The following is a 65,250-nucleotide window of genomic DNA, read 5'->3' as shown; positions in this document are numbered from 1 at the left end:
TAGCTCCTCAGTTTGGGGAAACAGTGGAGATGGAGTCATAAAACAAATTAGCCTAAAAGTTCACAAGGATATTATAGTTTATCTTATCAGAAAGGCAGTCTTTTCCTACCTATGTCGACAGGTGTGTTACAGACATGTACAGATGAGTACAAGATTACTATATAACATGGGAGTTAATAAAAGGCATCAAATGCAATGAATGCTTTGCTTTCATGTGAATACATGTGCACAGGGACACAGGGAGGAAATGAAAGCAAGAATTACCAAGGAGCACCAGACCAATGATGTTAAGGCCCAGAGACATTTTCAGTTTGCTGCAGATAAAGCTCAGAGTCCCAATACCTCTGGAAGTCTGAGGTCTTCTGGAGATCTCAGCAGGAAGCTCACCTGGTTGCTTTAGGGGAGGCATCTGCTCCTGTAAGGCTTTTTATCACAAGTATCAGAGATAATAACAGCCCCTGGGGGAGAGCCACTAACAGACTGCTCTTTAAGATTTTATAAAGGAGCAGAGCTCACCTCCCCTAGACTCCAAAAATAAACACACACAGGTGCCTTCAAGGACAAACAAAACAAGATACTGGGATAGCAAAGGGCAAAGGAAGTGGAACTTCTCCAAGGAAGGAGGAAGCAAGAAGCAAGAAAAATAGTGACTCAGGAAAAGCCAAGCCCAGAGCTTTAGTTTTAGTTTTGGTGCAGTTGTGCACATTGAGGGATGACTGTCATATCTTACATGGCGACAGACAATCTGTGGGGCTTAATAAATGTTTAAAAGTGTCACCTGTTGTGCTTGCATTCATTCTTTCCCTATGTTTTACTAGGAGCTCAACAAGGGGATTTGAAACAGGAACAAATCATGAACACATTTGTAATTCCGGAGGAAAAAAAAAGGCCTTACGGACAAGTACAAATGAGCTGCTGACCATTATCGTCTGAGCAGCACACTAATCCTTGCATCCAAAATTGAATTAGAATTCTCCAAGAATTGTTCCTTTTCCTAGTGTCTAATTCTGCTGAATCAATATGATTGGGGCATACTGGGCTGATATCTCCCATTCCTTGGCCCTGGTCCTAAAGACTCAGTATTCCTAGGGTCTCTTCTGTCTGCTCACACGTCACTCTCATCACACTGACCTGAGTGGGCCTGCTAGTCTCCTAACTGGTCTCCCAGCTGTGGTCCTCCAAGCACTGCCAAGTCCTGAGGCTTATCCCACCTGGCTGTTACTAGGGAACTCGGTAAAAATGCCTTGGGCCTACTTAACCAGAATAATTCGAAAAACTCCCCCAGGCACGGGTTTGTAGATCACTACTTTGAATTCTTTTTTTTTTTTTTTTTTGGGGGGGGGGGGTTCGAGACAGGGTTTCTCTGTGTAGCATTGCGCCTCTCCTGGAAATCACTTGGTAGCCCAGGCTGGCCTCGAACTCACAGTGATCCGCCTCCCAAGTTCTGGGATTAAAGGCGTGTGCCACCAACTGCCGGGCACTACTTTGAATTCTTGATACAGACAGGAGAGAGATAGGTTAGACATGCAGGAAGTCAGGCTCTACCCCTGAGCCACATTTGAGAGCAGATTCTCAGGCTGTGTGAGTCTCTACAGGCTTGTTGTTTCTGTTAAGGAAGGTAAAAGGGCTGATTTAATCCCAGTTTATGTTTTGTTATTTTGTTTTGTTTGTTGTTGCTTTTGTCTACTACTCAGGCCAGGAACCAAGAATGACCAGTAGCACTTCTTCGAGCCAGACTGAGTTTGCCTTATAAGCCGTTCCGTGGCCAAGGCCAAACGATACTTTCCTGCGAGGTACCTCACATAGATTGATCCTTCTTAAAACTCTCCTAAAATTTCCTATTTCTGATGAAAAAAACTAGGATTTCTGCAAGTTTGTTCCCGCCTTCTCCTGCCACTCTTACATGTATTGCTTACATTATCCACTTACTCTTAAAATCATAGCACATCTGCCTTAGTTACCACAACACACACGATAGCATTGTGCCTGTCTCAACCAGAAGCAATAAACTAAAATTGGCACATCATCAAATATCAAAGTAATACCACTAATATATTATGTGAGGGCTGGGAGGTGTTGCTCAGTGGTAGAGCATTTGCTTTGCTGGCATTCACAAGGTCCTAAATTAGTTCACCAGTCCCCATCACCACTAACATTAAATAAAATCCCAAATAAAAATAACAGCAAAAGACTTAACAATATTCCACTTTAAAGTCATTTAAATATGAATGTAAATAGAATATGAATGGGCTGGTTCTCCCAAAGTAAAGAAAGAAATAATTTCTAATCAGATAACATTTTTGATATACCAATAGCAATCCAAGACTATATGTTAATTAGGTCTGTGGTTGACTTCCTTCCTGTAGTTGCGCATTTAACTTCACAAAATACACGGTAATCTTATAAACACTCCAATATGTAGTATAATCAGTTCAGGACCAAGAGAGAGGAAGACAGATAATTAGCCCAAAATATGGAAGAGGAAGACTGATCCATATCAAATATCTCAATGCTCTGAAAGGAAGAGTTGAATATCTATTTGAATCTTACTTGAACCTTGAAAGTGCTTGTCTTTAAACATATAAACTTATTTTTTCATCAGAAGGAAAACTACTGGTCTGGAGTCGAGATGGAAGGGGAGGAGGACCCACTTTTTAAAATGTACGTATCTTGACATCCCAATCCCGTTCTACAACGATTCCTGCCTTGAGCCTTTGGGAGCATGTTGAACTTAGCAATTAGTGTACACAACTGCTCCTGGCCAAGGCGCTGAGGACCAAGGCTCTATGGAACATAGAGATTAACCTGGGTGAACCGTCCTCAACTTCCTCACCACCTTGGGCTTTCCATCTGACGCCACTGCTGCCTCATGGGGCACCAAGCTGGTACATAATCGCCCGGAACTCTGAGATATCGGAGCACCCCATTATCCGGGACCACCCTAGCACCTGTAGAAGCGCGAGGCTGGTGGCACACTGGGAGCAGAGTGCGGTGGGAAACTCATGCAAATCCACAGGATATACCCTGCTCCCAGTCTCCCAGCCAAATAAGCGGATCTCCCAAGTCTTGAAAACGTTCAGAGATCTAAAGGCCCACGAACCCCAAAACTACTCATGTGTCTCCTATATCTGGGGCGCTCAGTTCCCGGGATAGCGGTGATCCGGGGCCAGGAGAGCCCACTGACCTGGATGCCTGAGCACAGCTTCTTCCCCGGAGGCTCAGGTGTGCGGGTCGCTCCCGTGTTCCCCTCACCTTCCAACATAAGAGCCGAGAACTCAGCGACAGGCCACTAGCCTTGGGACAACTGCCAAACCAGCCGACCCGCCAGCACCGACCCGGTACGGCGCACACGTGACGGAGGCGGGCCCCGGGAGGCTCGTCCCGGAGTGTGGCTCTTTGGCTGCTGGGCCTTCCCCTAGGACCGCCCCTCTGCCACCCCTCCTCCCTCTCCCGCTGTGGCCCGCTGGACCCAAGAGCCACAGTTCCAGTTCCACTTGCCTGGTCAGCCCCGCCCCCCGGCAGCGCTCCGCGTGCGGGTCTCAAGCCCCACCCTCCCATGAGACCACGCCCTCCTGCGTCCTACCCACTGTTTGCACCTCGGACTCTCGCACTCTTCCGGCGCAGGGCGGCCCCTAGCATTCCTCTTATGTCCCACCGTACTCAGGTCTCCTGAGCTTCTGCAGTCTGTCACTATTGCTCCGGGACGTGGAAAATGACAGCGTGGAAGCAGGATACTTGTGCGGAGAATTGCAGAGAGGAGCACCGAAAACCACACACATACACCGACACACACCCCGAGCCGAGTGTGATCCCATCGAGATTGAGGGTGGCCTAAGGGCTGCATCATTCCTTGTTTCAGACTAGACCACCCTCATTTTGGCGGGCTCCGCTTCACCCTAAGGTCTGACTGCGCTCCAACCCCGCGACCTCTCATGACCTCTAGTGGCTGACAACCTACGGAAAGCTCTGGTGCCCTGCCTTGTGAATAAACACTTCCTGTGTCCAGAGAGGTCAGGTACAAGTAAGCCAAAGAAAATTGTGGCAGTGTCTGCCCATAGGGGCTGGATTTTCCAATCCAAAGGACTGTGCCCTGGAGACCGAGTCCCAGCACCTACTTCAGTGTGCAGGTCTGCATCACAGGTGCTTGCCTACTGGGGCCTCCAAGGGCTGGCTGCTCAGTTTAGCTGCTTAAAATCCCCAGGACCTCAGATGACAGCAACACCAGGAACTCTGGCAGGAGTTACTACTAAACTGGACTTCAGTTGCTTACACCCGAGTGTTGACAGATACTACAGGACACGACTTTTTTTTTTTTTTTTCAAATCCTGGTAGTCTAAAATTACTGGGGTGGCCAGAGGATTGCACGTGTGAACAGAACATAAGCACTCTGGCAGACAGGTGTGTGAGCACTGCTGGGACCTAGCCAGCCGCCCAGCAAAGGCAAAGCCAGCATCGAAAAGCTGGGGCCCAAGAGACTTGTGTCACAGCAGGACACCTTTGGTTTTTCACTTCTTAAAATAGCGAGAGGCCTTTGGAGACAAGCCTGTGCAGTTCACATGAGTTCCTGTGCGTTAGTGGGCAGTTCCAATCCCACTGGTAACCTAGGGGTGCCCAGTTTCTTGCCCAGGGCCCCAGAAACTGCTAGTATTTTCTCAGAAGTATGCAATTATTTGCAAAATGTTGTATGAAATTGGCTTTCTCAAGCTTATGTGCAGTTTGGGAAGGAGCTTTAAAAATACAGATGCTTTCCTCCCACTCCAGAGGTCTGATTTAATGGCATTGGAGAGTATAGCCTGAATATTGAATTCTTAAGCTCCTCAGGTGATTCTTATGTGCTACAATATAAATAACCATTGATGTGGGTCATGGAGACATCATCATCTCATTTAAATCCAACCAGACTAGAGCTGAAAAGCAGACATGTGAAAAGATACCGAAGCAGATGTCCCAGGGCCTGCATGCTGTTAGGAAACGTAGCAATGGACAGGTTCTTCCTGAAGAACATTTTTTTCACCTAAAAGAGATAGTCTACCTGTGGGGGTTCTGTGTTACCAGGGTGAGCAGTTTGGGATAGGTGTATCCTGCAGAGTTGCCCATTCCAAGCACTTCCCAGATAGAAGCCAGACAGCACACTACAAGCCAAACTATTCTCTTGACTCCAAAGAGCCATGTATACAGAACTCACTCCTTTGATAATGCTCCTGCACCCTTCAATGTGAGTAGGTCACTTTCTTTGTCAGAAAGGTAGGTAATGTACTTTAACCATAGAGCAGGTATTGATTCCTGATTCATGGAGCAGTTACATCGTTTATTCATTCATTATTCTGCAAAAGGTTGCTCTTGGGGCATTTCATCAGAGCTGTGGGTCATTCCTTTTCTGCAAAGATTTACTCAGATGGTATATGGTGTTGGTGGTGGGATTTCTCTTCACTGCCTGTGGTCCAGCCTGGACTTGGCAAGACAGATAGACAGCTGCAAGTATACAAAGCAAGCCTTCTCATGTGACCAACCTGGAAAGGCAGAGACCTCAGCACATGACTGAGGCTGGCACTGGCAGTCTCGCTTTGTGACCTGGACTCAGCCAAATGGGACACACATGTGGGAAACACTTTGCAGATGTCCCTCTCAACTACCCTCTGCAATGCCCAGCATGCCCTCTGTGGCAAAGCTGCTTGTTCTGCTACCTGGCTTCCATCCAGACTAGCGTATTTACCAAGGGCCTTCATGTGTTAGGGAATGTTTTACAGTAAGCCCAACACAGATAATATTGGAAAGCTTTCGTGCTGGGGGATATAGGCAAATATAACCCGATGAGGTTATTTGCTAAATATCACTTTTATTATATTTAAAGCAAGAAGAAGAAGCAGACAACAGAAAGACAAGATGAGGCTAGAGTTTTGTCCTTACGCTTGGCTGGTTTTCTGGAGAAAGCTGACTTTGAAAGACCTATAAGAAGACCTTGTGCAGACATGAAACTGCCTAAGGGGCAAACTAATTATTTTTAGGCCTAAACTGGTGGACATAATGATTAAGGATAGGTGGGCAAAAGTGTATAATTGAGACTTTCCTTCCTTGGATGATGGAATGACTATGATATTTGCAATCTTATCTAGCTCTTTCATTTTGTAGTTTCTCTGCTTAGGCAACTATAAAGATTTGTAAGCACCTACAAAGGTAAAAAGAGAATTAAACAATGTTAAAAGGCTTGTAACTAGAAAGTAACATCCAACTATTATTGCTTTTATTTTGTTACTGTATCCACTTGGCTTAGCAAAGGGCAAGGCTAGAGGAAATAAAAAATTAAGCATCAACAAGAAATAGTGCTTCCTGAGTGTTATGGTCTCAATGTGAAATGTGCCGAATAGGCTCATGTGCTTGAAGATTTTGGTTCCCAGCTGGGTGCAGGCCTTGAAGTGAGGCCTAACTTGAGGAGGTGAGTACTATGGGGTAAGCCTTGAGGTTTCTTAGTGCAGCCCCACTTCTGGTTGCTCCTTGCTTCTGGATTGCAGATGTAATATGAACAGCTGTCTCACGCCACTAGCTACCACCCTTTCACTACTACCGTGATGGACTATATATATATTTTTTGGGGGGGGGTAAGGTTTCACTCTGTAGCCTTGGTTAGCCTGGAACTTACAATGTAGATCAGGTTAATCTTTAACTCACAGAGATCCACCTGCCTCTGCTTCCTGAGTGCTGGGACTGAAGGCATGCCCACTGTGCCTGCTCCCCTTTAAAACTATATGCCAGCACAAACCTTTTCTCTCTTAAGTTGCTTGCTAGGTATTTGGTCAAAGCAACAAGAAAATTAACTAATAAAGTTGGTCAATGAAAAAATATTTTTAAGCATTTGAAAAAGAGGACAGAGCCTGAGTGAAAGCCAAAGAAGAAATCAGTGAGTATCAGGGGTGGCAATATCCTAATTGCTGGAAGAGGAATAGAGTCAGAGAAAATGCTGGAATAAGGAAAGACTGGGACTAAGATCAGATGGAGGAGGCCTTAAGCCCATCAGACTTGGATGAGGATGGGATATTGGTCAAAACTTTGGAACGATGGCCTCATCTATGTTCTTAAATGATACCTAAGGCAATGAACATTTGGGAAAGGAATAATATGTATTTAAACTTTTACATCCTATTTTTGTGTGCCTCTAGAGGGGTACTACACTGTAAAGAGGCTGTGACCTCAGTGTTCTGGAAAACCACTGCTCAAGCCACACAACTCCCCCTCCAAGCTGCCATCCATTACTACCAAGGCAGCCTTTTCTTTGTCTGGAGTTTGTAAATGATCTGATTGCCATCATTCCAGGCATACAGCTGCTTATCTCTAGGGTTGTAATGGATCATGGAGTGACTTCTAGGCCTCCTGGGGAAGAACAAATTGGGGCAGATGCTCTTCTCTAACAGTGCCCAGTGGATCATAGACACAGGTGATACGATGAGGCCCTGGCCACCGGAACTGTAGACCACATAGAGGACCCACATAGGAGAATGAAGCTTCAGCATCCTGGCTTCCTACACGGTGTGTCCCATGAATGCTCTACCCCAAAGTGTCTGGCTCAATTTTCGTGAGAACAAATGACCTTGGATACCCGGTCCTGAGTGGATGGCCCAGAGCCATGTTCATCCACAGCAAGGTCAATGTAAGTGGATAGGGAGTGTTGATAGATGGGTGCTCGGCCTGCCCTCCTGGGAGAAGCATCCGATCCTCCACAGTCTTCTTCTGCAGATTGTATTTAATTATCTCATTAGAAGTTCCTTGATTGTGAAAAAATAGAAAGCTTTTGTAGATCACTTGCCCTGATCCCTGCCAGGAAAGTGGTAAGATTAGCTTCCGGGGGCCAGGTTTGCTGCTATCTTCCATGAATGCCCGCAAGTTTGCAAATTCCAAAACTGTGTTGTGTCTAGATCCAATTAATAAATACACTTTTGCAGAGTTACCACCAGCATCTTTCATCCAAGAGCCATCTGGGTCCATGGTCTTCTTCACTATTTTCAGAGACTTTATACTCATCAGCATGTTGTCACAGCCTAGCCAGACAGGAGAAAAAGAACAGATTATTCACAAACACGAGCTGTCTTCTTTCTAGAAGACTTACCACACCCAAAGAACACTGCTTCCCTTCAGATCTAATACCAGTAGAGAATGTTCTCTCATCTCTGCTATGATACCATGGTCTATGACAGAAGAGTTTCACTCAGAAAATCCTAGAGCAAAAATGGAACACAGACCTGAACTACTCTTTCGAAGAAATAAACACAGTTAGACATGAACTTTCTCCATTACCTGTCCCTTAATTGTAGAATTTTCTTAGAAGAAGCTGTGTTCTTTCTCCTTTCCATGAGTAATATAATCACTGTATTTTGACCACATTCTATCCTAGCTTCTAGATGGCTCAATCATCTCATAATTTGTAATTTTTTTCTTCATAAACTAGCCCCTTAGTCTTAACTTATATTTATCTTGCTTATTACTATTTTAAATCTCATGATGAGGCATGGTGTGTATGCTCAGCACTCTGGAGGCAGAGGCAGGCAGCTCTCTGTGTCTCTGAGACCAACTTAATCTATATAGCAGTTCCAGGCCAGCCAGGGCTACATAGTAAGATCCTGTCTTAATAATAAATAAATATCTACAACTAGTTAACCTCTGGATACTATGTTATCTTTCCCACCATGTCATCCTCAGCTTCTCCTACAGAACAGTCTACATTTTTCCTACTTACTTTCTCACCTCCCACTCTCACTGTACAACACACTCTGTTCTTGATAATGCTACCAGGGAGCTCCTAAAGGAAAATTCCTGCCACTCTTTTATGTGGGTCTGTTACTTCATCTTCTGTAGTATGACAGCACTGATCAGTTCCTCCTCCTTGACGATGCCTTCTCCCCCATCTCTGTTTCTGTGTGGTTCTCCAGTTTCTCCTCTGACAGTGTGGCAGAGATCATGATCTGTGCTCCTTCAGTTCTATTGCAGTTCACTCTTTCTCATTGCACGTGAAACTACATTTCATAGTCTCCTTTGTGGTTAAGCTGCATGCACTTGTTTTTCTCTGGTGGGATATAGACAGGAGTGGTATAAGCTTCTTCCACCTGGCCTTTAAGTGTGTCATCTTCCAGATGACCTTAGCCCCTTGGAATCATCATTGTGACCACGTTCAAGAGGTTGGCACTACTAGTCATTTCAGGAAAAGTAGATCATTAGTTCTAATTTGGGACTTTTTGGTAGATCTCTATAAATCTGGCCAAGAACCCATTGTTAGGGATCTCACAGACCACAGGGGTAAGTCAATTATTATTTTGCTAAATGGGTATAGATTCAAACTTCTCTCCAAACTGATATCTCTATACCCAACCATTAGTGCATCTCTCAGGCATCACCAGAGTAGTTTCTTAGTGCAGCAGAAGACAGTGAATTTACAACTTGTCAGTGTGCAGAACGAAAGTATCTGGAGAGTGCTCAGCCACGAATGATACATCTATATTATACTCCCTCCCCTCAAGGCTCAGGACCACACAGAAGATGGTCCAGAAAGATTATAAGAGCCAGGGCTCAGGGAAGACTGGAAGGAAACCTTATCATCAGGACTAAACAAGACTACTGCACTCACTCTATCTGCATAAGATCAATCCAATCAGTATTCCAGCTGTGGTGTGTGTGTGGCAGGGGGCTAATGCTTGGGGTCATGAGCTACATCCCTAGCTAGAGAGCTATTGATTGTTGATGGTATCTAGGAGAGAGAATGCCAATTTTCTTTATGGGTGTGGTTCCTGGTAGGTCATTCATGCTCCAGTGATGGCCTCATATCCATGAGCACATGGGCAGTACAAAATGGACTTGGTGGGTTATAATGATTTTATTAAAGGACATGAGGAGGTAGGTAGGGAGTGGGTCTTGGATTGAGCTGAGGAGTTTGGAGGAGTAGGAGTGAAAATAATAAAAATACATTGCATGCATGCATATATGAAATTATCAAATAATTAATTAATTTATTATATTTAAATGTTTTTTTTGCAAAATTCAATAAAAATAGTCAGCTATATATCTTACCACCTACTCTTCTCCTGAAAACCATGAGTCATAATTTTTTGCCTAGATCACTACAAATGTTATATGATTTGTCTCCCTGATTTTACTCTTGCTTGCTCATCTACATGTCAAGTATACTTTCCACGGAGTCAGAGGGATCAGACATGTTAAACATTTTCTCCCTCTCCATCATACACAAGATAACATCCTAATTCCCTACCAAGGCTTATAAGACTGTGCAATGTGGCCCTTGTTTATCATTGATGAGCCATCCTCTGTGTATCACTGTGTTCTAATTACATAGTTTCTTTATGTTCTGTGAGCATGCCAAATTTCTTTTCTTTTCTTTTCTTTCTTTCTTTCTTTTTTTTTTGCCTCAGGAATCTTGCACTTAGAATCCTTCTACCTGGAACATTCTTTCTCTTGAACTTTGTACAATGGATTGGATCCCATTCGTTCTTCAAGTAACCTACCCCCCTGCATACCTTCAATTCACTATGTAGCACAGAATGGCTTCAAACTCACAAGTGGATTTCATGCCTGCACTACCATACCTGGCCAAGTCTTATTTCCAATATCATCTCCTTAATGGGCTTTTTCTTTCCTTGAGATCACTCAGTACACTGTTAACTGTTTTATCTGTTTCTTTACTAGCTTATTATCCACCTCCCTCACAAGACTCTCCAAAAACAGGGCTTCACCTTCATGTTTAGTATTGTACCCAAATACTTAATTCAATGCTTTGAGGATTCAGTAAATGGCAGTTGAGTGAAGAAAATAAAAATCTCAGATGTTTTGCTGGGATCTAAACAGACTAGCACTTTCTAGGTTCTGACTGCAAACCCATCTTAAGTAAATAATCATTCATAAAGCACTTCAAAGCTTTTAAGATACTTTAAAATCCATTATTTCATTAAAAAATGGACCCCACATTTTCTGAAGAAAACACATGAAATGGAGAACAGGCTTACCTGGACAGAGCCAAGTCCCAGGAAGTCAGTTCTTTAGGTAGAGAGACAGTGGTCTCACCTGGCTCATACTGTGCCGGAGGCCAGATTTGGAGGAGAACTGCCAAAGTCTCAACTACCAGGAGCTGCCATGTCCTCCTAACATGCTCCAGCAGCATGATGGTTTGCTTTCATGTGTCAACATTGTTGTGGGTGACCTGACTATAAGAAGCTAGACCCTAGAAAAGGCATCCAGGGACTTTAAACATCTCAGGAGCACATGTACATCCTGCTGTATTGAGTGAGCTATTGCAGGATGAGGGAATGTGTGGAAGAAGTGGAACAGCCACCCTGATTCCCAGGGTGCCATCTCTACTCTAACACAGCAGAACCTGGCTGAGCTGAAGCCACTGCTCGCTCTTCCCTGATCCTATGCTGATCACCTAGGAGAAGTGGGTGAGACTTCAAGCTCTTAAATAAACATAGAATGATTGTACAGGGGGTAGGGATGAAGGTCCATGGGTTCCTAAAGATTCCCATATGATATTCCATGTTAAAGAACAAGTCCAACCTGGGCGGTGGTGGCGCACGCCATTAATCCCAGCACTTGGGAGGCAGAGCCAGGTGGATCTCTGTGAGTTCGAGGCCAGCCTGGGCTGCAGAGTGAGTTCCAGGGAAGGCACAAAGCTACACAGAGAAACCCTGTCTTGAAAAACCAAAAAACAAAACAAAAAACAAAACAAAAAAAAGAACAAGTCCTTATTAAATATCTTCCAAATACGTAGAATCCATTTGGTATTGTACTGCATAACTTTATAATAATTTATGTGATTCTCATAATAAGTAGCCATGACATATATTTTAATCACTAGTTAACAAGTGGAGAAAGTTAAGGCATGCATTAGTTTCTTGGAAAGGTCACACAGCTAGCCAGAGGTGAAGGGGTCTTCTGAACTCAGAGGTAGGAGCCAGGACACTCCCAGCCAGCCTCAGCTGCAGGGTAGTGTGTGTGGTAGGTAGGAAGGGTTGGGAGCCATGTGTACTGGTGTGCCTAGAGAAAGACCAGTGGAGTGACAGGACATCTACTTCCCGCAGGTGGTCCCCACAGTGCCTGTCCTTCCTGCCAGGGAAGAATAGACTTGAAGCTAAGCTATGTAAGGACTGTGTCTTAGAATGAGGAACATGTATTTATTGTCTATAAGAAAACATTCTTGTGGGTTGCCTGCTTTGTGACATCCAGGCCTGGGCTGCTACCAAGGGCCATGTCTGTGGCTCTTGTTACCATTGAAGGCCATACAGATGCCCAGGGTCTATGTGGACACCTGAGGCCATGTTGGTGTCTGAGGGGCTGCCGCCAGAGGGCATACAGATCTGAGTGACTTGTGATGCCACCCAGAGCCACGGTGAAGTCTGGGCTGGAGCTGCAGTCGAGGGCCATGTCTGGGTCTATGGCCATACCACCGCCAGGGTCTGTGGCTCCTGTTACCATTGAAGATCATGTGGATGCCTGGGGGCTGGGTGCCACTTGAGTCCATGTTGGTTTTTTTTGGTTTTTTTTTGTTGTTGTTGTTTTGTTTTTTTTTTTTTTTTTTGGTTTTTCGAGACAGGGTTTCTCTGTGTAGCTTTGTGCCTTTCCTAGAACTCACTCTGTAGCCCAGGCTGGCCTCGAACTCAGAGAGCTCCGCCTGCCTCTGCCTCCCAAGTGCTGGGATTACAGGTGTGCGCCACCACCACCCGGCTGAGTCCATGTTCTTGTTCGAGATCCTTGCTGCCCCCAGGGCCTTGCTGATCTGAGTAACCTGTGCTACCACTAGGGCCATGGTGACAAATGGGCCCAAGCTACTGACGAAGGCCATGTCTGGGTCCCTGATCCTGCTGCAGCAGGGGTCTGTGTTGATGTCCATTGCCCCTGTTACCACAGGGGTTGAAATCCAAAGGCCATGCTGGGCTTTTCCTGCCCCTCATAGGAGAGCTGTCCCCACAACTCAGGAGAGCTGGGTCCACCCTTAAGCACAGTTGTGGGAGAAAAGGCTCTGTTCCTTGCCTGAGGGCGATGGTCCCAGAGGCCAGACTGACCAACTCAGCTACCACCCAGGCACACATCCAGGGCTTTGAGTTGGTCCACCCCAACATCCACCCCATCTATGATGTGCTGGAGTGCCTAAAGAGACTGGTTCGGTGGAACCACAGCCACGGGACCTCCATGACTAGGGGCAACAGCAGGTTATCTGAGAGGAGTTTTGATGAGGGTCCAGTAGTGATGGTGTATCAGAAGCCAGAGGCCTTGAACCAGACCAATGATTCATTACACAATGAATATGTGCAAGTAAAGCTGTTTGTATAAAATGGTTTACTATGCAACACATCGCAGCTCTTAGTGCCACTAAGATGAATGAAGAGGTAATGGAGAGACAAGACAGACAGAGGAGCAGAGGTGGGTTTTTTGTTGTGGTGGTTTGATGGTTTTTGTTTTGCTTTTATTATTGTTTTTGTTTTAATTAATATTTTTATTTTATTTTATCATTTTTTAAATTTTTTCCTTTGAAGAGATGCTACAAGGGTGAAGGGCAGATACGGAGGGACTGGGAGGTGAGTGGGATTGGGGTGCATGATGTGAAATTCCCGAAGAATCAATAAAAATTTACATTCAAAGAAAAGAAAAAAGAAAACATCCTTTTATAACACATAAGAGCAGGGATTAGGGATGTGGGTATGTAGGTAGGGTACCTGCCTAGTACACATGAAGCCCTAGGTTGGATCCCCAGTACTGCACAAAATTGGGCATAGTAGCCTGTAATACTAGAGGTAGAATCAGGAAAATTAGTTCAAAATCATCTTGAGCTCTACAGCAATTTGGATGCCAGTCTGGACTACATGAGACCCTAGCTCCAAAAATGCAAATAAAATAAAAAACAGAAGAGAAGGTGTTATGGAGGGGCAGGCTTATAATCCCAGCACTTGGGAGGCAGACCCAGGAAGGTTACAAGTTTGAAGCCAGCTTGGCCTACATAGTAAATTAGAGGCCCATCTGTGCTACATTATGAGTCCCAGAATAGCCTGTGTTATATAATGAACATATATATATGATGGAGCTTGGGACTGGGTATTGGAGACTTGGGGGCTCTGGAATCCAGTCTTTGAACTTCCTTTTGTCAATCCAGCCTTTGTTGTGCCAGCCCTAAAGCTATGAGTTTAGGATAGGTGTGCTCTATCTTTTTATCAGGGATAATCTTCTAAAGTTGTCTAAGTTTCTCTAGAAATTAGTGAGCAGACATTTCCAGTGTCCCAGTAAAAGAATAAATTAAAATTTCCTGCTGTGTTTCTTTTGGGGACAGATACTTAACAGGAGGAAAGAGTTAAGGAAAGATTGGAAATAATAAATTAAAAAAAAAAACTTGAGTCCAACTAAGATGCAAATTACTCAACAGAGAAAATGTTATGTAAAGTTTCCATGTACAAACCAAGACATTGAAATGTGTGGTTCCCCCACAGGCAAAATTTCAGACAAGCTATTAGTGTAGAATTTAGCCTAAGGCCTCTCAAGGAATTCATATACAAATATCACTTATTTGAATCTCTTAAAATACTTTCCTTCTTATTAATAACACTTGCTGGACCTATAAGACTTATTCCTCCACTGTGACTCAATCTGATTATTAGAGACTTTGGTTCATCTCTGGTAGAAAAGTGGCTGGGGGTGGGGACTAGGGGGTGGGGTGATGGACACAGGGAAGTTAGGCACTGGGTTTATAAGTGTAGTACAGATTCAAGATACCAAAGAGTGGCAGGCAGGGATTCAAGGGGCAGTTAGAAAGAGAGGAACTGATTAGTTAGATTGGGGTAGCCAGGTGATGATGATAAACCAGGACTCAAGAAGGGAGACAGATACATGAGACACTGGCAGGAAAAGACTAGTAAGTTTCCTTGGTAAGAGTCCATTAAAAAGAAAATTCTTCTAAAGTCATGAGCATTTTCCACCACATTATGAAATTTTGTTATAAATCTTCACTTTTTAATGCCTTACTCTTGCCCCAGTTAATGAATGGTTCCATCTGTGTAGCCCTCTTTCAGGATGGGTAATATGGTAGTTTGATTGAGAATGGCCCCATCAGGCTCACATGTTTGAGTATTTGGTCCCCAGTTGGTGGAACTGCTTGGGAAGAATTAGGAGATGTGCTCTTGCTGGAGGAGCTGTGTCACTAGGCTTTGAGGTTTCAAGAGCCCGTGCCATTCCCAGTTAGCTAGCTCGCTCTCTCTCTCTCTCTCTCTCTCTCTCTCTCTCCCTCTCTCTCTCTCTCTCTCTCTCTCTCTCTCTCTCTCTCTCTCTCTCTCTCCTCCTGTTTGTGGATCAGATGTGATCTTTCAGCTACTGCTATAGTCCTGCCTGCCATGCTACCCACCATGATGGTAATTAACTCACCTTCTAAAACTATAAATGCCAATAAACTTTTTCTTCTAAAGCAGTGGTTCTCAACCTTCCTAATGCTGCCACCCTTTAATACAGTTCCTCATGTTGTACAGACCCCAACCACAAACTTATTTCATTGCTACATCATAATTGTAATTTTGCTACTGTTATGAATGGTAATGTAAATATCTGATATGCAGGATATCTGACCTGTGACCCCTGTGAAAGGGTCATTCAACCCCCCAAAGGTTGAGAACCACTATTCTATAGGTTGCTGTGGCCATAGTGTCCGTTGGCAGCAATAGAAAAGTGCTAAGGCAGGCATTACACTGGACTAGATAGTTCCTTGCAAGGAGTCTCCTCCTCCTCCAACACCTCCTCTTATTCCTTGTCCACCTTTTCTTCTTTCTCTTTCTGTTTCTCACCTTCTTCTTCCTTTTTTCCTCCCCCAGTGCCTAGGACACAATATGTACCCATCTCACTATCCAGACTCTTTCTGCTTATGCTCGACACTCAGGAACTAGTGTAAACAGTTAGTTTCAGATAGTGCAGTTGTTTGTCACTGCCCAAACTTGTGATCTCAATTTCTACTCTGCTAATTTAGAAAGCAAATAGATTAGCAAGGGCTATCTCACTGTCTGGGTGCTTCAGTGGATGGATGGCAGGAAAACAGAAACGCTGCCTTGTATGGGATGTTCCTTAGTGATCCACACCGATTTAGTGTTGCTAGAGAGCTATGTATCTTATATTAGGGCTTAATCAGGGCCTAGCATACAATAACATTGTACATGTTGATCTTGATGACCACACAGAACCTCTCATTAAACATTTACTGCAGGCATTTCTAGGTTCCTCCATTTTCAGTTGCTAAATTTAGAATATTCTAAGGTACCTAGAACCAAGCCTAGTCAGCTGTATTGGTGATTAGCAATAGCATATGAGGAAGGAAACAGATTTTATTTAGGTGTATGTCATTCACCAGCAACAAGCAGAGAACACCAGGAGAATTTCTGAATGCCAGGAAGATGTCTAAGCTTTGAGTGAGAGTCCAGCCAGCTTCTACCTTGGGGTTCCTATAGCTGTACCCCAACATGGGCAAACTTTCTTCTGACACAGTATTCTAAAAGAAGCCATCTCTCCATAACCTCCTTGTCATAATAGATTTTCTTCCCTTGAGTGTCTGTTATGTTTTTATGATACATTACATACTCATCTGCAGATTTATTTGTTGTCATAGTCCCTTCAGTAAACAGGAAATGTGGTGAGATTCAAGACTTTGTCATGTCTGTTTCATTCATTACTTTGTGTTCTCCCTAGAAGAACATCTGGTACATACTACAGCCTCACTAACTTAATTATGAATGTGGCAAAGTCAGTATCTGTAACCAAATTCAGCATGCCCTCTTTGGAGCGTTGAATAAGTTTTAAGATGGCAAAGGAGTTTCTGTGACTGAATGAGAACTGCTGCTCAAGAGCATTGCGGCTAGAAAATATTCATGTGAGGCAAAGCAGGGGATTGGCCTATCATCTGGGGGGATTTCTGATCTGAGACAACTGCCACTTTACATCAGGTACCTGCCTATTGCAACATCTCAAGCATTCCAAGGTTATAATGGTGAACTCCTTGATTGGATCTGTTTCTCATTTGTAAGCCCGTTTTCAATGTTTTGATTTAAAATCCTTTTAGGATATATTTACTCTATGTGTATGGGTGTTTTGCCTGTAAGTGTATATATGCACCGCATGTATGTCTTTGGAGGTCAAAAGAAGACATGGGATCCTCTGAAACTGGAGGTTACAGATGAATATGAGCCATCCTGTGGGTGCTGGAAACCAAGTCTGGGTCCTCTCCATGAGAAACAAGTGCTCTTAACTGCTGAGCCATCTCTCTAGCCCACGTCTGTTCATTTTTAAACAAGTTTCCTGGTAAACTAAAAAAGGGTAGACATGTACTCCATTTTTAGCTGTGACACTGCCATTCTCTTACATTTTTGGATAGAAAACAAAGTCATCTACAGTCCTATAAAAGAAATGTCACTTTCTCCTCTCCTCTCCATCTTGTCTCAATGTGTGGTCATCTAAGACATACTCATCTGAATCTGAACTCTAGTAGCATTCTTGCTGGTTCTGTTTCATTTCCTCAAACCCGTCAACCAACAGATTCTGTTCTCAGATATATGTTTGCATAACTAAAAACTGATCTTGATGGCTCCCTGCTTCTGTGAGCATCAAGACCAAAACCACAATATGGGATGCAACTAGAGTTTCTAGAGGAAGTATGCACACTGGAGCCAGAATTGAAATTTGCTTTGGCCAAAAGAATGTGATGAAAATGGTGGGACAGTGGTGGCACACACCTTTAATCCCAGCACATTCAGGAGGCAGAGGCAGGCAGATCTCTGAGTTTAAGGCCAGCCTGATCCATATAGCAAGTTCCAGGAAAGCCAAGGATACACAGAGAAACCCTGCCTCAAAAACAAACAAACAAAAAACACAAAAACAAAACAACAACAAAAAACCAACCACCACCACCAAGAATGTGGTAAAAGTGACCAAGCTAAGTCCCCTTCTGTCTTCTCTCTGAGACATCTGCATTCATCATAAGAATGAGCCTCCAGGAGAGCCAGATGGCATGTGGAGGACAACCAAGTCATCTCAAAAGAGGTCCTCCTCAACAAGTCATTCCTCATCAACATGTCAAGAATGGGGGATGTTCAGGCGGTCAGTCCTGGCCCAGATCAATAGAATGTCCTCCCACCATGCAGACTACTGAGAAATAGGAATTGGGTGTTGCTTTAACCCAAATTTTGGAGTGGTTTGGAGTTAAGTTAATGTGGCAACAGATAGCTGATATGGAATGAAGGTGTTCAGGAAGGAAGCTTCATGTCTGGGGTGGTATGGACCCCTGGGTAAAGCAGGAATGTGGGGGAAGATTCTCTAAGCCACAATGTTTTTATCTGAAAAAATTAAAAAAAGTTATGATAGTATCTATAGAATAATAGTAACTAAAGAATGAGCACTGGACAACAGAAAAAAATGGCTTAGTGTGATCCCAAGCAAACAGTTGCCTCCAGTTTCTAATAAAGTACTTCAGGTCTGAGCATACTGATCTCACATTCATCCTAGGCACTGTGATAGATGTTGGAAAAACAGCATTTGAAATGTGGGCATGCATGGATTATGCATTATGTTTTTAAAATAGCAGGTAAAATAAATAGCATAGAACATCAGGGATGGGTGGAAACAAAGCTGAGAAATACTAAACATTGCTGTGTTTGATTGCTGGCTTCTCATCTACCTTTACAATTAAGGAAAACAAAATAAATATAGTTTCAACAGTATTTGTAGTTTTTATTTCATCATCAGGTATTCCTTTGTAGAGAAAAATTAAGTATTTAAATAAAGCTATGGTAAGACAGAGCTATACAGGGCATTTTTGTTTGTCCTGGGGTTTGCAGTTGCCATTGGGAGAAAATGATGTTATTGGAATTCTAGTAAGATGATCATGGTGGCTGTACAAGTCAGAGTACTGGGGCAGGAGTAGATGGGGCAGCGAGGTGAGTGTTGGGGATGGGAGATGCTTGTGATCGTGGGGAGAGAAAAACAGAGCAGTACAGGTAGAATGAAGGCATTTGAGAAATAATGGGAAGAAAGCACTCTACTGAACTGATGAGAGGTCAATCGAGGGCCACAGAAGTGAGAAGGCGGCAAAGCAAGGATATTTTCTTGCTTAAAAGTCAGTGAAGAGGACCTGGAGTGGTAGCTGAGTTGGTAGAGTGCTTAGTAGCATGCACTAACTCAAGCACTGCATAAAACCAGACATGGTGATGCATGCCTGTCATCCCAGCAATCCACAGATAGATAGAGGTAGGAGGATTAGACATTCAAGGTCATCCTCAGACATGCAGTGAGCTCAAGATCATCCTAGGCTACATAAATAAGACCCTGTCTCAAAAAATAAAATAGTAAATTAAGAAAAAACAGGGAAATAAGTTGATTTTTCTTAACCAGGATGTAAGTAAATCAATCTTTTGTGAGATGGAATCATAGTCTTCATACTGTGACCCATATTGAGATCAGAAACTTCTAGCATGAACATCTACTCTTAGAGCAGAATGCTCTCAATTTATATCTCTCTGTGATCACCCTTGACATTGCTTTGCTGGCTTAGTCTTTACCTTCTATATGCTCCCAACCTCTCCTGTTGCTAGGCTGTTCTGTACCCTGTGTCCAGAGTGACCTTTCCCAATCCTCTGTCTGAGCTGTGGCACTCCCATACTTATCATTGCTCAGCTCAGCAGTGGGATGATGGGAGGGGCTGGCATGTGTGCAAATCAGGGTTGGTTTGAATGTCATCCTGGACATTTCTTTAGTTGTGTGAGTTTGGGCAAATTGTTCTCCCACAGTCTTGTTCTCCTGATATATAAAATGAGGTGGTAGCGTAATGGTTATACCTAACTGGTGGGGTTGTTGTCAATGACATGACAATTGTCATTAAGGTACACACATCACTTGGAGACGACCTAAAATGTATTATCAATAAATATTAGCTACCATTCTCATTCCTCCCATTTGCCCAGCTGGCAAATGGAAGATTGTTTAGCATGGGGAGCTCAGCTCAGCACTCCTTTGGATCCCCCCACTCCCACTCTCCACAGCATCCTGCTCTGACTGCGTTCTAGAAAATGATTTGCTCCACATAGCCCACCAAGCATCTACCACTGTGCTGCTGCATGTGGCTGCATTTGCTGAGGATGCTCTTAACTCCAGTCTCCAGCTAAGGAGCTCTTTTCTATGATTAAAACTGAGCCTGAGGTTACTGTCTAGTTTTATAGTCCCATCACTCCTAGCATCAAGGCAACCTTGACCCTATGACCTAACATGTTTCTGTGACACCTCATACATGGTTCCATCAGAGCAGTCCTCACTCTGGACTGTTTCCTCTGTGTCTAGATTGCTTCTTTACTATAAGTAGTTTTGAGAACAAAAATCACAGCCAGTGTTCCATCTCTAATGCTAGTACAAGTCTAAAATGTATCTGGAATTTAGTCAGACATTTGCTGAACCTATGAACAAATGAGTGAGAGAGAATGAATGAATGTTCATACCAATTGGAACCAAAAGCTACCAGATGGCATGTTTTGGAACTTTTGGTCATATCCACAGTACCTAGAAATAGCCTCACAAGAAACAGGATTTTTAGATGAATGAACAAAAGAAATTCTATGTATATAGACTTTTCTGAACTTGTGGGCATTCACTATCTAGGGAATATACAGGAGCAGCTAAACTGTGTTGCTGGCCTTGAGAATGCAGCAAAACTGAGTTGTTGCACACATGCACACACAAGCACCCTTATGATCTCCTACATTTCTGCCGGCAGACAGGCCTTGAGTCTCCTCCTATGTAGTTAACACATCTGTTACAAATTAGTTGTTGTTCTCTTAATGTTTTGCTCTACTCATCGAGAACCAATGGACCTTGAGAGTTGCCTCACAGACATGCTTTCTTTAGTTTTCAGTGAGTGAGGTGTTTGTTTAGTTATTTGTTTTGTTTGTAGTGGGTTTGAATATAGGCATGCAGCTGTCGACTTGAATGTATTCCAGAGGCATTCAGATATTCAGCAGACTTCTTGGAAACATGATCTAACAAAAGATATGCGTTATCTAACAGCAGCAGGGTGAAGGTTACATGAGGTCACTCCCATGCTTCCTTGCAATAAAAGGAGCTGGACTGGAGAAGGAAAATAAAATCTGTCATAATGGCTTGTTTTGACTGCCCTGAGAATTCTTCTTCAAAAGCTACTTAGAAGTTAAAAGGAGGTCAATACTTTTATCCACTCAAGAATGCAGCCTGTGGACTCTCAAAGGCTTCAGCTGGATAAATTCTCAATCTACGTGCCAGTGGTGCTGTGTGATAAACTGGCAATTACAACGAACAAAGTTTCATTTTAACAATGGTCTTAGCACCAAACATTGGAAATGACTTTAAAATCTGTCACTCGCTTCTATTATAAACCATATATGTGTGGGAAAGGGATGGGGATACAAAGTGGGGGAGTTAAGAGTCTAAGAATTTCACTTAATCTCAACATTCCTCAGACTGGGGACCCATATTGACCTCATCTGTGAAAACACCTCAAAATAAAGGCTGAAGACTTTAGAACAGCTCGATGGAGAATGGTTTAGCAAACAGTCATCTTGGCTGTTCCTCAGGACATGCCTCTTAGTCGTTGCCTGAGAAATATCTGAAAGAAGATGATCATTCTATCATGCATTAGAATTTACTTGTATCTTGAGGTACAAAATGGAATTTTCTAAAGTGCCTGTACTGTCCATTCTCTAAAGCTTTCCCAAAGAAATGTTCTGAGACAGAAAGTCTGAAGGAAACCCTATAGCCTGAGCCCTCTCTGACCCATGATCCCAAGGGGTTTGCTTGCAGAAGGTGCTGACTTCAGAGTTTAGGATTTTAGTGAAAGCTGTTCCACTGGCATAGTCCTTGTAGCCCAAGGAGATGGGAATAGTGGGATCTTCTAGAAAGACAAGTTCGGATAATTAGTAGCAAACTAAGACATGGTGGTAGGTGGAATTCCCAAATGGTCCCTGTGATGGCTAACTGTGACAGTCAACTTGATGGGATTTAGAATCAAAACAGAAGGCTGGAGAGATGGCTCAGACGTTAAGAGCACTGGCTGCTCAAGCAGAGGATCCAAGTTCTATTCCCAACCAACCCAGTGTTGCTGCATTCTCAAGGCCAGCAACACAGGACCTATTTGTACATCCACATGGAAGCTCACAGTCATCTGGAAACTCCAGTTCTGGGGGATCTGGCTGCCTTCTGACTTCCTCAGCATCAGGTGGTACACATTCATGCATGCAAGGGAAGTACTCGTATACTTAAAATAAATAAACAGTAAAATAAAATAAATAGAATTGAAATGGAGACAAATTTCTAGGTATGTCTGTAAGAACATTTCTAGATTGAGATCACTGAAATGGGAAGACTCACCCTTAAGAGGGCAGTACCATTCCATTGGCTGGGGTCCTGGACCGTATAAAAAGGAGAAAGCAACCACCAGGTGATATAGTTCAGGGGTAGAGTGATGAGATCCTAGGTTCAATCTAGCACTCCAAGAGATGGGAAGAGAGAGAAAGAGGAAAGGCAGTGGTAGAGAGAGAGATTGATTGATGATTGATTCGCTGCTCTCTACTTTCTGACTGATGACATAATATAACCAGCTACCTGCTGCTTCAGTCTTTGCCGTGATGGACGGTATCCCTGGAACTATAAAATAAACCCTTTCTTCCTAAAGTGGCTTTTGTCAGGTATTTTGTGGCAGCTGTGAGTCATATAACTAATGCAGCTCCCAAGATCCCTGTCCTGTACAGACTTCACATAACTAACTCTGTCCCTGGAGCATGGACAGGGCCTGGGCATATGAGAGGGTGTACACTGTGATCACATGGCACTTTAAGACAAATATTCAGGGATGCTGTCATTAATAAGGGTCCAAATCAGTTGACTCTGATTAATCAAAAGGATAATAATGATAGAGAGACTTGATGTGATCAGATAAAGAACTTCTTAAAAGAGGTGTGGAGCACCTCTTGAAGAAAAAAATTGTCTTTTCAGTGCCATACTGTGAGCCGCCTACAGAACCAGAGCCTCAGGAAGCCCATGGCCTTGGTCATACAGTTAGAAGAAGTCATGTGTGAACTCTGTAATAATGGACTCATATTGTTTTCAGCTGCTGAATTTATGATGATCTGTTCTACAGAGTTAGAAAACTGATCTGGCACTGTATCTACCAGAAGAGTCAAGCAAAAACCACCACCACCACCACTACCACCACCACCACAATAAAATAAGGTCAAGCACATTATAAAATATGTGCAGGACAGGGGACTAAGCTAGCATTCTAAGTCTAGCTTTTTCTGAAAATAATATATCATATGCTGGTTAGTTTCTGTCAACTTGACACAAATTACAGTTACCAGAGAAGAGGGACCCTCTGTTGAGTGATCAACTCCTTTTGATTGGCCCATGGGCCAGTCAATGGGGGCATTTTTTGATTGATGGTTGATGTAGGAGGGCCCAGCCCACTGTGGGTGGTGCCACCCCTGGCCAGGTGGTCTTGGGCTGTATAAGAAAGCAGACTAATCAAGCCATGAGGAAAAAGACAGTAAGTAGTGTTCCTCTATGATTCCTGCCTCTGCTCCTACTTGAGTTCCTGCCCTGACTTATCTTAGTAGTTGACTTAATCGGGATGTGTAAGCCAAATAAACTCTTTCCTCCCAACCTTGCTTTTGGTTAGTGTTTTTTTTTTTTTTTTTTTTTTTTTTTTTATCACAGCAATAGAATAGCAGACCAGAACAGGCCAGGTCAGGAGACCACTAATCACATGGCTGTGATTGTATTTAGAGTCACATGTCCTTTATCTGTTCTTCAGAGTCTCTACCACCCATTTCTCTTCTAGGAATAATTTCTGTGGCCTTCTTCCTCTATGCTAGGTCCCTGTTGTACACCCCATGAACACAGAGAAGATGATGCCAGGATATTTATTCATGGTCTGGTAGAAGAATAAGATGTACATAAATAAAATATGTGTGGTTAAGTGTGTTAAATGCTCACATGTTTGTATGCACATGATAATATATATTTATTTAAGTTATAACTATACATGTATACTTTGGGAGGAGCAGCAGTTGAGATTGGTTCAAGTCACTTTTCAAAAGGCTTTTTCTATATAAAAGGATTGAAGAGTAGAGTGGACATTTTTGCTGCTGCTAACAAATGGTGAAGAATTATGAAAAATACTATACAGTGAAGTAATGTAATCTATGCTGAGTTGTGCGAAGGTGTGTGTGTGACCATAATGGGGATCTAGGAAGCAAGAGAAGCAGTAAAGAAACTAGCACAGGGTGCAGACTTGTCCATCTAACAGTGAAAGACAATGAGGGTTGGCTCAATTTTAAATAGCTATCGTTGAATCTGCGCTCCAGAAGTGACAGACATGTGAGTGGCAATCTCCAGTGCCTGCAGAGTGGGACAGAGGATGGAGTTGACAAAGCATGAACTCCAGTGTCGGGAACTCCGCTGCACTCTAGCTAGAATGGGGAAGGGTTCACCTCAAGGTCTGCAGGTCTGAGAGTACCCCAGGAATAGGAAAAGCTCAGGAACACAGCTCTACCATTTGGGCTTGGTGGCCTGCCTGTGGCCCTCTGGGAAAGTTCAGGCACATTCTAGCTCAGACAATTTTAGCACTTCATTCCCCTCATCACTTCCTTACTGGAGATATGGATCAGACTCAAGTTCTGTACATGCTGGGCAATCACCCTACCACTGAGCTACATTCCCGTCCCTCTACCCTGTATGAAAAGTCCCTGTATTCACCCTGCAAGGATGATTCTAGCTTATTTCCCCTTTGTATTCTCATACTCATTGTTACTCAAAGACATGCTCTCTCAGAGGGGCAAGTTCACTGCAGGACAAGGCCAAAGCTGAAAGGATCTCTCACTTGACCAACTAGATCAACTGATTCATATGGTAGGAAAGGCACCCTGCTCTTTCTTCAGACTCAGGACTATGATGTTCTTTTTTCTATCATACTCTAAATAAGCTGTACTGGCATTCACTCCATCCACTCACTTATTTATTTACTTACTTATTTACTGACAATTATTTGTTTGAACAAAGATCCTATTTTACACCCTGCAGTGGAATGTTTAAGCTTTCATGGAGCTGGCACAGATGGAGGAGAATATGAGCAGTGAGCCAACAAATGAATGAGAAAACTTTGAAGTTTTAAGTTGTTACGGTTTGAATGTGTCTTCCTCAAAGAGCATATATTGGAGGCTTAGTCTTTAAAGTCATATGTTCATATTACTTGGAGGTAGAGCCTTTGGGAGGTAATTAGGATTAGACGATGTCATGAAAATCAAGGGTAGCATCTTTTATGATTGTATTAGTGGATCTTTAAGAAAAACACAGAACAGAACAGGGTTGGGGAGATAGTTCAGTAGAAGTGCTTGCCTTGCAAGCGTGAAGACCTGAATTTCATTCCCAGAATCTACATGAAAAATAAACAACACCCCCCCCCGCCCCGGTGTTAGGGTACATCATGCAATCCCAGTGCTGTGGAGGTAGAGGCAAGAGGATGCTTTGAACTCAATAGTCAACCAGTCTAGCTTAATAAGTAAACCCCAGGTCTCAATGAGAGACCTCATCTAAGAAACAAACAAACCCAAGATGAATAACATCTGAAGAATGCCCTAAGTTGACCTCTAGGTTCCATATGTGTACACACACAACCCTCCCTTCCTTATGCACTCACATGCACACACACACACACACACACACACACACACACACACACACACACACTAAATAAATAAAAGGGGCTTCTGAGCTAGCTTGCAATGCCTTTTGCCATGTCGTAATGCAGCAAGATGACTTTCCCCTGATGCCAAGTAGATGCCTACATCATGTTCTTAGACATGATGTTCTTAGAGGTTCCCAGCCTCTAGAAAACTTCCAATAAACTAAGTAAATTTCTATCCTTTACAAATTACCTTGTATGATTCAGTTATAGCAACAGTAAACAAATAAAGATGTAAGTGCTTGGAAAAAATTTGTCAAGTCACACATGCTTCCAAACTACTCTTGGGTTTTCTATCTTAACAGATTTCATACCAATCAGTTAATGACCTAAGTCCCAAACCTTGGAAGTATCCTGGATTCATGGCTCTCATTTATCCTATACTTTCAACTATCAGTTACCAAACCATGTGGATTTCAACTCTGAATAGCTTTCAAATCTACCAGCTCTTTTCTATCCCATAATACTTCATGCTGAGTCATTATTTGTTTAAATTACTTCAGTATTCCTGACAAGTGTCCCCTCTCCCGTCATAGTCTCTTCCTTTATATCATTTCCTTGTTTAGAATAATTGAGCAGTTTCTCTAGTCATGTTCAGTCTCCTTAGCAAAGACCACATGATATTTCATCATCTGTATCTAGTACCTGGGATAGTATATCTGTTACTATTTATCAATAATTATCAATAATTGTCAGTAAATAAATGAACAAATAAATGGATGGGTAATTATCGGCACCAGCATAGGGCTTGATTAGAACTCTTCAGCTCCATTTCTCTATAGTCTCCTGCCCTACATAGTTTTCTCTCAGCCAGATTTGCAGATAGACATGTCTTTATAGCTTGTGCTATCCCTGAAGTGTCCTTAATGTTCACTTCACTTAGAGAGACCTTCTCCGTTTATTTTTTTATTGAGACAAGGTCTCATGTAGGTTCGGCTGGCCTTAAACTTACTATGTAATTGAGGCTATCCTTAAACTGCTGATCCTGTTTCCACCTCATGCTGGAGATGGGACCCAGGGTTTCCTGCATGCTAGGCAGGTACTCTACCAACTGAGCTACATCCTCAGGTCCAAGACCCTTTTTATGACCCATAATTTCTTAAAACAATTATATTGAGAAGGTACGTAAAGCCCTAAAAACAAAGATGACCCTGATTATGTCTTATATAAACTTGCTGAAGTTCCCCAAATTTGGAATAGTCTCCCTATTTGCAGTGAAGTCTTTCCAGAATACAAAATACAGGTGTGTGTGGGGGGGGCGCTTGTTTTTCTTACTGTTTTAATAAAATGGACACATGCACAGAAAAATCTTCTCAGCTGTGATGCTTATCATTCTATGAGCTACTAGATACTATTATTGACAGCCTAGAACTGATACTGATGGGCCACAAGACTGGGGACAAATTTCTGAAAGCCACCATCCCAAATAGCACACAATAGCGATGTAATGTAGTACTCAGTCCTGAGGTTTGGTTGTCACAGTTTCTAGTTTCAAACTGTTGCTTGTTACACTGGCAGCAGGTCTCTGTTCCCAGGGCCCTTGGTGTAGCCCACACCAGCCTGCTACTCTCCCTAGAAGGATCTGGGACCACATGTCTCCATTAAACCAACGTCTACCTCTCAGACTGTAGACCTGGCCTTCCATGATGTCTTTAGAAACTCTCTGAGGAAAGAAAGCCATTTCCTTGCAGTGGGATTCTATTGGGATGTAAGACCCCTGCCAAATTGCTCACACCTGTACACACAAGAATGCCCCCCAGTTCTCACTCATCACCACTGATCACACTTCCTAACTGCACAGAGTCTTCATCTCTCCAAGTGTGTCAGGCCCAGAAGGGTGGTAGAAGAATCCCTTACTTGCGTTCAACAGAGCTCGGATCTTCTTTTCTTCTTCTGCGTCTTGAAGTACCTTTTCAGCCAGTGTCTTCTCCTCTGATTCGATGCATATGTCAGCTTCCCGGAGGTATTGCAGGTAGTCGATCTCCCGCTGGGCACGCTCCACTCTTAGTGCCAGGTTGTCGACTGCACTCTTATATTCACGTGTGTGGGTCTGACACTTCCCCAGCATGATGGAGATGTTTTTTGAGAATTCCTGGAAGTCTTGAATGTATGCCCTTGTTGTTTGGGTACATTTTTCCAGCCCTTTCTTCAGACAGGAGATAAATTACCAAAGTTACCAAATTACTGCAAATTATTTCAATTATTCACATAATACAAATAGCTATCATTCATAGAAAAAGATTATTAGAAAAGTATAATCAAAAGGAGCAAATAATCCATAATCCTAAATTCATAGGTACTACTGACATTTAGTATACTAGTTTTTAAATTTTCCAATTTAAAATGTATTTCATGATGCATATAAATATATATTTGCACATAATTTTACTAAATATCTGTTTATTTTAGCTTACTGATATATTATCATTTAAATATCATTCTTACATTTTATGATTATGTTATATTATTATATATTATCATATCATTATAGTACACACTATAATTTTATTGTGTTGATCATGTTTTTCTTATTAACAAGTGAAACTCCTATATAATTGTTGTACATGTGATATTTTGATGTAGAATGATTAAATCAAGCAAGTTAAGACATATATATTTACTTTTGAGGTAGTAAAAAATCTATTCTCTCAATATCTAGGTATGCAGTGTATTGCTATTTTCTATAGTAATGACAGGTACAATAGATCTCTTAGACATGTTCTTTCGTGTGTGTGTGTGTGTGTGTGTGTGTGTGTGTGTGTGTGTATTTGTGTGTGCATCTGTGTGTCTATGTGCATATGCAGGTGTACACGTTGAGGCCACAAAGCAATATCAGCTGCCTTTCACAATTGTTTGAACCCCTTATGCTTTGAGGCTGTGTCTTTCATTGAATCTGAAGCTCATTAACTGTCTAGCCTGCCTAGCCAGCAAGCTCCAGAGAACTACCTGGGCTCCACAGCACTGGGCTTACAGATGGACATCACCACACCTTCCTTTTCATGTGGGAGCTGGGGATCTGAACTCAGGTCCTCATGCTTAGGCAGCACACTGTACTGACTGAGTCATCTCCCTACCACCAGAACTTATTCTAATGGAAACTTTATATTCTTTGATCAGTATCTCCTTACTCCTCAGGCTTCTCTGTTTTCATGAGTTCAACTTTTTCAGATTAAATGTATACTGAAATCTTTCATTTAGTGTTTATCTTCTCATGGCTGGCTTATTTCACTCAGTAGAAGATCTTGCAAGTCCATCTACAGTGTCATATATAAGCTTCATTTCAAAGGATGAACAACAATGTATTGTGTAGATATGCATTTTCTTTACCCATATGTAACATAATTTTAATAAAATGCAAGCTTTTTATTAAGTTGAAATCCCATTGTTTGTTCTATTAAACACCTTTAAAGAAACATTTAGTTTTCCGTTTTTTCCCCACTCAATGTTAAGGAAAAAAACTATGTATTTACATTTTTATGTCCTCAGTTATTTTATTAGGCCTGATTCCCAGAAATAAGTTCCATTCCTTTATATCTGGCACAAGTTAAGGATATAGTAATACTCAATGAATACTTGGTGAATGGAAAAATACATGAATGGAAATGGGGTTGCTAGGCCACAGAGTTGGTAGTTAAAGCTCACTTGGTGACATTGACTAAGGCCCTCTTCACACATGTAAAACTTTTTACTCCAAACATAATTGTGTAGGGCACCTTCACTTGGAAGAGAAAGAGATAGAGTCATGAAAAGCAGCAGCAGCAGCAGACAGAGACAGAGATGGATACAGAGAAATAGAGAGATACAGAGACAGAAAGACAGACATTGAGAAATAGAGAGAGAGACACAGACACACACACACACACACACACACACACACACACACACGAGAGATTGAAATAGAAACAGGGAGACAATGAATATTAATAATTCTCAAGTATCTATTTTCCCTTTTCCTACTCTCCCACATGACCCTCTCAGGACAGGCCCTGCATGCCTGAGTTGTCAAGCCTCTGCCTTGACAGTGCTTGCCACCTGGGACTTGGCTTCACCTCCAGGTTAGAACCTAGTGGTCAGAAAAGGACATATTTTTATTTTCTACAGAACATATCTAAGCATCTACAGAGCATATCCGATTTTCCAAATCCACCTCCAGGGCTGTGAACGTCTTACTTTGTGCGTTATTCCCTTGTCTGTAGACAAACTCTCACAGTACAGAAGGACAATGCATACCTAGGAATTTAACTGTTGCTGAAGCCTAAGCAAATTTTTGGCATTTTAAGCAGATGAGGTTGGCAGTGTGTCCATGATGGAAGCAGAAGAGCAGTTAGAGGCCTGGGACCTGGGAATGCTTCAACCACGGCTCACTGCTCACTGGCCAATGTGAGGAAATGTGTTTAGATTGCTCTGTGGACTTACTTTACTGAGATTATAACTAGGCAGTACCATCATTTGGATTTATAGATTTTTTTTTTTTTTTAGGAAAACATAGAAAATATATATTTGAGATAAGAGTGTCCTTGAAAGAACATGCATAACATGCCAATTTAACTTGTGCAAGAGCCAGGCATTTTAAAGTGGAAGGTTATATTTGTCCCCAAGAATATGGCTAGCCTATAAAAATATGGAATTTTGTTCATTTGTTTTTGTTTTGAGATAGGGTCCTACATGGTCAAAACTGGCCTCAAACTTTCTATGTAGCCAAAGATGACTCTGAACTCCTGGGTACTTCTGCCTCCACCTCCCGAATGCTGAGATTACAGGTACATGCCAACACCTGGCTTACTCCGTGCTAGGCATTGAATCCAGGGCCAGCCCTAGTGTTAGGCTAGCACTCCACCTACTGAGCCACATTCCCAACCACAGGTCTTTGCCTGTTCTAATGAGGTGGAAGCTCAAGTGCGTCCCCTTTGTTTAACATTGCGGAAAAAAAAACTCATTTCTAAGCCTTAGTCCAGCTACGATTAAAAAGTAAAAATTCACAATGAGCTTCTGTGTATACTACCGAATTTTATAGTCACTTAACAGTTTACCATAAAAAGGGAAGAAAAAAAAGCTGGAATCAGTTAGCATCCTAATACAATAAAAGATGAAGAAAATGTGACCACAGCTGTGATTTCATACTTTGAAGACTGAACGGTTAGGTTTTAAATGTTCAACAACCTGGAAATTTACTCAGTGGACCAGGCCGTGTTCTGAGTATGGATTAATGACCCAAAGTAAAACACCTCCAATTTCTCAAAGTTGAAATCTCTTCATTAAATTTTCAGAATATCATTTGAAGTTAAGTTCTATCTCTATGTCCATTTTATAGGTGAGAAAAACTGCCAGGGCCAAGTGTAGAATGAAGCCTTGCTCAAAGTCTAGTGATAGAGTGGTCTGGACTGGAAGTGGCATCCTCAACTGCTAGGCTACGCACATCTGTAATGGAATCATAGCGATGATTCATTCTGTATCTGGAAGACATGCATCCTAGCTGACAGGAAAGTGCGGGTACAATAGAGTGACTTCCAAGAGACATTCTCCCAGTGAGGGGAACACACGTCACCTACCTCCAAGACTTGGAAGCGCTGGTAGATGTAATGTACCATAGCTGGGTCCTGGGCATGTTGTGGTGGGGGCAGAAATGCTGTGAGGAAGAGAACCAGTGAACAAGCTCTCCGAAGAGTCATCATCATCCTGTACACTCCCCAGTAGCAGAATTTCTTACACTTTGTTTCTCTAAAGAGACTTAAGGGTCCAGGTAGTGTGATCTCTGGTTCTCTGTCTGCCGCTGTGGCAATTCCTTGAAAAACAACGCTTTGCACAGCCAGAAGAACAAAGTCCGCTTGTTATTCTACCCAGTGTATGATCTCAGTTTCAAGCTGGTGATCAAGTCCAGCTGTTGGCAAGTCAGTCCCTGGAGGCCTCGCTTGCTTACTTGGTGCAGAGAGCTCCCTGGGTCCAGCATCTGCTGCTTGGACATGCACAGACCCTTTCCAGGCAAGTGGCTAGCTGCATATTGCTTGTAGATCTAGAGTGTATGAATTGGGGTGGGGGTGGGAGGTCTTTCCGCCCTTCCCCTCCCCCAGCTTTTTTGCTTTTGTTTTCCTCCTCCCTAATGGACTGTGCAGTCCAATCACAGGCCTAGCTCAACACAGGCCACCCCCTAGTTCTCAGTGTTGGAATTTCAGTTCAGTTTCTGGCAGAAATTCCAAGGATCCTTTTCCAAGAAGTTCTGTTAGGAGACCCCACCTCTTTTTCTAGACTTCCCTTGCATTCTTGTAGCTCTTAAAGGCGTAGCAAGGAAATGTGAACACTAATCTATACCATCCCACAAAAGCCAGTGTGCAGCGGAGGGGTACATTGGGCCACAGGCCTGGCTACTCAGGCTGACAGCTGAGAATTGTCAGGATTGATCTTAAAAGAAATGGCTTTCTTTTTATTTTCAGATGTATATTAAAAATTCATGTGTATGTGTATACATATGAGTGTGGGGCCCACAATGACCCATAGAAGGTACTATCAGAGATTCCCTGGAGCCGGAGTTACAATCTCTCTATGTGGCTGCTGGGAATTGAACTCCAATACTCTGCAAGAGCAGCAAGTGCTCTTAATGGCTGAGCCATCTCCTCAGCCTTGGAAGAAATTTCATAGGAGGAGAATGATTGACACAGTGGTACTTGCAGCATTGAGCCATCAGGAAATGAAATTCATTGTGAGGAAGTCCTAGAGTTTCCTCAGAATTACCTTTAGCAGCAGGCTAGAAGTCCTGCTGAAGATAAATCACACTGCGAGAGCAAAGACATAAAACCTTCCAATTTTATTTTTCCTGTTCTGCTGCTGTCTGTCTATCTTGACCTCTCTTTCCATAGGCAGACCTAGGACCCTACCTCCACGTTTTTTTTTTTTTTATGAATCTCTTTCAAAAATATGGAAAGTTGGAGCATCTATAAAGTATGGAAAGGCTCCTGGCCAGGAGTCAGAAGACTTGATTTTGCATTTGGTCCATACACGAGAAGCTAAAATTGAAAATCTGAGAATTGTCCATTGGTAACTCTTGAGTCTCTTTGTTCCTAAGTGATGTTCCTCTCCAGTCTTCTTTGACATGATTGTCATCCTAACTGGTTCTCCCCTACATCCTTGGTAAAATCATAAGCAGTAGTTCCTTATTCTCAAGAATAATTGCTCCTGTTTCTGAGAATCATCTTTGAACTCCTCCCCAAACTAGCTGAACTTTAGCTGACTTCTCTTAAATCCTTATTAAAAACAAAAACAAAATACAACTGCCCTCTAAATCTGTGTCTTTGTACCCTTAGATTAGTACAGCTCCTAGACAGCATCAGAGAATTTTTGTTTTGTTTTGTTCAGTGGATGGTGGTTGACACAGAAACTGACAACAGATCAAACTACCAAAAATAAGTGACTGTCGCATACTCAGTTACAAATGGGACATCTACATCATAGATCCCCAAGGCTCAGTACCATCAGGAAAGAGGGGACAGAAGGAGTGTAAATGCCAGAGGTTGGAGTATCTTTTGTACATGATAGGACCTCTGCATCTATTGATTCACAGAAGGTATGGTTTCCTGCAAAAGATCAAGCCAGACAACTCTCCAAATGGAGTAGGGAGGGGTTCATGAGCCCCCACCCCTGAGGAGCTAAGGACAGACGATGGCTTCTGGGGAAAGGAGAGTCAGTTTTCTTTAAGGGTGTGGCTCCTGGTCAGTTGACCATGTTCCAATGGACAGCCCTAGACCCAGAGCTATATGGACAGCACATATTGAAGTTGATAGGTTATTTTAAAAAGGTCTGAAAGGCTGAGGAAACAGTTTAGCAGTAAGTATTTGCCAAGCAAGTCCACAGCCCTGGGTTCCATCTCCAGCATCTAAAAAAAAAAAAAAAAAAGTCTGCCTGACATAATCTTTTCCAAAGTGAGAATGCTCTCTCCAAAGCTGCTGCTGCTGCTGCTGCTGCTGCTCCTCCTCCTCCTCCTCCTCTGTCCAGGACCACCACTGTCCAGCTCCAAAGCTCCTTGTAGAAGGCATTTTTAAATAAAATGCCCCATATTGTGCTGATTTTCTTTCACTAATGCCTCACTGTACCCCTGGGGTTGTGAGCTAGGATGCAAAAGGATCAGTGAGGAAGACCTTGAGTGTATCACAATTAACACTGGTGGTGTGACTGTGCACAGCCTTCCCCTGGCTTTCCTATACCATGCTTACATTTTGTATTTTTTTAAAACAAGAAAACACACATACAGTGAAGGCTAAAGAACCTCCAGGCAATCAGTGAAGAGGTATCCCCTTGCTTAGCTCTCAGGAATTTCCCAAGTCCTCAGGCTGCTTCTTGCTTACTGCTACTCCCATTTTTTTTTTTTTTTTTTTTTTTTGGAGTTGACTCCAAAGAGCCTGGCTCTGCCTTGGCAGGGACTCGCATTTCTTTTTGCCAGTGACTCAGGCCCCTGCTCTCTCTGAAGTCAACAGCATCACATGGAAAAGTCTGACTTCTGACTACCATAGCTGTTCAAATACCAAATGGAGGCAACAAATTTTTTTTTTCTTTTTTCTTTTTGGTTTTTCGAGACAGTGTTTCTCTGTATAGCTTTGCGCCTTTTCCTGGATCTTGCTCTGTAGACCAGGCTGGCCTCGAACTCACAGAGATCTGCCTGCCTCTGCCTCCCAACTGCTGGGATTACAGATGTGCACCACCACCGCCCGGCTGGAGGCAACAAATCTTAAACATCAGAATGGATGAACTGGGGCACAGATTCATGTTCTTGTGACTAGAGGGTTCATAAAGAAAAGATAAGCTTAGCTTGGAGACAATCCCTACTTTGACTGACACCCATTGGCCTGCCGTGTCTACTTTTGCTCACAGCAATCCTACTCAGTGGCTCATGTGTTCATGAGGCTGTAAGACAGCCTGCTGGACCTTAGCCTACAGCAGGCATAAAGTCATCCACCTTACTCTGTGTAGTGTTTCCTTCACAATTATGAATGAGGATAGTAACCAAGTATTGTGACCCACCTTGTTCCTCTACAAGCATCAAGCTCTTCTGCTTCCTGGTAGGAAACTCTCCAGCTCTTAGAGACTCACTGCTGTTTACTGAGTGTGGGTAGTCCTGGATCTGAAAGCCCAGCTCTGATCTAAGTGCCTTCCCTGAGTGGCTAACCAGTTAGCCACCTTCATTGTTGGTGACTCCTTTTGTTACATTTTCTTCATGTTAACTGACCACTCACTTGACTTCCAGGGCCTTCTTGGCTCCCAGCATCTTCCACTGTGCTGAGAGATGTTGGGCAACTCTGAGAAAGTCTGTAAGGAGGAGAATCTACCTTATCAAAGAGGCAGAACCCAGCTCAACAGAATCTCCCTAGGGAGAGAGAGATTCCTGATTCAGGAGCGAGTGGTGAAGTTTTCTGCTTTCTCTTCTCTCCCTTTTGATTCCTTTCTCTTTTCCCCAGCCTTATCCCTTTATCCACTACTCCCCACTCCAGCTACCCTCCCCCACCTAATAGCTATTGCCTTAATGTCTTGCTCAAATCTTTCAACCTCTTACAAGTAATTGCCTTGTTTCCTGCATGAGTGATTGCAGTGGTCTCTAATTCCCCGTGTTCATCTCTAGATGAAGCATTGAGTGATTTATGGCAAAATGAAAGAAGCTCTTTAAAACATGACCTTAGCCAACCTTTCTTACTTCAGCTTCTACCACTGCCCACATTCATCCTCCACAAGAGCCATGTCTGATTGTCTCCAAACTTCACAACGACATTTGATGATGTGGTGGTTTCTATGCTTGAGTTGGGGGTTGCAGGGAGGTACAACCTAGAATAATTCCTCCTATTGTAACTACAAGTTCTTGCTCATCTTTCTTCAGGTCTTCCTACCACCTGACTGCCACCCAAGCAGGATAGCCCCCTCTTCATCTGTTCTAGAACACCGAGAATTCTGACTTCTGGGAATTTGAAGGAAAGGTTCTTCTGGACACGGGTGCTCTGGTGGAGAGGCATGGGTGGGTAACCTCTGGGGCAGTGGGTGTAGAAAGAGGGAAGGATGTACCATTTTTATGAGCTGAACTGTATCCCTAGATTCCTGTTTGCATCCTAGTTCGTGTGATCTCGGAATATAACTATATTTAGAGACAGAGGTGTTATATTTGGAGACAAAGGTGGTTAAATGAGAGCCATTTCCTGAGGTCGATCCTAAACCTGTCTAACTGATGTCACTACAGAAAGAGCAAATTTAGACATAGGTACAGATACAGATAAAAGACTGTGTGTGGGAACAGTGAGAACATCTGCAAGCCGAGGAATGTGGCCTGAGAGAGCCAAAGATATGGACACTTTGATCTTAACCTTCCAGCCTCTGGAACTGAGAGAAACTAAACATCTATCATCTAAGTTGCCTGGTCTGTGGTATTTTGTTCTAGAAACCCACAACAACTAAAGTAAGCACTGATTTATAAAATACGTTGAGAGTCTAACAATGGGGTACAAGGTGTTATTGGTCAGAAGTGAATTGACAAGGGACTTCCTGGGTGACCTGCTGTTGAGCACCAACTCCAGCCTTCCCACTGGACATTTGTGCTTGGATATGGGCCAAATGCCACATGTGTGGCCTGTTTTCAATTATCTTTTTCATCAAACTTCCTTTGGAACCATTTCTTTAAGCTAACAGTGTCATATTTTATCTCTGACAAATGCAGAAATGGAGGCATAATCCTGGATTATATCTATTTAGTCAGTCACCAAAAAATAAACTTGCCACATGTATATATTCCTTTCTTTTTATCCTGCGAATTTCTCACTTAATGGCATTTCCTACTATTTTATTTGTTTAGCAAATGTTTTTTTATTTGTGTTCCAGGTATTCGACTATACTCTAGGGATACAATGACAGACACAGTAGACAAATTCCCTGTCCTAATAGGTGAGTCAATCATATGGGTTCATAAATATAGTGTACCATAATTGTTATAATTACATGGTTATAAGGACAACACAATTGCCTCAAGAGCACCAAGGAGGGCTCAGTGAATCTGGGGTGACTTCTCAAAGGAAGAAAATCTTAATTAAGACCCAAAGGATACATAGATATGAATTATACAAAGTGGATAATGAGGAGAAGTAGAAAATGTTCCTAAGGTAGAAGCAGCATTTCATGCAAAGAACAATGACCTAGGGAGGGATTAGCGGACTTGGGGAACTAATGCAAAGGATGTATGATGGCATTTCTATGGGGATAGGAGAATGCTATACTTTAGAATTCCCAGGAAATAGACTCTGAGGCCAATTCACATACAAGATGTCTCTGAGGGTGTGCTTTTTGGAACAATCCTATGAAGGAGGAAGGGAAGAAGACCAGGCAGAGAGGGGAGTTGAATTGCAATACCATTGTAACACAAATCCCAACTGAGTCCACAAGGAGGTTGGAGTCTGGGTGGGCTATTTTAGTTATGTGCCTCGTTGTTGTGAGGAAAATGCCCTACAAAAGCATCTTAAGGAAAGAAGAGTTTGTTTTGATTCAGTTTAACTTACAGAGAAGTGAGGATGGTGGGAGCATGACGCAGCTGGTCACGTTGCATCAGCAGTCAGGAGACAAAGAGATGAATGCTGGTGCTCAGTTGCTTTCTCCTTTTTATTTAGTTCAGAAACCCATCTGGTTCAGGGTGACTCTTTCCTCTTCACTTAAACCTTTCTGAAAACATCCTCCTAGACACACCCAGAGGCATGTCTCCATGGCGATTCTGAACCTAACCAAGTTGACAGTGTAGATTAACCATCACAGAGCCCATTAGGTATGCCCTAAACTGAGGCAAGGGGTCCCTGCCCTGACACTCCAACATCAATCAATTCCTTGATGAGGTAGCTTCCTTAGCTTCAGAACAATTCCCACAGAATGTCTCAGCTGGGAGCTGGGAGTGCTTAACACTCAAAGAGCTGCAGAGATGAGCATCTTTATCTTCAATAGTAAATTCAGGCAATGCATTGATTACTCCTTCAGCATCATAAGGAGAACCCAGACATTGCCAAGTATGTAGGACAGGATGGGCATTGTAGGAGTCATCATAAGAGCAATAAGAGAACCATAGAATTTGAAGTGAATAACCTAAGTAGACCTGTGTTTTAAGGAGACCCCCCTCTTTGGAGGCCAGGCAATAGTTAGATTGGAGAGATCCAAGACTAAATTCAAGACACAAGATGTATTATAAGATTGTTACAGAGATTTGTGGGAGAATATGAGAGCTAGGGTAGTGTCAGTGCAGAAATTTCTAAATGGATGTCTTTCATATATAGGATGTAGAACTGACAGAACTTAGTTACTGATTGAGTGAATGATTGACACAGTGAAGAAGGAGTCTAGCTGATGGTCAACCTCCATTCTGACCCCTTCTATCTATTGTTTACACTGTAGCTATGGTGATGAGCTAATGTGCCAACTTACTATGAATTTTCCTGCTTAGGAGCCCTGATTGTCTGCCAATTCTTTCCCAATAAAGTCAACATTCCTCAGACTCAGTAAAATCTTTGCAAGTAAACTATCTTAGCTGAGATTTACAGGAGTAACTAACTGGTCATAAAAGGGAGAGGGAATATTTATGAGATATACATCCCAGTGGAGGGGACCCTCATATGCAGTTCCACTTAATGCAGCTTTGGCGAGCAAGCTTCCCTCTTAGAATTGGGTACTCTTTGCAGATCCAATCTCTGCAATGCTGCCCTGTCCTTATCACATGTCTCCCACTCAGTCTTGGAGCCTTGTTTGAACACCACACCCTTCCTTTATGGTCTGGGCTAAGATTTGCTTCTGGAACTGACTCTTCTTGTAGGTCACAATTTCTTAAACTTTGGGCCACACGACCCAGTAAGACTCACATTACTAGATATGGGGGTGGTGAAAACTTGGGCAGAGGTAGAAAGTTTGGAGTACTCAGACTCATGTGAGATGTCTTGCCATGCATCTCCACCAGTGCTGCCTGAGACATCTCTGCTCAGACTTGACACTGTTGTGTGCCAGCACTTCCATCTTTTACTCTATATGTTAAGATTTCTGCTCTCATGAAACATAATGGTTTCATTAGAGAAAAGACTACTAACTGAAAGTGGAAATGTTTATATGGAATGGAGGTGAGGGCTAGGAAAACAACAGGTACGGGAAAGGTTAATAAAAATGAAGACTGAAAAAGCCTGCTGAGTGGCGGTGGCACACGCTTTTAATCCCAGCACTTGGGAGGCAGAGCCAGGCGGATTTCTGTGAGTTTGAGGCCCGCCTGGGCTACAGAGCAAGATCCCGGGCAGTCACCAAAACTACACAGAGAAATCCTGTCTCAAAAAAAAAAAAAAAAAAAAAAAAAAAAAAAAAAAAAAAAAGAAAAAGCCTGTGGAAATCTGATATTTTTGGTAAGGTAGTTAAAAACATAATTAAGAAGTTTGAATAAAGATACCTTTTATGAGTGGGAAATGCTGCTCCCAGAAGCCACAGGTTATTAAACGAAAATCCCAGTGCTAGATGTGAGATACCTACTTATGAGTTGTTGCTTAGGGAGGCCTCAAAGACCCTAAATAACACATGGTATTGCCATTTTTCTTGGCTGCCCACCAGAAGGAGATGGTAAGACTCTGTTGATAAAGAGACTATCTTTGGTGGCAGAATATAGAGAATCAAATTGAGACTGAGATGGAAGCCTCGTTTTTGATGTCTAGATTTCAGAGTACAGGAAGATGCTATGCAGGCTGCTGGAAGAGCACAAATCAATAACCACCTTACCCAGCTGTGAACTCTGTGGACTACAGTACCAATCTGAGAGGCAAGACGTGCCCACTGGAGCAATACTGGCATGACTGTTAATGTGGGTAACTAACTATTTTTATTTCTACTTGAGGCTTGCTCCACAGGAAGAGATTCATGCCTGGCACTGTAAACCTGGTCAAAAGGACATCATTCAAAAGATAATGGGAGGGGAAAATCTACTAGCATTGTTTAGCTAAATAGACACAGGGTCAAACTGCCTTCTAGATAATCTATGTTTATACCCAAGATTAGTGCTGCTCTCAGTCTTTACCAGGGAAGTTTGTGTAGTGGATGATGGGTAATGTAGAGCCTCAAAACTGGTCAAAGAAGTGAGAATAAGTGACTGTTGAATGCTCTGCCCTGAATGAGACAACTGTATCTATCACCTTCTTGAAACCTCAAAAGGAATTTTGTGGAGAAGAGGCAGAAAGAATGTGAGAGCTGGAGTATGCAGAGGGGTTCTGTCAACACAGTCTCCTGGACATAATATGATTATTGCACTCATGAACTCACAGTAGCTGTGGTTACCTGCACATCTGTCTACGGCTGCTGGGGAATGAATGAGATTGGCTCCACAAATAAATAAATTTTTGAGAGACTGGAGGCATTCCCCCCCCCACTGGAAAATACCAAAACATTTTTAAGCTTCTGTATTTTAATAAAATTCCTCCTAAGCATATTTCTGACTTATTTACTTTTTAAAAGCCATTATTGATTTCATTTTAAAAGTTATTATTGTTACTGTGTTATTAGTATTGAGGAGCACACACCATAGTCCATTGTGGAGGTCAGAAGACAGCTTGTAGAGTCAGTCTCTCCTGCTTCCTTTACATGGGATCTGGGGATTGACTCAGGTCCTCAGGGTTGCTTGTCAAGTGCTTTACCTGATGAGTCCTCTCATTGGCACATTTATTGTTTTCTTTATTTTTTATTGTGTCTTACCTATATTGGTGTTTTGATGGCTTGTTGGTCTGTGGACCACATGTGTGTAGTGCCCAAAGAGGCCAGAAGAGGGCATTGGACCCCTGGGATTGAAGTTACAGATGGTTGTGAGCTGCCTTGTGGGTTTTGAGAATTGATGTTTTTTTTTTTTTTTTTTTTTTTTTTTTTTTTTTTTTGGTTTTTCGAGACAGGGTTTCTCTGTGTAGCTTTGTGCCTTTCCTAGAACTCGCTTTGGAGACCAGGCTGGCCTCGAACTCACAGAGATCCACCTGGCTCTGCCTCCCAAGTGCTGGGATTAAAGGCATGCGCCACCACCGCCCGGCGGGTTTTGAGAATTGAAACTGGGTCCTCTGGAAGAGCAAACTGCTCTTAACTGCTGAGCCACATCTCCAGCCTTACCACTTATTGTTTTTTAATGACATAAAATATCTGAATATTTGCTACTGTACAGGGCTCTTTCAGAAATGGTTAAGGTGTGTAGAACAATTTGCAAGGGTGCTTACTGGGTGAGGACTGCCAGGGAATTTTAGTTTCTGGATCTGTCTTTCATATGTTCTCTGACATTCTGCCTACCTTGTCTTCATCCAGTTCTTTGAAATGAAATGATCCAATGCTGGGCTCATTCCCTCCTAGCATGTATAATAGCCCTATTTGGGATTAGGTTTAGACATAGCTTCAGAAATTATTAGGGACTGTGTACTCCTTTTCCCACTCAACTGCTCTATTCCTTCCTTTTCCTGGACCACACCTTGATTTGGTGACTGGTCCCTGTAACAGGATTTACAGTAGGATTTGGGCTGATTGTCATGGGGGCCACCCCAGAAAGGATGCCAAAGACCCATGGAACCCACCCACACAGGTGGACGCTCACCTCTGCTCTCTCCCGAAATCACACTCTGTTTTGAATTCTGTGTCAGCATTTCTTCACGCTCTACCAGGCTGCAGCACACAGTTGTCCCCAAGGAAAGCATGAAATTTTGACAGAGAAGGACTTTGCAGGGTTTAAGTTTCCTTGTTGTCTCTGAAGATATACAGAATTCCTTCCCCAAATATTGGGTACATTTTAGGTCCTGTTACACTTCAAGGGGAAAACATCCTCCCTGCCACCTCTCTGTCAAGGGGAAAACATCCTCCCTGCCACCTCTCTGCCACCCTGGAGAGACAGGAAAAGACCACTTGAGCTGATGGCCTTGGTGATAGCTGTGCAGAGAGGCCCTTTTCAGGAAGAATCAACGTTCACACTCCAGCCTTCTTCGGGTCAGTGTGGCAGATATCATAAGAAGCTTTGTTGACTTAGAATACTAAATTAATTCTTTAAAACGTTTCACAAGGCTAGGAAGGTGGCTTGGTCAGTGAAGTGTTTGTCATGCAGACATGAAGACCTGAGCTCAATCCTTAGACCCCACAACTTCAAACCCCTGCTTCTACTTCCCCAGTGCTGAGATTGCAGGCGTCTCTGCTACACACCAACCTAAGTACAACAGCATCCATAATCCGCTACACCCATATTTTTCAAATCTTTGCCAGGTATACCTTTATCAGCTCTGTCTGCAAAGTCCTTTTGCTGTGAGTCACCAATTGTCTTCACGTTGCTGCAGCAAATACTGTAGACTCTTAAATAATACGCATGTATTTCTCACGGTTCTCGAAGCTGGGAGGTTGAGATTAAGGTGCTGCTGGATTCAGTGACTCATCAGGGCTCATGTTATGTTTCATAGACAGTTGTCTCTTGGTGCACCCTCATGTGGTGGGCAGCATGCTTTGTCTACTCTTCCTATTTTATGGACATTTTTTATAGACAAGGTCTATTATGTATACCAGACTGGTCTTGAACTCACAGAGACCAGACTGCCTCGGCCTCCTGAAGGCTAGCTTTAAAGGTGTGTGCCACCACAATAGGCTCTCTTCCTGTTTTATAAAGATGTGAAATCTACTCATGGTAGCCCTACCTAATTAACCCTCAAAACGCCCAAGTGCCATCATGTTGGGAGCTGAGGATACAACATAAGAATTCAACGGAACATAAACATTTAGTTCATGGCATCAACCTTCATTTATCAGCAACATTGTGAATAGAAATGAGGGAAAGTCTCCAAGATGATCTTGGTATACATTTAAAAAAAAATTATGTGTGTTGTGTGTGTGTGTGTGTGTGTGTGTTTGTCATGGTGTGCATCTGGAGATCACAGGACAATTGTCCTGTGGAGTTAGTTTTATGCTAGCTTGTGTAGTTCTCTTCTGCTCACACGTATGTGAATTCCAGGAATTAAACTCAGGCTGTCAGGCTTACATGGTAAACACCTTTACCTGCTGAGCCATCTCACTGGCTTCAGCTACCTCTTTTAACCCTATTCTTTTCCTCTGGCTGAATCTGTTCAGAACAGCCTTTCAATTCTGGATATTTAGCCCCAGCATTGACTCATGTTTTACTGGAAATGCTTTCTGCCCAGTACTTTCTGATGCCCAGCAGTGGTGCTGTTTCTTCTCTGTCAAGCAAAGAGCCCAGTTCTGCTTCGCTCCAGCCCCCAGGATGAGGCAGCTGCTTACCCGGCATTCACGTGGTAGAACAGCCTCCCTGTGTTCTTTGAAATTAAGACCGTGTACACCAGAGTTCCTAGAACTCTCACACTTCGTCATGATCTTTCTGCTTTGGCTTTTGAAAACCACCTGTGCAATTAGTTTCCTGTTAGCTGGTTCTCTCTGGAGGCTGAGTCCTGTCCTACCTGGCATTAGTCAAATGCTGGGTACACCAGGTGTGTCTGGCTGAGCTTCAGAGTCCACGCTGAGTCTGTTCCTTTAGCACCCCAAAACCACCACTCTGCAAGAGCTTCTGAAATCTTTCAGATTAGCATAGAGCTCGGGTATCTTGAGAATAGATGGAGATTGCAGGGGAGGGGGCGGATCAAGGAGAACCACTGACCTTAGGATGTGGATTAGTAACTTTTCAAAAGCATGGTGTTTTGTGTCTTGATGATTATCTGAATGGGGCTTCTTTGTAGGTAAAGCTCAAGGTGGAAATGACTCTTACACAGCCTGTGTCTACCAGGTAGGACTTACCTTGGTCTCTACTGCGCAGGTTCCCAACTGAGGTCTCTGAGGTTCTATGAATTTTTTTAAACACACACGGATTCCCGGGACTTAAAGCTGAAGTTGGCTTTCCTGGTTCTCTCAGAGTGCTTCTCTGGGTAGTGTTAGTGTTCCCTGCCTAAAGACTGAGTCAGATTTTGTGTGAACTATTTGGAGCCTTCCACCACTAGAGAGCAGACTCTTTTCAGGTAGTCATTTGACTTTTTTTAGACTGAGTGAGAAGGCATTCTATCTAGAAAACATATACTTGGCCATGATGGCTCCTGCCTGTGTCCTCTGTGTTTGTGAGCTTGGCAGTGTCCTCCAGAGGGAGCCCCAAAGAAGACCTGTGGGCTCTACCCAGACAGGTAGATGCTCAATCCACTCTCTTGGAAACATCCCTTGGCTCTGTCTTCCCATTCTTCCACAAACCTTCTCTCTTCTCCTGCAGTCTGACTGATCTTGACTGAAGCGAGCTTTGAGTTTCCATTTTTAAAATACTGGCTGAGGTAGGAGGAGGATGCTTCTTGCAGTTGACAGAACATCAGGCTCCTGACATGTACATCTCAATCCAATGTACACAGAAATGGATACTGCGGCCTTGTGGGAGCTGTGCGATTTGCAGAAGTTTGTGTTTTGACATTGTCAGGCACCTCTGCCTTGATGCTATCAGTAACATAGATGGTGAGCTGTGGACAAATCACAGCTTCCTGGAATGAAGATTTCTATCAGAGCCTTAGGTGAGGGATTACAGGCTGGTGCTTAAATTAAGTAGGCCAGGAAAGAGTGCTCAGTGCCCTCCCTTCTCCTTACCCTTGGCTATGGCATCCATCCGCAGAGACACAATCACTCCTTTTCATCTCTATCTAGAGACACCCCTCCCTGAGAGCCCTCCTTGTGGCTCAGCTTCCCCTTTCCTTCCTTTTGGCATACTTGTTGGACTAGGACAAGCCCTGTTTAGGGTGGTTATAGGGAGCACATGTTTGAGCATTTAATTCAAGATGGAGTATATAAATCCTAGTTTTATGGTCTGCAGTACTCTTCAGTGGTTATTATAGAGGCTTTTTGGACACTCAAAATCAAATTCCTTTCAGATTACTTGTTAAAAATGAAAAGCCATTGAAAAGGGGACAGAAAAAGAAAAAAGAAAATGAAGAAATACAGTAGAGAGGCAGTTGATATCCTTTGACGATCTGGACCCTCCTCCCCTTGCAGAGACAGCTTGAATGGGGAGTTCTGGACTATATATATCTAAGGCTGCACAGCTCTGCCCCAACTCCATGCCTTTCCCATTGTTGGGCACAAGAAGCCCCAGATGCAGAGACACAAACTTTAAAGGTGGAAGAGCACAGAGCACACTGTGTTAACCATTTCTCATGGGAGAAAAAACAGATTTTCCCAGAGAAGGCCTAGGAATCAGAGGCAAAAGAGAATTCTAGACCCAGATTCTACCTGTAGCTCTGTTTTCCATCCATAGCACATAAGGTATGTCCTGGTCCTTGTTCAGTGCTCCTTGCAAACATTACACATGAATGGCAGCCTTTCAGATGAAATGACAGCTCTATAAACAGACACATTGATGCTGGAGTCTCTGACATCCCTTAAAATCACATATCATGGCCTTGAAGAGGTGAGATCAACTAAGAGATACCTATTCTAGCTGCAACCAGATTAAGAAGGCATTACATAGAATCTCATCTAAAATGAGAAGTGGAGGCTGTCGTGGCTGCAGGTGGTAAGTATTTAGGGGAATACAAGTTTTCCTGAGCAGACTGCCTACCTGTGCTAAGTTGGCAGGTCACATTCATAGGCCTCAACTTATTTATACAATTGCCATGAAGCAATTTCTCTAAGACCTAGAGAGCTCCTTGCTGCAAAAGAGTCAGAGCTCCTAGCGCTGACAGGGCATGATTTCTATGTTCCCCTTCATTGTTCTGAGAGGAACAGGAAGCCCTGGACTCCATCCATGCTTGATGTGCGTATGTGTACAGCAGCATGTACGCTAAGAAGCTAAGCACCATAATGCAAAGAACAGTGAGGAACTGGGTCAAGAAAGAAAGTTCTAGATAAGGGGTTCCCAGAGCCATACTTCTGTTGTCCAGCCCTTTGGGGATAGCTGAAGTGCTTTTTAAACTTAGAAGAGCAGGAGCCAGGCACTATTTGTTTACTTGCTTTTGTTTATTTTATTTTAATTTTATTGTTTGTTTGCTTGATTTTTGTTTTCCTCAGATCTCTGTGAGCTGGCCCCACTGGGATTGACAAGGGTCTAAGTGGGACCCCCGATGATAAGGAACATATAGGTGAGGCCTGGAGCTTTTGGGGTTGGCCAGTGGCAGAGTAGTCCTCAGCTCTCAGCTCCTCCCAGAGCAGGGGTGTCTACAGCTCACATTCTGCTTGGAGATAACTGGTTCGAAGTATTGTTGATTCCAGGGAACAAGGTGAAGTCACCAGTTTTAAGAGACAATTCTGGACCTGAAGATACAATTACCCAGGGGTTATGGGGTAGGCAGGGAGATTAAACTACTTGAAACTATTCCAGTGTATAAACTTGGTGTGTGGGGTTCTAGCCATAAAATACTTACTCAGTTTCTGGTGGGTGGACACAGTGGTTGGCACTGTCTAATTCCCAGGAAATGGGAAATAAAACAACATACATATGGAGGCCAGAGATTGAAATCAGATTTCTTTCTCAGTTACTTTTCATTTTAAAAATTATTTTATTATTATTAGTGGGAGAAGCAAGCAGTGCCTGCCACCATCCTAAGAAAGGCTTATGCAGTCATGTGGGAGACGAAGGGGATCTTCATCTGCCATCAAGGAACCCCATGCTGGCCCATGGTATTGCCCAGAGCTGCTTTGCTGCTGTTCATCTTTTATGTGTCCTTGACTTCGAGAGGAGGACCAGGGCTCACCTTCTGCACCTCCCAGAGTACCAGGCTGCCATCTCTTTGTCTGCTTTTCCTGGGTTTCTGCTGCAGGTTTTCCCTGGTAGGGCAACTTTCTTACTGGTGGGTTAATTTTTTTCTCTTTGATTATTTTCTTTTTCTTTTTTCTTCATGTTTCATTTTAGTTCTTTTATGAAAGTTTCTTGTGAAAGTTCTAGCAAGGGAGATGAATTAAGATAGGTGAAGGAACAGAGGTGAGCAGTGAACTAGACCATTCCATTGGACAGGACAACTGCAGGAGAGATGCGGCAGAGGGTACCATGGCAACACCAGCAATGTGAGGGCCTCCTGCAGAGGGGCAGCTGACGACTTTTAGGTTCAAACTAGATTTGGTAAAAATCCCTCTCTTAGTTAGCCACATTGATTCTTTGTGGAGTGTGGCGATATATTATGTACCCTAATAAAATTTGCCTGAATATCAGAGAACAGAACAAGCCACTAGATTAAACGTAGAGGCCAAGCAGAGGTGGCACACAGCTTTAATCCTAGCACTCGGGGAGATACGTCTGGATCTCTGTGAGTTCAAAGCCCCCCTGGACTACATGAGATTGATTCAGTCTAGGAGAGAAACAGAGTCAGGCAGTGGTGGCACACACTTTAATCCCAGTACAGCACTTGGGAATTACATGCCTTTAATCCCAGCACTAGGAAGGAAGTAATATGGCTGGGAGGAGAAAGGTGTGTAACGTGTGAGGCTGCAGGAACTAAAGGCTTCCCAGCCAGAGCCTCTTTTGGCTGAACCCTTTTCAGCTGAGGACTCCGAGACATTCAGTCAGAGATTCGTGGGATTGGTGAGGCGAGATGTGGCAGTGGCTTGTTCCTTTGTCTCTCTGGATCTCTCAGCATTTACCCCAGCATCTGGCACAGGATTTTTATTACAACACCTATTAGGTTTTTGTGTTACAGTGGAGTCTTCTAAAGAGGGACAGACAACTTCTATCTTCACTTCTTTCTCTAGGGACAATCCCAAGCATGGCAAGGTCCTGTCTGCACCTCAGTTGGTGCAGAGATGAAGGAAAAACTTAGGTATCCACTCTAACTTCTTTACTGTTAGAATAGTGATAGTAATTGTAGTTGTCATCCATGTTTCTCACATCTGTCATGTTCTATCACTCATAACCAGTTGCTTTTTTTAGCTTATGCCATTGAATTCGCTATGGATAGCCCTTTCCCCTTTTCTATCCTTTCCTAGCCATTGTCCGTGCATGCTAAGCATTGTATGTGTTTTTAAAGTGGCAGCCATCTAGGCTGGGGATGTAGCCTGGCAGCTGAGCACTAGACTACCATAGTCAAGGCTCTTGGTTTTACCTCCAGTGTCAGCTACCTCGGGAGTTCTTTGACTCTGTCACTTCCCTATCCCCACTCCTATCCCTACTGTCTCTCAAGATGACACCATTGGGTCATACCATTTTCCATTACTGTTTAACTCTTTCCCCTTGAATTTGGGCTGGTCCTATTACTTGTTGCCGACACACTGCGTGTTGCAGAAGTGATTGGTCCTTCAAATGTTATTGAGAAGAACCAGGGCCTCCTAAAATGTTAGTTCTGGCTGCTTTAGAAGTCTATTGGGCAAACTCCATGATGTGAGGAAGCCAAGGTTAACATGCAGAAGAAAGGCCCATTCTCCTGCTATCTTAGTTACTGCAGCTGAGGAGCCAGACATGGCCTCTAGCCCAATCAAGCTTTCAGATGACATCAGCCCCAGATGCCATCTGACAGAGGGGGAGGGGGGAAGCAGTCAAACAACCTACAGAATCAGAAGAGTCAGTACATGACCATTTAAGCTACTGTAGCTGTTATGATAGCAGATGTGTCTACTTCTAGCACTCATGAAGCTGAGGCATGAGACCTGCAAGTTTGATGCTAGACTGAGCCACAGAGAGAAACTATCTAAAATACACACACACACACACACACACACACACACACACACACACACACACACCCAGAACATCACTCTATCTTGTTTTTATCATGTTTTCTTATACAGTAATGTATATTTAGAACACCCATCATTGCAGGAAGCCATTCTCCATATCCGTCTGTTCGTTTTCTTTGAGTGTAATTGATTTTTCTTCTTATATGAAAAATTGGTTACTAATGGCCACAAAGAGTTAAGAATCCCTAGAGAGTTTCAGAAACACACACATTAGAAAAACACCCATCTTGTCAGTGCTAGTTCATGTGCTGGACATTACACCCTTGCTGAATGCTCATAGTTCATTAGTCCAAGAGACATTTTAGTGGCAACACACCTAGGGCAGATTTCCCTGAAGTTGGGGCAGTAAGAAGAACTGGGAATTGTTGGGAGGACACCTGGCCTCTTTCTCTCACTCAGCACCAGATCTCCCCAAAGGGTTTTCCTAAGATCTGATCAAGGTGTTTCTCTTTCCACCATGATTTCCAGTTTTCCAAGGTATTGTAGTATCCTTCTATCCTGGAAAAAAAATGCCAAAAAACCATCCCTCCCCAATTCAACGAGACAACGATTTATTTTTCAAAAGGAATATTTACTAGGAAACTAAAGGGCAACCAAACAAAACACAAGAGAACAGAGGCAGAGTTGCAAATGAGCTGAGGGAATTCAAATTGATAGCCAGCTTCTGGTCACAGCTGTACTGGCTAGGTAAAGCTATCCACACACAAAGCCATCTGTTCACCATGTGGGCAGTTTTCTTTGCCTGAATGCCCCTGCAAAGCTATCTTTGAGCCATTAGCTTATTCACTTGTATCCCAGGGCTGCTAGCTCAAGGCAAGGAGATCCTGAGCAGGGAACAATAGGCTACCTCAGGATCTCCAGCTTGGGCTCCCATTGCCAAGGACATGTCGAAGCTTAATGAGATGGCTGCCTGATAATCTTTTGCTGGAGCCATTCTGGTTTCTTTGGGACCATTCTCCTAGGCGCATCTGCCTGGATCTAAGTGACAATATTTCTGTACACTATCCTGTTGGCACTCGCCCTTCATACTTTGGTTCTAAACACTGGTATGATGGAGGATGTCTGAATGGGAAGGGATGGGTAGAGAGAATCCATGGGGAGAGAAAAGTGTGTTTTTCTCATTTTATTACACATAGACAGAACTGAGGTTCGCTTTGAACCCCTTGCAAATGGAAGTTGGAAAGAGATGGGAGTTGATCAGGCAGGCTGGGGAATACACTAAGCTTGAGTGAATTAACATTGCCTTACACAACCAAAGGCCTCTACCCTTTCAAGACCTGACAAGATCTGACACTGGCACTAGGATTGTACTAGGTGTGTATGGCAACCAGAACTTTCCAACATGTCATGATGCTCCATCTATCCAGTGCAACCTACATTGAAATGTGAGTGGAAATGAAGAGAAGGCTTTTTCTAGGATGGTTAACTGCAACCCAACTCTGGATTCTGTTTCAGAGACTGTATGAAAGGTAAATGCAATCATGGAGTAGTGATGCAGGTGTGTGGAGAAGGTGCTTTGCACCTAAAATGAGATAGGACCTCTAGGTAACAGCTCCTGGTCCATTCAGGGTATGCTGAGGCCTTTGGTTTCATTTCGTGGAGGGAGAAACCAGGAGGATGAGGTGCAGAACTGGCAGTAGACTGGTTCAGAAGGATGCTGGGTAATGGATGAGCTACCCTGGGGAGAGCCCTTGGTCTTCATTCTTGTAGGTATTTCCATTCCCCAAGTGCTGTAAAAGTGATATGTGTCTGAAATGGGAAAGAGACTCTGTCTGTGGCTGCCCAAGTCTATACTATGGGCTATTACATATGGAAATACCCAGAAGGCAGTTATGTCAAGAAAACCAAAAGCTATGTCTTTTCTTAGTGGATCCTGTGTCATCTCTCAGTGATCTTATCTCATAACACATACTCCTGTGCCCAGGAAATAATATTCCAGAATGCATATGCCATTGAGGGGAATGATTCTCTAATAAGGAGGACACATTTCATTCTAGTAATACCACCGCTGGAAACAAAGTAGCTGGAAATAATGTTCTAGAATCCCAGAATCTGTGATGAATGTGAATGAAGTGAAGAACAGCCGTGGCTAAGTGGGACTCTACCATGTGCATGGGAGGGGTCAATGAGTTTGCTATGAACTAACTTGCCTTGCATGAGACTTCTCCAGGCCTTGCCTGACCTAATATTCTCTTGAGCCATTCCTTGGAAAATTGGAGCACTTTTTTGGGGTAGAATTATTCTCTGAAGACAGTCATTAGCTCACAAGTAGTAGAGTTTAGATTGAAATCTGCTGCCTATTTAGCACCTGGATATATTTTTAAAAATATTCTGTCCTTCCAGGGCATTCAATTAAATAACTTCTTGTTAGACTGACCACTACCAGGACCAGTATCATGCCCATACAACCAAAGGCCTTCCATTAGCCACTAAGAGTCTTGGTACTCAGGACTTTCACTATGCCACTTGCTTTCTTCCAGAGTCCAATTTGGTTTTGACAGTGAGGGATGAGCTTCCCTAGAGCACATCAGCTTGGACCACCTGAAGAATTCACCAAATCCAATTTGGAAAGAGGGCCAGTTATTGCTGTGGTTACAGCTGAGTATGACATCACTGGAGTCATCTGGGTGTCGCTAGGTGGGAAAGTTACTTAAGATCTTTGTTACATAGTTGTCCGACTGTGTCCTTGGCACAAGCAGTCTTCTTATCCATAGTCATCGTTTCTGTAGGAAGAAGAAGCAAAGAGTGATTGGTTTTCATGTGTTCATCTCTAATGTGTACCAAACAAATACCAGGCACTGTGACAGATGTTGGGAACACAAAGACTGTATGTGAGGTATTCATCCAGATCTCAAAGGATGCATAAAGGATAAGAGAACCATAGAGGTATGCATAAACATCTAAAGAAGTCTTTGAGATGACTAAGGGGATTCTGAAGTGTAGTTATCACCTAGACTGAAGATGAACTTGGGCCATTTGGCCAGAAGAGAGAGCCTCATGCAGGGGCAGGAAAAGAACCTGGAGCTATGGAAGGGTTATCAGAATTGAGGTGAAGGGAATGCATTGTGAGGAACAGAGCAGTAGCACGTATGACCGGGCTGGAAAAAGGGGTTTTGAGTGATGAAATATCATAATACTCAATCCTTGTTTTCCAGCTGCACAAGGTACACAGATGTATGTACATGCATGTGTGTATTTTGCTGGGGATACAGCCCAGGTCTTTGTGTTGGACAAGTGTTCTATCATTAAGATATATCCCCAGCCCTGAACAGTGAACTTTCTTAGTAGAACCTCAGACTTAGAGAAGCAGGTTCTCTTGTGTTGCTCACTCAACCCAGTATTCTACTGAAATTCAATTCATGATGTCACCATTTAATACAGATCAAGGGTATGAATACAGCAGACACACAGCGAGAAGGAGAGAAACCAAAGTGACTTCTGAGGATATAGCAACAAAACTTTATGCACAACCTGAGAGAACAACAAATGTTTTCAAATTGGAATGTATGGACTACATTTCAGAAATCAAAGGTCTGCAATAAAGCTACAACATAAGTGAAATAATTAAAGCCAGATGTTGGAAACAGAAAGCCACATCTGGCTTTGAAGTATGTACATTCTTGTATACACACAAATCCCTCAGGAAAGCTGTATTTATTTCTGAAGGTAGCAGGGAAGGGCAAATAGATATTTGTCATTTGAACAAATCTTAACACATTGCTTGGGTACATAAACAAGCCAGTACAGAGGTGTTCAGACCCATGAGTCACCTCTCTACTGGTCTGGTTATGCTCTGTCTGGAGTATGTTCAGAAGGCTAGACTTTTTTCCCCCAGCCCTCTCCCCACCTTCCCTCTCTCCCAAATCTAAACTCCCTCTACTCCCTTCAGAAAAGAGCAGGCCTCCAAGGGGACATCAAACAAATACAGTACAACAAGCTAAATAAGACCAGGCACATTACCATCACATCAAGGCTGGATGAGGCAACCCAGTAGAAGGAAAAGAGTCGCACAAGCAGGCAAAAGTGCCAGCGACTCCCCATCCCCACTGCCAGGAATCCCACAAGAACACCAAGCCACTCAGCCATAATATATATACAGAGGACCTAGGTCAGACACCTACAGACTCCCTGATCTCTGCGAGCCCCCATGAGTCTCGGTTAATTGATCTTTTGGTCATGTTCTTGTGATGTCCCCAACCCCTCTGGTTCCTTTGATCCTTCGCCGCCCCACCCCTTGCAGAATTCCCTGAGCTCTGCTGACATTTGGCTGTGGGGCTCTGCTTCTGCTCCCATCAGTTGCTGGATGAAGTCTCTCTGGTCTCTTTGATGACAGTTCTGCTAGGCTCTGTCCCAGAACACTCTTCAGGCAGGACAAAGTGTAGGTCAAAGATTTTGTGGCTGGATGGTGTCCCAATCCCTCCACTCGAGGCCTTGCCTGGTTACAGATGGCCTGTTCAGGCTTGGCATCCCCCATTGCTAGCAGTCTTTTCTAGGGTTACTCTCGTAGATTCCACGAGGCCTAGACTTTTAAAACGATTTCCCATATCCAGGGAATCAACTGGCAGAGGCCAGTCTGCCAGCGACCCAAGTAATAGCATCGCTCCAGCTGGACACTGGAGCTGCAGCGGACTCATCTGGTGCCTTTGTGTGTGTAATAGTGGTCTCTGGCATAGCCTCGGGAATGCTATAGAGTGGTCCAGCTAGTTTCTCTCCTGTTTCAGATGAAACCCTCCTGCTCAGTGAGTTTTCTGGGACCAGCCCTGTCAGGGTCTAATGTCCCTTGTTTTTCTTCCCTTGGATACTGTCACTAGGTTCCAAAACACTTGTGGCCAGGGACCAAGCCCACAGGCTGACAGGAGAAAGGAGTTTTTGATATTTCTGAAGGAATTGCTGGCCATCTTTATTATAGTCTTACAAGAGAAAACTTCTAGAAACGCACCCACTCCAGGGAAAGTCAGATGTCCAGGTTATGTCTGAAAAAATGTAGTTTGGTTATCTCAGGAGAATCCTGGGTTTGACATGGATGGCTTACGCTCCCACCCAATCCCCTTTTGTCTCTCCTTGAGATGGGGGAGGAAGACAGGCTGGAGAGATGGCTCAGAGGGTAAGAGCATTGACTGTTCTTCCAGAGGACCTGCGCTCAATTCCCAGCACCCACATGGTGGTGACTCACAACTGTCTGTAACTCCAGTTCCAGGGTACCTAACACCCTCACATAGACATACTTGCAGGCAAAACACCAATGCACATAAATAAAAATAAAGAAATAAATTACTTTAAGAAAGAAAGAAAAGATTGATACAGTTCCATCAAACAAAGCAAAGTAAACATATTACAACATCTTTCTGACTTATATCATCCAATGAGTTGCTTCTCACCCAATCTTTTTATAAAAAGATCTTAGGGGAGAGTTTTCTCTAGTTCAGAATAGCACTGACCCAGTGGGATGCGGTAGGGATGGGAGGGTGGAGACAGAAATGGTGGTTTAAGCACTGTGTGTCCAATATAGCCCTTGCTGGTTCCATGGCTACCACACTGAGCACAGCTTCTTTCTCCTTGTTATCAGACCCAATGGCCTTCCAGGATGTGTCATGGGTTTGGAAGGCTTCAGAAAATTCAGCAGTATGACAGGAAGTGGTGGTTACAATCCAATCTGACCAGAAAGATTTCTAAGTGAATTCAATTGTCCTGAGACATAAGGACTTGATTGGAATTAAATTGAATTGAAATCAAAGATGAGAACTGTCTCAATGAAAACTGTAATGTGCAATGACACTTCAATCACAAAAATGACAGCTGATGTGAGACAGGGCATTGGAAATGACCCCAAATTAAGAACATAGAAAGATTGAGTGGAGTATTCGACTATATCTTCCTGTGAATTTGAAAATGGGTTCTGATTACAGGAAGTTTCCAAGGGTTTTGAACTAAGAAGTCTGTCAAAAATGGAAATGATTCTTATTGTCTGATCTTATATGTACTTAATATTGTATTAAAATTTTTTAATCTAAAAAGTGCAAAATCCTCAGCATTTTGTTGGTTACTGATTAATACAGCTTTACAAATATTTATATAAAAAAACTACTGTGTACACTTCTCACCTAGAATCAGGTGAGCACCTCCTTCCTCAAATATTGCATTCTTCTTCTTTTTTTTTTTTTAACTCTTGTTTTTCCACTGTAAAGCTAGCATGTTAAAAATAAGACAGTGTGTGTTAACCTGTGGGTGGGGAGGTCAAGCCCTAAAATAGGACCTACTGCTATTGTACCTGCTAGGTGGACACAGTATCAATGTGACTTCTAAGTACTTTCTTGAAACCCTAGTGCATCTCTCGGCCCTCCTCAGATGAGCTTCTTTTATGCAGTTGACTTTGGTTTATACAGAGGCTACAATGAGTCAAAGTGCAGAGAATGAGTGACCTTGGGGCTCAGTTCTAAATGTGATCTCTACATCAGCCCCATCACTAGGGAACATGGTGGGAGAGAGCTGGAAAGAATGCACGTCAGAGGTTGGGGAGGAGTGTGTGAAGCAGTGTCTCCCAGACATGGCATGCCTGATGAACTTGTGAACTCACTGCAGCTGGATACCTGTATCAGACCTGCACACCTGGTAAACCCTTCATTATGGAAGCGGGAGGGCTGATGAGGCCTCGCTCCTCCATGAGGGACTAATGAGTTATTGGTGGCCAAGGGAAGAAGAGTCACTTCCTTTAGTGGTAAGTGATAAGCTCCTCTGATTAAGTAAATAACCTCCTGTCCATGCCCAGGCAACCTAATTAAACTTAGTGGATCACACACAGCAAACATTGAAGAAATTAGGAGGGGGGTGTGCTGGGAAGAAGAGTTTTAAGAGGAGGAGAGGGGATGGGATGTGATAATAGGGGGTAAAAAAAAGACTATAATTCATTATATAAGCGAATGAAACTATAAAGGAATAAAAAACTAAAACCAACAACTAAAGAAATCAAAGAAATAAATTAGTATAAGTAGAATGGCATTTCCCATCAGGAGCTTAGGGTAACAACTTAGAAAATGGAAATGTCCATTTGGGTAAAGATGTTAAGTACCCAGGTTCCATCTTAACAACTTTGTATACCCTATCTCATTTAATCCTTTCTCCAAACCTTTATGTCAGATGGGCAATTACATTTTTCCTCCAGTGAGATTAAGGGATCTGATGAAGGTGGGAAGCAGCAGGGCCAGACTCTGCCACCATAGGCCTAAAAGCATGCTCTGGAGGAACACACTAGGCTTTGCCTGCTACTGCAGAAACTTTATTTAAAAAGAGGTCTTAGAGGGCTGGAAGGATGGCTCAGCAGTTAAGAGTGTGCAGAGCTCTCATAGAGGGTCAGTTTGGTTCACAGCATCCATGTCAGGTGGCTCACAATAAGTCCAGGGGAATCCAATGTCCTCTTCTGGTTCCCATAGGCACCTTCTCTCACATGCACATTATAAAAAATAAATAAATCTTTAAAGGAGTCTCAATATGGAAAAGAACTGGAATAGTTCAGATGTTACAAGAAAGTGAATCAAATCCATTGTCAAGTTGGCTGTGAGGTGAAAAGTGGCAGGCACACATGTGCATGTGTGCGTGCGTGTGTGCGTGTGTGTGTGCATGTGTGTGTGTGTGTGTGCATGTGTGTGTGTGTGTGCATGTGTGTGTGTATGCTACTCCTACAGAGGAACACACAGACGCAAGGCTCTAGTAATAATGCCATTTAGAAGGTAAATACTATATTTTTTCAAATGAGGTAGCACAATAGATAATTACTAAAAGGCAAAAATGATTACTTATTAAGATCAAGTGGAAGATACATGCAGTGTGTTGCTCCAAATTTGTATATTACATTTACTCATCAACAAATTCAACAAACATTCACTGAGCACCAGAAAACAAAGATGACCCATGCCTATTCACCTCTTAAAGAGTTCAAAGCAACAACGAGATAGCAAGGATAACGAGTAACTCTCAGCAGAAGCTCTGACTGTGTACTCCACATGTGTGTGGGACACATGACACCGTCCATCCAAATCACAGAATTGGAAGGGAAAATATTAGGATAAAAATTGTGTCAGGATGGAAGTTCAAGGATATACGTGATATACTGGATTACGAGATTTAAAATAAAAAGTCTGAATTGTCTTCTAGTAGAGGGACATGGCTTGGTTGTAACTGCTATATTGGGACATCTTCAGAAGAAGTTGCCCTCTAAGATTCTTCTTGGTAAAATTCCCCCAGGAGGCAACTCATGCCCTATCCCATTTTTATGCAGTTATTTTACCGCTTCAGTTTGAGATGCAAGTGTCTAGATGGCCATATGTATTTTCCATTGCTGTTGAAGACCTAAATTGTAATTCTATTCTTATTAATGAAAAAATTAACTTTGCAACAACAGACAGGTACAAAGCATAAAAATCTGTGAATGGTGAGGTAATTAAGCTTTTGTTCAAATGTATTTACTCAGTAGCAATGCCTTTTTTGTGATACTAATTCTGTCTTAGGTTTTACTTCAAACTTATTTATTGAGCTTTTTTGAGACATGGTCTCATGAAGACCAGGCCAACTTCCAACTTGACACATAACCAAGGCAAGCCTTACATTCCTGATCTTGCTGCCTCCACCTCCAAGTACTGGAAGCACAGGCCCTTACTGGAACCATTATGCACAGCTTATTTGTTGTGTAAACCACATGCTTAACAATCCACTGTACTAGAAAAAATGACAAAATTCATCATTTTAAAGGATATATCTAGGATAAATTATTGTTTCTCTCCTTTTTTTGGGTGTGTCTATGTAGCTCAGGCTAGCCTCAAACTCTTGGCAATCATTCTGCCTTAGCCTGTGGAGTCCTGGGTGTGCACCACCATGCCTGGCTTTAACTAGATAAAGTCAAAATGCTCAGAAAAGCATCTTCTAAGCTGATTTCAAAGATATTGATACTAATTGAACACAAAGGTTTGAGGTCTTATGTTTTAAGCATATGAGTTAGGTGTTTGAAAACCACTTTGTTTAATACATACTATGCTGCTTGAGACACGTGATGGAATTACATTTTAATTCAGCAATTACAGTTCAAGGGGCTTCAGCCTACCAACTGCTTAAACAGTACCTGAATATTTAGGATAATTTGCTTGTTAGATTTGTAAAATACTGTTTCTTCATATAAAAATGCTTAGGAGAATCATGAAATTGATTTTTAGAAGTTTATGGATATTAATCTGTTAAATTAAGGAGTCGAAAAATCTAAAAAGTAAAGTGAATACTTTAGTGTAAAGACAAAAACAATTATCTCACTAGTTCACACTGTAGAGCATGTGCTAAGGACTGCTCTGGGACTTTCACAAGTAATTTACTCACCAGAACTATACTGAGGCATGCATTGTTAGTCTCCCTATTTTATAAGCAAGCTCACCACACCTGTAATCATCCCTATTTTATTTTTATAAAACTACCTGAAATACTTCACAATATGTTCCTTGATAATGTTTATTTTCTATTTCTCCCATAAGAACGTAAGTTCCATTAGGGTAAGGATTTCTGTCTACTCCTACCCTCAAATGTGTCTTCAGCACCCACTGTAAGTGTTCAGTTGACATTTGGTGAACAAATACTTGAAGTCAGCATTTCTATCCTCAAAGTGATTGTTTCAAAGGAAGTCTGGCTGATATTTGCTTGAACAGAATGTCACAACACAGCAAAGTATGCCACGCAAACGGTAGTCTTGAATGATCAGGGAGATAAGCTGACAGCTATGCAGAGGGCTGTGATCCTAAGCGTCAGGACTTGTGAGTGTTCTAGAGGAAGTACCTGGCCCACCCCAGTCTGCCTTTTAAGCTATGATAAGCTGATGAGGACCATCCGAGGCATTAGGTTTGAAGCTGTAAAAATCTCATCTATAATTAGGACCTTGACTGCTGTTGTCTTTAATGTGTTGTCCAAGACTTGGAAAAAGTAAGTGTCGCAGAGAAAGCAGGGCTCAATGAGTGCCAGAGAAAAGAGAACGTCAGTTTGTACAGCAGTGCTCACTCATTTTTTATGTATTAAGAGAACCATGACACTTGAAGATTTGAAAGTTGGCATGCAGAGTCTGTAAGAACTCAGCAATCATTTTACATATCATAAGATGGGAGAGATTGGTATTCCACCCAACAGAAATGTACTCAGTACTGGCTCAACCAGGCATTGGTACAGATTACGCAATGATGAATAGCATACTCCAGCCTCAAGCAGCAACTGGAAGTGCTGGGGATGACACAGACACAGATGACACAAATGGCACCAAGTACTATGTCAGAGTTGGACACAGAAAGCTAAGAAAAGAAGCACAGACAGAGACCATTTACTCAGACTAGAGGGTCTTCCAGTTATTTCCAGAGAATGGCAGCCAATCATATGCTAAAACGATGATCTGGATCCACCCAGTAAACAGGGCAGAAAAGAGAGAACAGAAAAGTAAAGCAGGAGTGAGGATGTGGGGGAAATAAAAAGTAGTAAGTGGACCAAGAGCAATTAGGCATGGCCCCAGTGAAAAGTGTAAGGGAGAGAAAGACAAGGGTCACAGAGGAGCTCAACAGAAAAGAACTCTGACTTTCAGCTTGTTCAGGACAGAGGACAGTTACTAGAGGATTTTAAACAGTGTGGGCAGGGGAGGGATCTGGGATCAACCAAGAGCTTTGGGTAGGTCTGTGGGGATGTTTCCTGGAAAGACCACTCCTCAGTGGACAGTGCCTTCTGCTGGCTGCCAGTGATAAGGAAGTCTGAGGAGATGGCAGGGCTGGCTTTGTCTGCTCACCTTCGCTCCCTGCTGGTGAGTGCATGAACTCAACTGTTGCTACTCTCCTTCTCTAACATGAGAATCTAGCTTCCTTGGTCTTCCAAGATGGACTGAAGACTAGCAGCCCTCCAGAAACCCTCCAGCCTTCTTCAGTGCCAGACTGGGACTTTTGAAGTATCCAGACTCATGGACAGAGTAGCTACCACATTCTCAACCTCTTTAGCCTGCAGACAGCCATGGCTGGACTACCTGTCCTGTGCTGTGTAAACAACTCAAATAAATCCTCTTTGTAATCTATATTCATTCATTGGTTCTGTTCCTCTAGAGAACACTGACTAATGCAGTTGGTGCTGTGCTAAAGGAAAAAGTACATTGTGTCCAGTTGTCCTATTTTTAGTCATTTTAAGATGGATCACTGAGTTCAGATGTGCTAGTCTAACCCACCTCTCATCACATCAAGTTCTTATCTCAGCATTCCCCTATTTTCCTAAGTGGGGCTGGGCCTGATAGCTGTTTGGGTGATGCAGGATTTTTACAAAGAAGTAGATAGATCCAAGAGAATACAAGAGCCCCACCACAGAGGCCCTAGACACTATAAACTGCTAAATTAAAATAGCCTTCTCATCTTTAATTTGCATGAAGCAATGAATCCACTTCACTCTTCAAAGAAGTTTGAACTGAGGTTTCTGTTCCCAGAAGCCCAAAGTATTGCTTGTCTCAGGGTAGGAGAACTGTCCCATTCAAAGTTCCCTGGACTATCTAAGGACAAAGGTTTTTAGTGTGGCGTCTGCTGGCTAGACTGTGTGGGATTCCCACTATGCTATGGACCAACTCTGTATGAAAGGATTCTGTGTAAGGCAGGTATCAGGGTTTGAATGTCTTCTCCAAATCCCATGGGAATGTTAGCCTTAAAAAGTCATAGTTAATGCCATATGAGAGGTGAGCTCTTTGGGGTATGATTGGTCCTGCAGGTTCTTGTCTCATGAATGAAGTTATCCATCATGGATTAACAGGTTAGTAGAGTAATGGGCCATTGTGGAGGTTGTACTGTAAGAATGTATTCTCTCTTGGTCACCTGCACAGTCTTGCTAATATGATGTCCTGTATAGTTTCAGGATTCTGTTATGAAGTTTTCACAAACCAGCAATCAGGCCTCTGTAGATGCAGTTCTTTTGAGATGAGCCCTACCTGAGCATGGAGAAGTGTGATCTTTCCTTCTTCCTTCCTTCCTTCCTTCCTTCTTTCTTTCCTTTCCTTTCCTTTCCTTTCCTTTCCTTTCCTTTCCTTTCCTTTCCTTTCCTTTCCTTTCCTTTCCTTTCCTTTCCTTTCCTTTCCTTTCCTTTCCTTTTCTTTGGCAGTTTCAATAACGACTCCTGGGCCTACTGGGTCATGGCCTTACCCTAAAGCAATCCTGGGATGTGCTAAAGGAAGGTGACAGAGACACATAGGTTTGGTTATCTTTTTCCAAACTACTTGTACAGAGGGATGGGAGGCTGAGCCCAGAAGGAAAAGGGAATCCTTTTATCAGAACAGGAGTACTATATTAGCAAATTCCAACTTTTTCCCTTCAGGGTGTTGCAGGCTAAGATGACTAGGGAAAATCAGGTTCTGCTTTAGAAGAACCAAGCCTTTGCATCTACAGTCAGGACTGATCAGAATACATTTAAAATGACACTAGTGGGTGGGTGGTGAAAGACTACAGAACACAACAGCACTAAATTAAAAAAAAATCCATTAGCTTTTAAGGTTTTAAAAACAAAGGGCTTTTGGTTCTCTAGTTTTACTGCATTATTGTTCACAATGTATCCTACTGGGCTTGGAAATTATGGTGATATTGAAGCAGATGATTAGGTGGGAAAGGAAATAGCAGGATCAAAACAACTAAAAGTAAATTAGCATAAAACCCTTACATCACAAACCATTTGGGAATGTGAGGTCATCAGGGGCTATGAATCCCTGTCAGCAGGATGGAAACAAAAGAATTTTACTGAGAATTCTTAAGCTTTGTTTTCCTCTCACACTGTTAAGTGAGCCAAATAATAATAACACAGAAGGGGAAAACAATTTTTAGAGCTAGTGTAATTTTGTGATCTCTAAACTGTGCAAAACTCTGTTTGGGCTCTGAGTGGTATAGCTACATCTTCTGAACAGCTGAGCTATGGGGCTGCACGTTGTGAAGAGATGTGTAGGCATCTGCATACTGTTTTGAGGAACATGGTAACAAAGAAAAAGGCAAAGTTCAAATGTAAATCTACAGGTTGTGAGATTCATCTCAGTGATCGTGATGGTTAATAATGAGTGTCAGTTTCAAAGGATCTAGAATTACCTAGCAGACAAGACTCCAGGCATGTCTGAAGGACTTTCTAGTTTAGGTTAATTGAGGTAGGAAGAGCCAGGTTGGATCCTAGGCTGAGTGAAATGGACTGGCCCAACCATTCATCTTTCTGCTTCCTGACTGTGGAAGCAAGGGCACAAGACATTGCAAATTCCTCCTGCTACACCTCCCCAACCTGCAGTGTTAGGAGTTAGGGTTAGGGAGCCAAATAAACTCTTCGTCGTAGTTAGGATTTCTATTGCTCTAAAGAGACACCATGACCACAGCATTTAATTGGGGTTGTTATACAGGTTCTGAGGTTTAGTCCATTATCAAGGTGAGAAGCATGGCGGCATGCAGGAAGACATGGTGCTGGAGAAGGAGCAAAGATTTCTACATCTGTATCAGCAGGCAGCAGGAAGAAAGAGATATTGGACCTGGCTTGAGCATTAGAAACCTCAAAGCTGGTGGAGCTCCACTGCTCTGGAGCAGACCCCAGCAGCCATCCAACAGGTGAGAGACCCTCAGGCAGACTGCACCACTACCCCAGACACCCACTGGACTCCATAATCATTACGACCTACTCCACTGCCCAAACCCACCAATCCCATCATCCTCCCCTTAACCAACCGTCCACTGCAACATCAGCAGCCCCCATACAAGCACCACCTACTCCAGCTGGAAGAACAACAGACCCTATATGCACAAGCACGATCTACACCAGTTGAAGAACAGCAGACCCTACAGACACAAGCACCACTCATACCAGCTGGAAGAACAGGCAAAGGCATAACCTACACCAGCTGGAAGAACAGACTCCACTGGCACAGGCATAAGTAAAGTAGGAAGAACAGACTCCATAGGCATAAGTGAAGCCCACACAAGATTAGAGGAATAAGAGGACATGCTGCATTTAGGCACCCAAAACCCCCACAAACCTCAGCTGAGACAACCCTTCTGGACCTGAGGACCAGCCAACCAACAGAACCCTTGGCCATTCAGGCCAAAAGCCAATAAAGGAAACAGATAATAAAGGAACAAAAGACCCATCCAACAAAGACATCACATGAATCAACACCTGTACCTATAACTATCCCAAACCAGATGGGTAAATGGCAGTGTAAGAATACATGCAAAAACATAAAGAGCAATATGGTACCACCAGAACCTAATGGTTCTACAACAGCAAGGCCCAAACATCCCAACACAGATAAAGCAGAAGAAAAGGATCTTAAAAATAACTTTATGAAGATGAAAGAGGCTCATAAAGAGGGAATGAAAAATCCCTTTAAAGAAATCGAGGAAAACACAAACAAAAAACTGGAAGAAATCAATAAATCCCTTAAAGAAAGCCAAGAAAAGCCGGGCGGTGGTGGCGCATGCCTTTAATCCCAGCACTCGGGAGGCAGAGCCAGGCGGATCTCTGTGAGTTCGAGGCCAGCCTGGGCTACCAAGTGAGTTCCAGGAAAGGCGCAAAGCTACACAGAGAAACCCTGTCTCGAAAAACCAAAAAAAAAAAAAAAAAAAAAAAAAAAGAAAGCCAAGAAAAAAAAAAAAACCAATTAAACAGGTGAAGGAAACAGTTCAAAACTTGAACATTGGAATAGAGGCAATAAAGAAGACAGAAATGGAGGGAATTCCGGATATGGGAAATCTAGATAAGTGAAAAGGAACTACAGATGCAAGCATCTCCAGCAGAATACAAGAGATGGAAGAGAGAATATCAAATTACAGAAAGCCCACAAACTCATGGAAACCGAACAACTTTCAACTGAGTTACCACTGGGTCAAGGAAGAAATAAGGAAAGAAGTTAAAGACTTCCTAGAGATCAATGAAAATGAATGTATGACATACCCAAACTTATGGGATACTATAGAAGCAGTGCCAAGAGGAAAGTTCATAACATTAAGTACCTACATAAAGAATTTTGAGAAATCTGACACTAGCAACTTAACAGCATACCTGAAAGCTCTAGAGCAAAAAGAAGCAAACTCACCCAGGAGGAGTAGATGGCACAAAATAATCAAACTCAGGCTGAAATCAACAACATAGAAACAAAGAGAAAAATACAAGGAATCAATGAAACAAAGAGTTGGTTCTTTGAGGAAATCAAAGAGATAGACAAACTCTTATCCAAACTAACCAAAAGACAGAGAGAGAATATCCAAATTTATAAAACCAGAAATGAAAAGGGGGACATAACAATAGACAACAAAGAAATCCAGAGAATCATTAGGTCATACTTCAAAAACCTATGCTCCTCAAAATTGGAAAATATGAAAAGAATGGGCAATTTTCTTGATAGGTACCCCGTACCAAAATAAAATCAAGACCAGATAAACAATTTAAATAAACCTATTACCCCTAAGGAAACAGAAGTAGTTATTAAAAGCCTGCCAACCAAAAAAAGGTCAGGGTCAGATGGTTTCAGTACAGAATTCTATCAGAATTTCAAAGAAGAGCTAATAGCAATACTCTTCAAATTGTTCCACACAATAGAAACAGAAGGAACAATGCCAAATTCTTTTTATGAGGCTACAGTTACCCTGATACCCAAACCACACAAAGATACAACAAAGAAAGCAAATTACAGACCAATCTCCCTCATGAGCATTGATGCAAAAATACTCAATAAAATACTGTCAAACTGAATCCAAGAACACATTAAAAGAATCATCTACCGTGACCAAGTAGGCTTCATCCCAGAGATGCTGGGATGGTTCAACATACGAGACTCTATCAATGTAATCCACCATATAATCAAGTTGAAAGGAAAAAAAAAAAACACATGATTAGTTCACTAGATGCTGAAAAAGCCTTTGACAAAATCCAACATCCCTGTATGATACAGTCTTGAAGACATTAGGGATAAAAGAACATACCTAAACATAATAAAAAGAATATTAGCAAGCCAACAGCCAAAATTAAAAATGGAGAGAAACTCAAAGCAATTCCACTAAAATCAGAAGCAAGACAAGGATGTCCACTCTCTCCATATCTATTCAATACAGTACTCAAAGTCCTAGCTAGAGTAATAGGACAACAAAGGAGATCAAAGGATATAAATTGGAAAGGAAGAAGTCAAACCTTCACTGTTTTCAGATTAAATGATAGTATATATTAGTGACCCCAAAAATTTTACCAGGGGACTCTTACAGCTGACAGACACCTTCAGTAATGTGCAGGATACAAGATTACTAAAAAAAAATCAGTAGCCTTCCTACCTACAAATGATAAATAGGCTGGGAAAGAAATCAGAGAAACAACACCCTTTACAATAGCCACAAATAATATAAAATATCTTGGGGAAACTCTAACCAAAGAAGTGAAAGATCTGTATGACAATAACTTTAAGTCTTGTTTTTTGGGGTTATTTGTGGGGGTTTTGAGACAGAGTTTCTCTGTGTTAACAGTCCTGGCTGACCTTTGTAGACCAGGCTGGCCTCGAACTCACAAAGATCCACCTGCCTCTGCCTCCCAAGTGCTGGGATTAAAGGCATGTGCCACCATGCCCGGGAACTTTAAGTCTTTAAAGAAAGAAACTGAAGAAGACACAAGAAAATGGAAAGATATCCTATGCTCATGGATAGGTAGGATTAACATAGTAAAAATGGCAATCTTACCAAAAGCCATCTACAGATTCAATGCAATTCCCATCAAAATCCCAACACAAACTCTTCACAGATCTTGAAAGAACAATACTCAACTTCATATGGAAAAACAAAAAACCCAGGATAGTT

At 42.7% G+C, this 65,250-nt stretch overlaps 1 pseudogene; it reads right to left on the bottom strand.

The window, feature by feature from the left end:
* Positions 1 to 7,099: 7,099 nt before the first annotated feature.
* Positions 7,100 to 32,090, bottom strand: LOC114710277 (annotated as a pseudogene).
* Positions 32,091 to 65,250: the final 33,160 nt, after the last annotated feature.

The sequence above is a fragment of the Peromyscus leucopus genome, chromosome 1 (genome assembly GCF_004664715.2).
Source record: "Peromyscus leucopus breed LL Stock chromosome 1, UCI_PerLeu_2.1, whole genome shotgun sequence".
Lineage (NCBI taxonomy): Eukaryota > Metazoa > Chordata > Mammalia > Rodentia > Cricetidae > Peromyscus > Peromyscus leucopus.
This window is presented reverse-complemented; position numbering and strand designations above follow the sequence as displayed.